Below are 71,422 nucleotides of genomic sequence, written 5' to 3'. Positions count from 1 at the left end.
CGGATGGTTGCTGTTCTTGGAGGTTTCTTGGACTGTGTTTGGTTGGATTGCTGTCTTTCATGATTACACACTTACATAGCTGATGATACACTGATTACCATTTATATTTACATTCTATGTTGTTCTGTCTTCCATGGACAAATAAATTCACTTAATAATTAGCTGCAGTGTGTGGTAACTACCTTATTTTGTTGCGATTCAAAAAGAGATCGTAACAGTGTGTTTTAAAGTGTACTACTTTTTTCACAAGGGTTTCCTATGATGCAATCACTTCTGCTTTGTCTTTTCTGAAGACATCAGTGTTACTGTTGTTGTTGTTGTAGATGATCTGGCAGTCTGAGGCATTACGTAGCACAGCTGCAAAGCTCCAGAGAGAGGCAGAATATTGCTTTCTGTTCACTAAGGAGGTACATTTTAAAGTGATAGATACAGTAAGAGAAACAGGTAGATGCAGTTGAAATAGCTTCTCACACTACATTTGCAATGTTGCATGAAGGGCTCTGAAGAGCATTTTTGAATGTCAAGTGTTTTAATATTTATACAAACTGAAACTGATCCTTTGGTCCACTGTAGCAAAGCCCTATAAGGCAAGTCAGCCAACTTGGGGGGCAAAAAATATTTTTTAAAGTTGTAAATAAAAGATTATCAAAGTGTGTTGTTCAAGAAAATATTATTTCAGTCTTCTTCCTTCAAAAACCAATGTTTAATTTAATTAATTCAATTCGTTACTTGGCGATTCCTTGTAATTATTTGTGAAATTTGCTAGCAATTTCTGAGTGAAAATTGTTTCTACACCATTTTTTATTAGTGTATTTGCTCCAACTGCATTGTTATTTTTCTCTATTGAAAATTCCATATGGGCATTGTATTCAAAACTAACAATATGTTCTTATATTTACTTTATAAAAATCGGTAAAGATTTCACATGAGCATATAGCATATTACATTTTTTTTGTCTCTTTTACTTGAAAGTCTTAACATCCATTCCTACAGCCGCTATAATGAGCGTTGGAATTTCTCCCAGTCATATTTCTACAAGTTGTCCATCTCCTCTTACAGGAAACTGTCTCTCAGCATTGGAATGGATGTTGTGGTATTGAATACCATTGCTAAGAAAATAACCGTGTTGTATTTTGCGATATTGTTCTGAATTTGGCAGTGCAGTGGATTATGTGCAGGAAACTTTACAGCGGAACCCAGGGAAAGATGGGAAGATTGTATTGTGCAATTAGAGGGTCGCCATGAAAATGAACAATTTGTTCTTGCATGTGACTTGGAGAACCATTCTCCTTGTGTTGGGAACGCAGAGGTGCGTGAGTGTATACTGGAAAATCTGTCCATAATCCTTGAGCAAACGATGTCATCCTCCTGGAATTTATGTGATGCGCTCTTTTATGAGAGGACGGCTTAGGGCAGCTTATGGTGTCATGACCATGTCCCAAGTTCTTCACTGAGCTAATGACTGTCTGCTCTGAAAAAATCTGCACTGCATGACCTCCAGTTAGGCATTTTTGGGGGTATGAAAAATAAAGAAAACAGCATGGTCCTTTAGAGAGTCTGAGCTATCTTGTGCCAAGGACACTTGGCAAGTTAAACGTTACACACGGCGAATCTGAGCCTTCTAAATACACTCACACTCCTTTCTGTCAGCTTGTACAGTCATGTTTAAGGAAAGACGTTATAGGCAGAACCACTGGTTTTTCATGCACTTAACAATTTTGAGATTTTGGACTGTTCTGCATCCATAACTTGCCTTCTTTCAGACAAATGGAAAGAAAACATCCAGAATTCACATTTAATTTTTTTATTTTATTACACTTTATCTATTTGTGTCTCTAGTTTTCAATTACAATACATATTTGTAGAGGCCGTTAAATTAAATAACTTAAACAAGTGATATAAATGAATGAATGAATGAACGAATGAATGAATAAATGAATAATTCAAGACAAAAAAAATCTGATTTGCTGACAACTGCTGCTGTGTCTGCTAGCGTTTGAGTCATGCGCAATTGCGCATAGACACCTCGCGTGCATTGACAAGTGCGCGTCACTGTAATAAATGATAATCCATGTCACAAAAAAGGATGTATCCCTCTGGTGCCGAAAAGAGAAACAAGAGCAAGATAAAGGTATATTTGCATGATTATTTACACTACAGTATGTTTTGTGCAGCAGCAGCACAAATTGTGCTCACGTCACGTCAAGCCAGCCGCGGTTTAAAAGAACACGGTCAAGCCAGGCGCATTTTTTTTTTTTTTTTTTTTTTTTTGGTTTGGTTTGTGCATCTAATCGTGCACTTTCGGTATGGGTGCTGGGAGCGGTCAAAATGGATGTAAAGAAGCTGTCATAACGGCGTTTCCTTTATACTTTTGTTTTGCTGATATTTTCAATAGTTCACGGGTGACCCAAAAAAAATCTGCATAAAACTTCATTTAACCCTAAAAAGAACTTAAAGGTACATCAGAATATTTATTTATTGCTATTTTATGTCATGATATAAATAATACAATTTCTTTTTTTTTCAAATGACTTGAACATTGAATTAATGTTTGTGAATACATTGTTTTTTGTACATTAACATTTGTATTGTACATTTATTAATATACATCATTTATCAATGTTTATAAATTATGTATTGCGTGTGTGTGTGTGTTTGTGTGTGTATACCTTTCAACTAATAGTGACCCTGACTATTGCTGTATTCATTTTCAAGTTAAATCTATTATACAATTTCTGTGCAATTTAAAGGCAAATCACTCCAAAACTCAATGTGCATTCTCACTCTTTTCTCATAAAAAGCACTTACTCGTAAAAAGATTTCCTTAAAAGGTTTGCTAATTTTTCCAATTGATTACTTTTAACAGTGACCCTGAATATTACTGAATTATCATTTAATGTATAGTTTTGAAAATTGATGGCAAAATCACTCCAAAAAAGTGCATTCTAGCAGTTGCACCATTACCCATTTTCAAACACTCATAAAAATCTTTGCTTTATAGGTTTGCTCATTCTTTCAGTTGATTCCTGTTCTCAGTGATCCTGATTATTACTGTATTAAGTTTCAAATATTTATACTGTATAGTTTTGGAGAAAATTAATGGCAAATTCACTCCAAAAAACAAAGTGCATTCTAGCAGTTGGACCATTTCCCATTTTCACATTTATTTATTTCATGTTTTGTGACAGTTTGTATTCAGAAGTTTAAGAATAAAGTATTTTAAGTATCTTTTTTTAATTATTTATTTTGTATTAATACATAACCTCACTGTATTTATTTATAATGTAACATTATAGCGTGACATTTGTGTCAATAATCTTCAAGCACAGTTGACTCCGCGTGGTGGGAGGGGGGCCCCCATATCAAATTCTGCTTAGGGCCCCCAAGAGGCTCGGGCCGGCACTGGCTGTTTCCACCAAAATCATATATATGATTTTGTATATTTGAATTACATATAAAATTCTTTTTTTTTTTTTTGATTACCCATTTTTTTTTTTACATAAACTAATAAACTTAATGTTACGTATATTTGTCAGTCATACATAAATGAAAGATAAAAACAAAAACAGGTAAGATTTCTGTAATATTACTAGTAAATTGAATGTGTTTTAAATACACAATATAACCGGGTTTATATATTTATCATATATCCATGCCATGTTCAAACTTTTTAACTCAATAAATTTAATTGCTTTTACAATGAACATTTATACTGATTATAAGTTATAAGTAGATTTATTGTGAAAATATGATTTTTTTTTTTAAATAAGATCAAATAGATGCAAATAGCTGCAAAATATATGCAATATACTGTACCATGAGTGCAGAAATCTTACCTTTTTCTTGTCCATTTCATCCATGTCTGACTAACAAAAATAAAATATATTAATTAGTTTGTTAAAACTGTAATCCAAATATATGCAATATGTTTGTGTGTGCGCACAATTTTATATGCAATTAAAGTACATAAAATACATACTTTAGGCCTAAATATGTTTTTTTGAGTGTTAATCATATCATGTATTCAATTAATATGAAAACTCTGCATAAAAACACACAATGAAATAATAAATAATAAAATAAATAATAATAATAAAAACTGCACACATTTTTGTGGGTCTAATAAAACATCCAGTGCTGATCTGTCTGTGGTCTAGTCTTGTTTCACTCTGAAGAGATGTGTTTATATGTTTGCTGTTCTATTTCACTGTTATTCTTGTGATATGCGCTGTTTAGGCTCTACTGTCACATGTTAAAACCAGAAAATAACGTAACCAAACTGCAGTAAAACAACATTGGAGATTAAAACGTGGTTCTGGTTTGCAAAATCTACTGTTATTATTCCACAGCAATAAAATACACAGGCAGTAAATGTGAACGACATTGTTGCTGAAAGCACCACAACCCTGCAATTTAAACCTCATTAGGGAAACAAGGATTTCCTCCCAAGTGCTTGTACAAAAACATTCTTATTGTACATTTGAAGATAATACAGGTTTTTTATAGCTCAATGTGAGTGAGCACAGTTTCCATTGTTTTTTCCTTACTGCTTTGTTTAACATCCATTGTTGGGGACATAGGCCTATTCACACCAAGACAATATGTTCATTGCATATGCTTTCTGTTTGTTTTTACGGAGAGCAGCATTTTTTCCCCTTCGGCTGATGATAAGTGACTGACTAATGAGCTTTCAGTCATGTTTTCTGAGCCACTGCTGCCACACAATCCAGCACACTAGTGGAAACAACCAGCAAAAAAGTGCTATTGGATGCGAAGCTGTTGTTATATTTGCACAGTCCTGAAAAATGACACCAGCTGCTTAAAATATAACCATTTATGAGCCCTTTGTGCTGCAAACATAACCTCAGTCTCATTTGAAAGTCCATTATACAGTGTCCTCCAAAAGTTTAGAAATACCATAAGCTTTTACATTGTTACTAAAGATTTCTATTTCAAATAAATGCTGTAAATAAAAAAAAACTGACCCAATAAACCTTAGAGAAACCTGAGCCTAGTTTAATCCAGTTATCAATCATGTGTATATGCATTCAAATATAAAATCATTATTGCTGCTGTTCAGTGATAACTGTGCATTACTTTATTGCATTCATATAAAAAAAAAAAAAAAAAAAATGAGAAGAATCTGTACTGATATGGTCCCAAACCTTTTAATTTCAAAAGCAACCTCAGTAAAAACTGTAATAATAGGATATTGCTGGAACAGATTTGGTAAAGGCTCCAGTGCGTATTTGTGTTTACGCTGTGCATTGCTATTCGTGTTGTGGTGAAAAGCTATTCGTTTTGCAGCACTGCAACAGTTGCATAATTTTATGATAAAAACAGTACCAGTCATCATGACATTAACTACTAGGCATGTCCAGATGTCAGACAAAACCGATAAGGCTTTTTTTATATATAACAAAACATGCTTATTAATAATAAGCTGTATGCCCCACTATGCTATGAACAGAGATGTGTATGAACAATCACTAATTAGAAATGTTTAGACACTTTTTGTATTTGTATTGTGTGCAGTTTAAGTACTTCAAAGTTGTACTAAAGTGCTGGGCAAGCAACAGAAACAAATTATTAGCTGGTTAACAAGATTTAAGATTCAAGATTCAAGATTTTATTTGTCATGTAAAAGTTATATGACATACAACAAGCAAAATGTAGGTCTGGCATACTATTTTTAGACTGTGCAAATAATGAAATATACACAATATATTAAACTACTACACAGATGATGCGTAGAGATATAAACAATGTGCAGTGAGGATGAGTTGCATAGCTAGCTTATCTCAAAAAAGTGCAGTGTGCAGAGAGTTATTGGGTAACCCTACACTAGCAGAGTCTCTAAAGTGCAGTGTGTTTAATGTCCATGTTTAGTAGTCTGATATCGTGAGAGAAGAAACTCCTTCTGAGCCTCTGCGTTTTTGCCATCAGACCGCGGAAGCATCTGCCTGACTGTAGCAGATTAAACAGTGGATTTCCAGGGTGGGTGGAGTCTTTGAGGATCTTAACAGCCCTAGATTTACATCTCCTGGTGTGGATGTCTTGCAGAGAGGGGAGATCAGTTCTGGAGATGCGCTCAGCTGAGCGCACTACTCTTTGCAGGGCTTTATGATCCTGGGATGAGCTGAGTCAATATACTTTCTATAGCCTGATATAGAAAGTTTCCAGGATTCCAGGGGAAACTGAATTTTCTCAGGAGTCTCAGATGGTACAGTCGTTGTCTGGCTTTTTTAACTTGAGATTGAATGTGATCAGTCCAGGTCAGGTCCTCGGAAATGTGTACACCAAGGTATTTGAACCTGCTCACTCTCTCCACTGGGGTCCCGTTAATGATGAGTGGGATGTTGATCCACCGCTGCCTCCTACTGAAGTCCACAATCAGCACCTTGGTTTTGCTGACATTCAGAAAGAGACAGTTTGTTTGGCACCATGATGTCAGACTTTCTACCTCATCAAGGTAGGCAGCCTCATTGTTGTTGGAGATGAGGCCCATCACCACTGTATCATCCACATCCTTGTGGGGCGATGTGGGACTCAGGGGGATGATGTTGGAGGTGGTCTGACCCACCCTCACTACCTGAGGTGTACAGGATAGAAAATCGAGAACCCAGTCACAGAGTGGGGCATTCAGTCCGAGGTTTCTGAGCTTGGTGACCAGATTGTGGGGGACTATAGTGTTGAAGGCTGCAAAAACAACAACAACAACAACAAGTGTGTCAGCTATGGAGAAAGCAACATACTATTCATATTTCTAATGTTAAAAATGTAATATTTAATATGTAATATTAAAAATAATCAGCTGTAAGTTGCCAATTAAATTAAAACAGGAAAATAAACCACCAATGCTGTTTGTACACTAAATGATTATCATATACAGTTGTATTTACAAGGTTGGCCTACTTCAAAAATACCACAGTGTTACACACACACACACACACAGAAACATCTTTCTACTTTAAGTGCTTGTACTGTTAATATTTCGGTACAATATGAGTGGTCAATATTAACTGTTAAAACATGTGTTACTTAAAGGCTGTATTATATAAAATTAGCAAAGCTATCTATCAGGGCTGCCAACTGTCACACATTCAGCGTGAGACATGCAATTGACTCTGTTCTCATGCTCTCACGCCACATGTCCATTTTCTCACACAGTCCAAAGCAACCTTGGTTAAAACTGTAATAATAGGATATTAATGCATACAGGATCCAGTGCATATTTGTGTATGTGCTCTGGAAAGCATCAAAAGTTTCTATTTACAATGTGGTTTTGTAGCATTGAGCTATGTAGCCAATCACAGACAAATCTGTTGATTTCTTGAACACCTGTGACTGGCCATTGCATTCAGGTTAGTCAACATTCATGCACCTCTAAACACTGGATTTTTTCCTGAATGCTCACGTATCCTCTCGTTGTTACAAAGTGTAGACATGATGTAAATAAGAGCTTCATTGATTATAACAGAACATTGTGAGATTGCGATAAGGTTAAGTGAGTGAAAGCTTTTTTCCACTTTTTTGGAGTGCACTGTGGTCACTTATTCAAATGAGTTACACTAACAGAGCAAGAGTTTGTTTTAATCAAACCAAACCTGCCACGTGTATGTGCATCTGTGAATAAAGAAAAACATATTTCCTTGCTACAAATCTGTTGATCGTCTGGCTGACTTGGAGATACATGAGCATGTGAAATGAATGAACTTTCCACAGAAGCTCGTCACAGACACATCCACAGCTCAGTCTCCAGCTCACGGTGACTTCAGCTGGTAATTCAGTTCTGGAGCTGTAATGGAACTCTGTGAAGTGTGTCAGAGCTGTGATTGCTCACGACACCCAATCTGCAGAAATAAGGGAAGGGCTTGCTTTGACTAGCACGACACTGAGCTGGGGAAAACACCTCAACCTCAACCTGCTCCAACATGGAGAACATCTCTGGCTGAGTTCTTCTGTTTGTGTTTGGTTGTTTCCTTCAAATGTCTCCCTTGATGCTCTTTAAGTCTTACTGGCACAGTGTTTGCTTTTTCATAACCCAAGAGATTTGTTGAACTCAGTTAAGTGTCCACTTCCTTAAATTTCTTAGTAGACATTAAAGCTAAACACAAATGAGACAATTGTTTGTCATACAGTGAGAGTACAAAGCTATAAAATGAATGTGAATAGCAGCTCAGGTAATTCAGTGAATTGAAATATCTGCAGATTTTGGTTACCTTGGCAATTCTTTTCAGAAAGATCTCTCCTAGTTTAGAGATATTTTCTAAAACTCAAGAGGAGACACATCAGAGGAATTTCGAGAGAAGCAGGATACAATATCTATATCTAGGAGACACAATACAGATATAAACAGAACAAGAAATTGTTTTTTTCCTGGAATGGGAGTCTCCCGGTTATAAAAATAATGACTAACAATCAAGAATGTGTATAAATGATAAGCTGATGTTTGTTTGGATGTATTAGGTTGATTTTAGGTGAACTGGCCTTATAGAAAGAGAACTGCTGTCACAGCTTGTCCTAACTCCCATGCAGCTCTCTTGATCGAAAACATTAATGTTCAGTGTTTCTTACCAGAGTGTTTATGGAAACCCTGCAGCTGGCACCACTTCACGCTGCACATATTCCTGTTAAATGAAGTCATCTCAGAGCATTTGTTGGACACGTCAATGTTTTCTAGTATGTTAAAATCATAAAACAGCAGGGTTCTCACTTACATTACAAGAAATGTGATTGTAGAGTATCCACCAAATGTATATTAAGCCAGGAGGAGGGATTGCAATGGAATGTCTTGAATGTGAAACCCTGTTGCTTATTTACATCAGTCAACATACAGTATAAACACAAAGTTTTTTATAACAGTGGTTCTCAAATAGTTTCAGTTGTATAGGCAAAGCCACTAACATAACAGGCTGATTAGGAAAACTGATCATTTTGTAAATGCATAAACAGCAGCCGAAGCATGATCTGCAGTACCAGCCTGACACATGGAACAAGGACTTGGCTAAATATTGTGCTAGTATTAGCCGTATTACCAAGTGGCGGATGAATTTGATCCAAAATTCCGTGATTTGGTTGGACTCCTTTGACGTCAACAGCATCTCTTCCCTTTTAAAGATGATATTTCCATGACCATCTCAGAACTGAGTGTGACAAATTTTTGGAGTGGTCTATAACTTCTAGATAGAGCTATCTGTTAGGATTCATCACAGTAGCAGTTGTTCAGTTGGCAGAGGACCACCTATAGCTGCGTTTACACCGCTGGAACTTTACCCAGAAACGAGGGACTTTGGGCTGGTACTTTCCACCGCAAGAACCAGGATCTAAATAAAGTGTCATGAAATGTAGTTTTAAAAGTATTTCAGGCGAGAATGTAGTTGTTTAAAACTCAAATCTGCAGTTTATTTATAAAGACAGCGCCTATTTAAAATTGTGTTTGCAGATTTCAGAGACGATCAGCTCCATGCAATCAGCAGGAGCTCAGTGCTCATGTATCCGCCGAGAGCAACTCGGCTAGTCCTTCTGACATTTGCCGCTGGCTCTGATGTCTCTTTAGTGGTTAAATATAAAATATAATTTGTTTTGGGTAAATCTAACAGGTAGTCTTTGGTCTTTATTCAATTTATTTATATGATAAAATGAAACTAAAAAGAGGCAATTGATATAATATTTCGTTTCAATGTAGGCTGTATATATACACATTTCCCTGAACGTGGCTATTATTATGTTTAAATAAAAACGAAAGGAGGCAGTGGTATTTGATATTCTATTTCATCTTATTGTAAATATTCAATGAGGAAAATTGCAATAGCCAAGGCGAGCTGACTGATGTTACAGAATTACTGGACTTGCATTGTCCCGTCCATAGGAGATCACACTCCCGAGTCGAACTCGCAAAGTCAGAACTACCGAGGGTGCAAGACGAAAATTTGCGTACTTTGTATTGAGAAACACGCGCAGGCTTACATCACCAGACTGTTCGCCTAATCTTCATGGTACTTTATACCGTGGCGGAAACACAGAAAGCAACAGGTCTGGGAGGGGGGAGATATTTAAATTAGTCCCCGCCCCCACTCAATCAGCACGAGCTCGGATCTGCTCCCCTTTCACTCAGTTAGCGGAAGTAAACGCTACACAGTGGTAGTGGTAATCTTGGGTAAATGGTTATCACTATGTCATTCATTGTAGTTTCCGGAAAGAATCCGTGAGTGAATATATTCAAATTCTGAACGGATTATAGCCTAGAAAGCGTACAAAGAGCGATCCCCTTGTAATCACTGAATAGCTGTCACTCGCCTTTGTCACGGTTCAGGGTGCTTCATCGGCTTCCCTGTTGTCTGTGTCCTGTCATTTGCTGCAGCTCGTGACCTGGGCATTCAGCGCTGATAATTCAGCGCTGGTGTGTGCAGATCACGAGCTGATTGTCCTCACCTGTTGCTAGTTCCCATTCTCCCTTTTATTCTCTGCTGTGTCTGTCCCTTGTTGTCAGTAGATTTCGCGTTGTCATTTTTATTGTGCTGTGTGTCTGTTTCCTCACCTTTTCCGCTGTTGTGCTCAGGACGTCTAGACGAGGAGTCTTTCGTTGGCCGTGTGCCCGAGATCCTCTGTCTCGCTTTCCACGTCCCATTGGGCATTGCACCAGAGGTGGTCTCCACAGCCTGTGTCCGCAGGTGTCTGTACGGACGGCTCTGGAGTTGTTACACCAGGCTTCAGTTTGTGTATGTGTGACATCACACGTTGGATTATTTTGGTATTTTTTTGTTGTACCCAATAAACTGTTGCACGAATCCTCTGCGTTTGAGTTCTCTCTCTTCGCGTTCCTGACAGAATCTACTGACCATTATGGACTCAGCAGAGGAGATCGATTTTCTCCGAATCCTCAGGCAGCAGGGCACACTGCTGGGTAGACAGCAGGAGGAAATCACCGCTTCTCGTCACGCTTTTTCGGAGCTGTCACTGCAACTGACCCAGCTCACAGAACGGCTTGATCGGCTTCAGATTATTCCTCCTGCGACTCATGTTGTACAACCTCTGTCCGAACCAGAGAGTGTTGCTTCCCGTCATGCGGAGCCTCGTCTTAATCCACCTGCTCCATACTCCGGTGAGCCCAACTCATGCCGTTCATTTCTGTCACAATGTTCGCTGACTTTTTTACTCCAGCCGCTGCCTGTCCCTTCGAGACCCTGGTCACACATAGCTATGGACTTCGTCACAGGCCTACCTCCGTCTAGCGGCAACACGGTAGTCCTTACTGTGGTGGACAGGTTCTCGAAGGCCGCACATTTTATTCCCCTCCCCAAATTGCCCTCAGCGAGGGAGACGGCGACTATCGTCCTGGATCACGTTTTCCGTATTCATGGCCTCCCGGAGAACGTGGTCTCTGATAGGGGTCCCCAATTTGTGTCAAAGTTTTGGGCAGAGTTCTGTCGACAGCTGGGGGCGACTGCGAGTCTTTCCTCCTCCGGGTATCACCCGCAGACAAATGGTCAGGCTGAGCGTGCTAACCAGGATCTGGAGAGAGTCTTGCGTTGTGTGGCGTCCGCAGAAAAACCGTCATCTTGGAGTTCCAGATTAACTATGGTTGAGTATGCACATAACTCCCTCCTGGTCTCGTCTACGGGTTTGTCTCCCTTCCAGTGCTGTTTAGGCTACCAGCCACCCTTATTCCCCTCCCAAGAATTCGACGCCGTTGTTCCATCCACTCACTCATTTATTCAGAGATGCCTCCGTATGTGGAGGATCGCCAGAGAAGCCCTCACTCGGACTGGTGACAGGAACAAGGCGTCGGCGGATCGTCACCGTGCTAAGCCCCCACTTTACGTGTGCGGTCAGAAGGTCTGGTTGTCTTCCAAAGACATTCCTCTCAAACTCCCCCTCACGTAAACTGGGACCCAAATTTATTGGACCGTTTTCCATCTCTAAGGTGCTCAGTCCGGTGTCGGTTCGACTCAATTTAACCCCCCAGTTTAAGAATATCCACCCGGTGTTTCATGTCTCTAAGATAAAGCCCGTCATTCGCTCCCCCCTTCAGCCCCAGACCTCTGTCCCTCCGCCTCCTAGACTCATTTAGGGGTCTCCGGCTTATACGGTACGGCGGCTCCTTGATGTGAGACGGAGGGGTAGAGGTTATCAATACCTGGTAGACTGGGAGGGCTATGGTCCGGAGGAGAGATGCTGGGTTCCGGCTCGTGACATTCTGGATCGCGCTCTCATTGACCAATTCCATCGGCGTCATGGTGAGTCCTCCGGGGACGCCAGGAGGCGTCCCTGAGGGTCTGCGTACACTGTCACGGTTCAGGGTGCTTCATCGGCTTCCCTGTTGTCTGTGTCCTGTCATTTGCTGCAGCTCGTGACCTGGGCATTCAGCGCTGATAATTCAGCGCTGGTGTGTGCAGATCACGAGCTGATTGTCCTCACCTGTTGCTAGTTCCCATTCTCCCTTTTATTCTCTGCTGTGTCTGTCCCTTGTTGTCAGTAGATTTCGCGTTGTCATTTTTATTGTGCTGTGTGTCTGTTTCCTCACCTTTTCCGCTGTTGTGCTCAGGACATCTAGACGAGGAGTCTTTCGTTGGCCGTGTGCCCGAGATCCTCTGTCTCGCTTTCCACGTCCCATTGGGCATTGCACCAGAGGTGGTCTCCACAGCCTGTGTCCGCAGGTGTCTGTATGGACGGCTCTGGAGTTGTTACACCAGGCTTCAGTTTGTGTGTGTGTGACATCACACGTTGGATTATTTTGGTATTTTTTTGTTGTACCCAATAAACTGTTGCACGAATCCTCTGCGTTTGAGTTCTCTCTCTTCGCGTTCCTGACAGCCTTAGTTTATCGCAATCTCTTTCGTTATAATTCATGAAACCCTACACAGTTATACTCTTATTTACACTGTGTCTACTTTGTTATAAAGTGAGGATTTGTGAGCGTGCAGAACTTTTGAGCAGTGAGAGGATTCCCACTTACTTAAACACCTGTGTGTTCAAGAAATCAGCAGATGTCTGTGATTGGCTATATTACTCAACGCTGCAAAAATACATTGTAAATAGAAACCTTTGACCAGATATGAAAAGCCCTGCCTCGCAAGTTGACGGGATTGCTTAAATGTTTGTGACATAGAAAACAGGGTTGTTGTTTTTTTGTTGTTGTTGTTGTTGTTTTGGTACACTGTAGTTTTAAGAAAAAAATACTTAGCATTGGTGTTGACTGATGAATTTGGACATGGTTTGTCTTTAAGCATATTAAAACACCAGATAGGCATGTAAACAACGCTGAAGACTTGATTTCCACCACAGGGGGTCTTTAAAAAATGATGTAATTTAATATGAAGATTTCCAACTTAATATTTCCAATTATATGTCGCTTGTAAAAAATGGCATCAAAATGCATTGTAATTTCTTTCAATGACCATCAGTGGAGAAAGATGGTTTTTAGAACTGAATTATTTGGTTTAGAACAGTGGTTCTTATATTTTTTGATTGGAAGGCCCCACCAACACTATATTCAGTGGCTAGTATATTTTCTCTGGTGTTTCCCCCATAATTCTAACAGAAAACAAAAATTGTTGATAAAAAAAAAAAAAAAAAAAAAAAAATTGGTATGATTTGGTATGTTCTTTAATATAAACAGTAGTTATTTGGGGGGGGGGTCCCCTTGAAATGTGGATTTAATAATAAGTTGAATATCCAATTTAGTATGGAGCTAAAAAATATTTTTATCATATTATGGTAAAAAAAATATATCATATTTTTCCCTCCTACACCCGAGAAATTGCTCTGACAACAACCCATGGGACAAATTCAAAGGTTTACATTTATGTTTCTGCAGCAGTTTTAAACTGCTATATTTTACTCGCAAATGTAATTACGCTTAAAGGTCAGACAGATCGTTTTGCAGCACTCTTGAGAGGCCTTTCCCAAACAAAGGCAATGTTGCTGCAGGATGGATTTTTTTCTTTCATTGAACTCTTCCAATAGCTCTACATGCGGCGCAGTCTTCCTGTGGAACAGATTTCCACTTCCCTGGATACAGCAGATAAAACAACACGCACTAATGATATTAGTCACAGAGATCTTTTTCTGTCGGCATGGGAGCAGTTAACAGCCTGTAATGTTTCAGCCTTAATGTTTTAGCATAATTGTAAATACATTTTTGTATTGCGAATATGCAGACGGGAGTCTGATATGCACTTTATACAGCATAAAAGATCTTTGCATGCATAATTATTGAAAATTACAGTATTTGCCTCCGTGGAACAAACGTGATACACGTAACTGTGATAAGTGATAATGATAACCAATTATAATTTTAACCCCAGCTGCACACAGACTTTGCTCATAAAGTATGAGTCATGGGGCAAAATGTGACCCTGGAGCACACAAGTCGTTGGGTATAATAATCTTAAAAGTATCTGGTTGACAGTTCTCTGTGTTGTATCACAGAAAAAAAGTATATTTACTGAGGAATTACCAGTTTTATGGTCATGAAACAGGTTACTGTCTAATAGCATGGTTAAATATTTAATATTTTGTTTCCTGGACAGACTTAGATGTTAGACTCACTAGAACACAATAAATTATAAGCTATTATCAGGTGCAAGTGTATTTTAATGCATTTGACAACCTGTGAAATAGTCAAAGTGACACTCGTGCTTTGCTAGCTGTATTCTGGCCTCTTGTGGCCAGACCATGACATTAATTATATTTCTTTTCTTTTTTTTCTCTCTCTCTCTCTCTCTCTCTTTTAAAGCAATAGGTCAAGGGATGTTTTTTTATATTTATTTTTTTATTTTTTATAAATTGTTAATTTTTTATAGTGCACAAATAAAAAATAAAAATAAACATATACATTCTTCCCTCATTTACTAAAGAATGTTGACATTGTTCTTTCCCATACAGCAAAAGCAAACAGTAACCAGGGGATGTCAAGCTCCAAAAAGAAAGTAGTGTAAAAGTTCCAAAACATTGCACATAATATTCATTTTAGAGAGAATTAATTCTTTAGATCCTAAGTCTTCAATCCTGCTCCTGGAGATCCACTTTCCAGCAGAGTTCAGCTCCAACCCTAACCAATAGATAGATAGGGGATGGATAGATGGCGAGATAGATAGAGAGATACAGACAAACAGATACTGTATAGACAGATAGATAGTCAGATTGATACATGACAGACAGATTCATTCATGAAGCTTGTGTTTACACTAAAGATTCCTGAGAAATACTTTACACAGACACCCACTCTACCAACATGTTTGTGCCTGTCATCTTCACTGCAGTCGCTCTGTAGTCCACCTTAGCTTAGTCTTACCAGAGTCAGTGCAGAGGATCCGTAACCAGCAGCTTATACTGCAGACCTGCACAATGAGAGACAACAACTGTAAAGAACGCATAGACAAAATCCTGCAAGAGGCTCCGGCTGCAAGAAAAGCTCTTCTAGACAACCACAGCAATCTGCAGAAGGTGGCTGATTACTGTCAGAACAAAAACCTCAATGTGAGACTGTTTTTTCCATATATATTGAATTTGCAGTAATACGGTTGGATTTTTTTTTTCACTCCAAATTCTAATAAATAGAGTATTTTAGCGATCTTATTGGAAATTATGTGGTCTTACTTTAAGTTTAGATTAGGCCTGATGTACTGATTAAAAAATTACAAAGTACAAAGTTTTAAGCAGTCTAGTAGTGTAGTGAAGACATGCTTATTTAATGATTTTAACCGGATTTAATAACTGGATTTTATCACATTTGCAAAACTCATACATGTATCCCATTAAAAAAGGGATTCATTTTACATCTCCATACACTGTACATAATTTATGAGTAATTCACATGGATTGCTGAAAACACCTTTCTTTAGACTGCACTCTTTTCCAGTATTTTCTGTCAGCTTTGTGCTGTCTGTACTGACATGCCTAAACAAGGCTGTGGTATGTATTCCAATGAAAAACTTTCTTAACCTTTCTTACCTTGAAATCCATCTCTGTATCCTGGAGGTCTGTTATACTAACTGAATGCGGCACATTTGCAGCATGTTAATTTCATATCCCTATAATATCATCTGTAGGTCTTTATTATTATTAATAATAATCAGTAGTATATTCAGCATTATATTTAAAAGTTAGGGGTTATTCTTTTTTTTTTAAGATATTAATACTTTTACTCAGCAGCTCACTTACTGTCATATGTGACAGTAAAGACATTTATGTTACAAAATATTTCTATGACACATAAATGCGACAAAATTTATCAAAGAATCCTAAAATGCATCACTGTATCCACAAAAATATTAATAGCAAAAGAAAAATGGTTCTTAAGCAACAAATCAGTATATGATTTCTGAAGGATATGACAACTAAAGACTGGAGTAATGGCTGCTTTGTCATCACAGGAATAAATTACAGTACATCTTAAAAATATTAAAATAGAAAATGGTTATAAAAATATTTCACAATGATACTGTTTATACTGTATTTAAAATAAATAAATGCAGCCTTGTTGAGCAGAAGATACTTTTATTTAAAAACATGAGAAAATCTTGCTGACCCCAAACCTTTAAACGGTATAATGTATATTTATTATATTTATTTAGACATGCATTGGTACTTTATATCTCCATATGCTGTCTGCAAAGATAGCATTTTTCACACACAACACATTTGTCTGTAATGTTCAAACTGCTGACTTGATTAAATGCTTCAGATGTGCTCAAATTACAAGTCCAGAGTTCTTTCAGTCTATTGTTATTTATAAAAAAAACTTTTATAGAAGAGTTTGAATATTGAAAATGATATTTTTTTTAACTTTAGGTGCAGGACTCCAGAAGTGTCATTGAAGAGTCCAAAGCTCTCACCACGCAGGCTCTGGCCAGTGTCACATACCAGATAAACACTCTGGCCACATCTGTGCTGAAGCTCTTAGATGCTCAAACCGTTCAGCTAAAGCAGATGGAGTTCTCCGTCAACTTGCTGACTCTGGTGAGCTCCACTTATCACTTAACGGAAAGCAGCAGAATCTCTTGAAACACAATGCTGGTCATTAATGATGGCAAGTCAGGAAAGTGCTGGAAATAGTAAACAATGGTTGGTGCTCTTGAATTAAGGAGTAGATCACTCAAAAATGAAAATGAACATTTACTAACCCTCGGGCCATCCAAGATGTAGATGAGTTTGTTTCTTCATCAGAAAATATTTGGAGAAATTTAGCATTACATCACTTGCTCACCAATGGATCCTCTGCAGTGAATGGGTGCCGTCAGAATGAGAGTCCAAACAGCTGATAAAAACATCAAAGTAATCCACACCACTTCAGTCCATCAAGTAATGTCTGCGTGTTTATAATAAACAAATCCATCACTAAGACATCTTTACCTTCAAACCATTGCTTTCGGCTAAAATACGAGTCCTCTATCCATATTATTATTTTCTCCTGTAAAAAAGTCTTGTCTGAATCAGGAGAGAAATATAAACATATCAAGCACTGTTTACAAGCAAAAACAGTCTAAAACAGTTTGATATGGGGGGGGGGGTGAATTTTTTCACTGAAGGAAGCGTTATTATGGATTATGGACTCATAGTTTAAAAGCAGCAGTGTAAAGTTAAAACATCTTATTGATGGATTTGTTTCTTACAAACACACAGCTTTTCCCTTCACAATATGTTAACTGATGGACTGGAGTGGTGTGGATTTCTTGTGGATCCATTGGTGGGTAACTGATGTAATGGTAAATTTTTAACATTTTCAGCACAGTTTAATTTTTTGTGATATTAGACATATAATAGACATATACTCTTGACAAAGTTGTAAATGGGCAAGATAACCTTCTAATTTCTGTATTCACATTCAGACAGTTGACATGTACAAGGAGAAAATATCCCGGGAAGAGATTGGAGTGCTGACCAAACAGTCAAAAGTTCCCTGGACTCAGAAGGTGGTTCCCCCAGCAAGTGGCCTGGAGCCGTTTCGTGCTTACAGACGGGTTCCCATATCCTACACCCGCTTAGACAAACTGGGCCACGGCCACTGGGAAGGCAGCAAAACTGTGAGCAAATATATTTCCAAATATATAATACATTTTACTTATACTGCTGGGTTTTTTTTTGTTTCACTTGTTGTGGTTAAATTAAAAGAAAATAATATTATGTTTTATAAATAATATTAAATAATATGTGATCTAATGTTTTCATTAGGCTTAAGATACATAGCATTCTGTATTTTATATAATATTTTATTGCATATTGTATATTGCATATTATATACAACCGTTCAAAAGTTTGGGATCAAATCAGCATATTAGAATGATTTCTGAAGATAGACATGTGACACTGAAGACTGGAGTAATGATGCTGAAAATTCAGCTGCGCATCACAGGAATAAATTACATTTTAAAAAAGATATTACATAGAAGACAGTTATTTTAAATTGTTATAATATTTCACAATATTGTTTTTACAATATATTTTGATCAAATAAATCCAGTCTTGCTGAGCATAAAAGACTTATTTGATAAATATTACAGATACTGATCCCAAATATTTAAAATGAAATAGTATTTACTGATATAAAAAATATTTTAAATAATACATGTAATTTGAAATTATACATATTACACTAATAAGTAGTGTATTTTTTATAATGCGATATACTTGCAGCTTTTAAAAAGGGCTTTAGCTGCATTTAGATTTATTCCATTTTAAAGAATCATGAACACAACAAAAAAAAAAAAATTAAAAAAAAAAAAATTACAAAATCCCACACATTTTCATCATCATCATCAACAATATTTAAAATAGATTACACAAAACAAAAAAATAAAAAATTATCACAACAATATTTTTGGCCAAAACCCCCTGCTGATTTTGTATATTTATTTCTATTTATTATGTTGTGACGCCGGGAAGAGCCAAAAACAGACAATGAGGAGTCTGTGTCTGTACAACTTGGCACACAGGGGCCCACCACCTTCAACTGGTTTGTAATAAAAAGGCTTTCGCTCCCTATATTCAGATAGCTTTAGGTAAAAAAATATATATATTTTTGATTTACTCAATTGTTGCTGTGGTTTCAGGTCTTTTTTGGGTATCGCAGTTCCTCCTCCATCAGTGCCTGGTTGTGTGGGTTCTAGCGTCTCAGCTCCTCCTGATCTCTCTTCATCTTCACCGCATCCTTCACTCATGTCTGACAGTTCCCCGTCTCTACCTGCCTATCCCCACCTGTCCATGCTGCCTCCTCCACCTCTCGCAGATGATGAGATGGGAGATGCTCCACCCCCACCTCCTCCTCCCTCTCCTCCTCCAGCGAGTTCTGTGTATGGAGGTACTTGGGTTCCCCCTCCACCACCTCCACCTGGCCAAAATACCTCATTAACTTCAGCAAACCCTCCTCCTCCTCCTCCTCCTCCTCCCCCTCTCCCAGGTAATATGGCTATTCCACCTCCTCCAGCACCTCCTCCAGACAATGTCCCTATCCCACCTCCTCCACCTCCCATTCAGGGCAAGACGGCTGTTCCTCCTCCGCCTAGCTCTGCCTACAGTGGGTCTTCACTACCTCCACCTCCACAAAATGCCTCCATAGTGCCACCGCCGCCTCCTCCTCCTCCTTGTACTGGAGGAAAATTTATTCCACCACCTCCTCCACCTCCCCCATTTTGAATGTTGATTTTCAGTGTTATTTTTATGTAAAAAACAATATAACACATTATAAGATAACACATTTTAATAATTCTTTTTCATTAAATAATATGAAAACATTTCTTATAAATGTTTATGGTATGAAACATTAAAGACAATAATGTTTTGTATAAAGCAAAATAAAGTATGTAATATCAGACATGTTTTATTATTTTTATGATGTACTCATAAATTGAAGGAAGACATTTAAATGCTTTATTGTGCGGTTAAAAATTCAAATAGTTATTCTTTAATGGATTGATACTTAATTTTCAAAGCTGTCATTGTCCATTTAACTTTTATGGAAGCAAAATAAAACGAAACAGGTACTGCACTGCAGATGGCAGCACCGAGTTCTTCCCTACTTGAGTGTACAGGTGCTGGTCATATAATTAGAATATCATCAAAAAGTTGATTTCACTAATTTCATTCAAAAAGTGAAACTTGTATATTATATTCATTCATTACACACAGACTGATATAGTTCAAATGTTTATTTCTTTTAATTTTGATGACTATAACTGACAACTAAGGAAAATCCCAAATTCAGTATCTCAGAAAATTTGAATATTGTGAAAAGGTTCAATATTGAAGACACCTGGTTCCACACTCTAATCAGCTAATTAACTCAAAACACCTGCAAAGGCCTTTAAATGGTCTCTCAGTCTAGTTCTGTAGGCTACACAATCATGGGGAAGACTGCTGACTTGACAGTTGTCCAAAAGACGACCATTGACACCTTGCACAAGGAGGGCAAGACACAAAAGGTCATTGCAAAAGAGGCTGGCTGTTCACAGAGCTCTGTGTCCAAGCACATTAATAGAGAAGCGAAGGGAATGAAAAGATGTGGTAGAAAAAAGTGTACAAGCAAAAGGGATAACCGCACCCTGGAGAGGATTGTGAAACAAACTCCATTCAAAAATGTGGGGGAGATTCACAAAGAGTGGACTGCAGCTGGAGTCAGTGCTTCAAGAACCACTACGCACAGACGTATGCAAGACATGGGTTTCAGCTGTCGTATTCTTTGTGTCAAGCCACTTTTGAACAACAGACAGCGTCAGAAGCGTCTCGCCTGGGCTAAAGACAAAAAGGACTGGACTGCTGCTGAGTGGTCCAAAGTTATGCTCTCTGATTAAAGTAAATTTTGCATTCCCTTTGGAAATCAGGGTCCCAGAGTCTGGAGGAAGGTTGTAAAGTTTCCACAGTCAGTGATGGTTTGGGGTGCCATGTCATCTAGTGTTGGTCCACTGTGTTTTCTGAGGTCCAAGGTCAACGCAGCCATATACCAGAAGGTTTTAGAGCACTTCATGCTTCCTGCTGCTGACCAACTTTATGCAGATGCAGATTTCATTTTCCAACAGGACTTGGCACCTGCACACAGTGCCAAAGCTACCAGCACCTGGTTTAAGGACCATGGTATCCCTGTTCTTAATTGGCCAGTAAACTCGCCTGACCTTAACCCCATAGAAAATCTATGGGGTATTGTGAAGAGGAAGATGCGTTATGCCAGACCCAAGAATACAGAAGAGCTGAAGGCCACTATCAGAGCAACCTGGGCTCTCATAACACCTGAGCAGTGCCACAGACTGATCAACTCCATGCAACGCTGCATTGCTGCAGTAATTCAGGCAAAAGGAGCCCCAACTAAGTATTGAGTGCTGTACATGCTCATACTTTCCATGTTCATACTTTTCAGTTGGCCAAGATTTCTAAAAATCCTTTCTTTGTATTGGTCTTAAGTAATATTCTAATTTTCTGAGATACTGAATTTGGGATTTTCCTTAGTTGTCAGTTATAATCATCAAAATTAAAAGAAATAAACATTTGAAATATATCAGTATGTGTGTAATGAATAAATATAATATACAAGTTTCACTTTTTGAATGGAATTAGTTAAATAAATCAACTTTTTGATTATATTCTAATTATATGACCAGCAACTGTATTCTTTGTTTACTGTTCAGTAACATTCGCATAGATCGCATTCATTATGATGGAAGTTATGACGTATATCATAGTTTTTCCGTGTTCTACATTTGACAGCGTACTAAATGCGAGGATTTTACTGATACATATAGTATTTGCCTGACATTGCGTAACGTGAGATCTATGCTGTATCTCAAACCAAGTGAGCTCCTAAACATTATTTTTGGGAATCATATTCTGTCTCCGAGTCAGCTGATATTCCTCCAGGGGGCGCATGGCGGATCAGACAAGCGAGTACACAACACTGTATAAAAATCTCTGTACGTAGTTTGTGTAACTACATATGTTTATGCACTTAAAAATACATAATTGTTTAAATGCATGAATGTTTTGATAGAAATGGACATCCGTGATCACAAACGACAGTGATTGATCAGTCTTGACCAACGCTGAGAAAAGTAACACTTATCATGTGACAACGTCGTCTCGTCTCTTTCAGCAACAGTATGGACAATCATTTTATATCTGAACAATAACGATGAGAAACTTTAAGCGGCATTGATTAAATACGCTGTCGAGAGTATATTGCAACAGTCAGGAAGTAAAAACACCATTATTTTTCTCCACAGGATAAATGATATATAAGTTATTCAATATATATATATATATATATATATATATATATATATATATATATATATATATATATATATATATATATATATATATATATATATATATATATTGAATAATCCTGTTTAACACTGTCATTTTATTCTGAATTAACTATGTTGCACTCGATTATTATGCAAACTCAGACAAGCTCCGGACCGTCAAAGCCCCGCCCATTCCAAGACCTCGCGCATTAGAATCGCATTCTATCCGTTTATTTGATTTCTGTGGTTTGAGACACAGCTGGACTGACAGCTCTGTACAGTAACAACCAAAGTCACGCGAGCTGAATCGTTTCTTCTCTTGGGTGGCTGTTATTGAAAGGCTTTAACTGTGGAGCTCTGCGCCTCTTTCCGGCCTTCATGTCAAGCCTTTGGGAGAGTGTGTATTCCGCAGTTCCCACTGTCCGCCCATAGCTTGTCCATGTCGCTCCGGCGCTTCTCGGGGGTCATGGAGAGCTCCGGGTCCGCCGAGCCCAGGGAGCTGTTCGAGGCCTGCAGGAGCGGAGACCTGGAGCGGGTGAAGAAGCTCGTGTGCCCGGAGAATGTAAACAGCAGGGACACAGCAGGGAGGAAATCCACCCCGCTGCACTTCGCTGCGGGTGAGCGCGACGCTCCTTCCTATTCCGTTCTAGTCGTTTTGTTTTCTAAACCAAGATTCTAATTAAACATGTACTTGCATTCTATTTTTCTATTATTTTTTGTTCTATCCTTTGATCTATATCATCATCAGAATCACTGGTATCTTATAATGTATCCCTAATACAACTGTATTTGCATATCATTAATAATTAATCAATTACAAAAGACAAAAGCTTAGCTTAATTCTGATCATTTATTGGGTCTTTGAGATGAATTAATTGCCGTTTTTGTTTGTTACTGTAAATATATAATTAAGTAAGCTACTGAGAACACCATGTGTTTTTATGTGTGTTAATATGTAATAGCTTTCTGATACACTTGAAATCCCATACTGACATTGTAATTAATATATTTACATGTGAAATGCAGAATAGACACGTTGTTGTTGTTGTTGTTTTATACTAAACTACAAATACTAATATTTTAAACTTTTAGTTTAGTCTAAGTATTGTGAAATCTTCCGAAGGCTTAAATTAATACACATATAAATTAATAATTTAGCAAATTAATAAAGTAAAAATACAAATATTAATTTAAAAGGAATTATTAAAAATACAATTTATAATATTTGTAAAAAAAAAAAAAAAAAAAAAAAAAAGTATATATATATATATATATATATATATATATATATATATATATAAATACAATTATTATTTAAAAAATAAAATAAACTGGACTGTGGTTCTCTATTATAAAAAAGGATGCACATGTTATGTTTCCAGTAACATTATAATATATACTTAATGTAAACTATTGTGAAAAATGGACTATTGATTATAAAGAAAAAATAAATGTCATGAAAATAAGTCCTACATCCCATAATGATTATAATTGTAATAGTAATTACTCCACTGGACATGTTATAAACACAACTATGTTGTTTTCATTATTTAAATTGGCAGTCAAAACTGTTTTTATTGATATTTTAGTGATTGATATTGAAGAAGTTCCCTGAAAATCCCAGTATTACAGCATAATGTTGAATCTGTTCCTGATGGAAGTGGTCCATCTATTAAGCCCACTCTTCTGTGGCAGGTTTTGGCCGTAGAGATGTGGTGGACTACCTCCTTCAGCACGGAGCAAACGTGCACGCCCGTGATGACGGTGGCCTCATCTCGCTCCACAACGCCTGCTCGTTTGGTCACGCTGAAGTCGTCAACCTGCTCCTGCAGCATGGGGCCGATGCCAACTCCAGAGACAACTGGAATTACACCCCGCTGCACGAGGCTGCCACCAAGGGCAAGATCGACGTCTGCATTGGTAAAGCCTCCGAGTAATAAAGTTTACGGAATATCTTCATAACAACTTGTTTTGATGAGAAAAGTACATTAAACTCGGATCTCAGTTGAATGTATAATGCAGCTGTATAAATCATGTTTGTCATTTGTAGTTTTGCTGCAACATGGTGCTGAGCCAACGATCCGAAACACTGATGGAAGGACAGCGCTTGACCTGGCTGAACCCTCCACCAAAGCTGTGCTGACCGGTGAGCTCTCGAACCTCACGCTTGCTTCTCTGGTAGTGTTTGGAATCAAGATCCAGTTCTAATCCAGAACTGGTCTGCAGTCTCAGGGCTCGCAACATTCAAGCGTTTTAAACCCTTCAAGCACATGAAGAGGCTAAAGAGAATTCAATTCAGTTATTGCGTGCTGTTTTCTGTGCGCACACACTCGGACAGCCACATTTCAGACATGCACGAACATGGAATTGAAATCGCATGTGCATCATTATATTGGATCCATGTATTTGGTCTTAAAGGGGCAGCGGCCTATTAACAGCTGCTGTTCCATAAGCGCCACCTGCTGTCAGAGAGTGACATTTACATCTCATCCAGCTCATCTGCTGTTTCTGTTTCTTTTAGATTTTTTATGTAGTATAGTTAAAGACAGACCATTCTGTTTTTGCTTCGGATTTCGAAAATATGCAATCTGAATAACACATAATTAACATCTTTGTTTGGATCGTGATTAAAATGCAGTGGTCGCCTTTGATTTAAAATGGAAAGAGAACAGGCAAAGCAGTTTGTTTAGCTACATGAAGAGATTTCTTTTATTTGTATTACTAATTTATTTGTTAGCCAATATAGTTGCCGCACATCCTTTTGAAACACTTGCTTCTGATTCCCATAATTCCCATTTCCCTTTTCTCTATTTGTTTATAAGGCTAGTAATTGCCCATTTACTCCAGGCTGACATGTTCTCCTGGTGAGGCTCAAATGAGATTTCCATTTATGTTAATATACTTCATTCTTTCTTAAATCTAGGTGACTATAGAAAGGATGAACTCCTCGAGAGCGCAAGGTAATAACAATTTAAGCTCAGTAATGTTCAGGAGACCTGAGGAGAGATGAAAATTGCTGAGCTGAATTGCTGTCGTGACTCGCATTGTTCCTTTAATTGACTTGCCGCTCAATGCTTTTATACAGAAGTGGAAATGAAGAAAAACTGATGAGCCTCCTCACACCATTAAATGTGAACTGTCACGCTAGTGATGGAAGGAAGGTGATTTATTGAATTAAATATGCTAATGTTATCTCCATACCTGCTTGACAGTGCAATTGTTAATGTATAACCATATTCAAATGTTTTCCCTTTTCACATAAAATACATAATGTAGCCCGGCATTTAATGTTTGAATAAATAGTTTGCATATGTGTTTCTGAATGGATTGTTTGTTGGTTTCAGTCCACGCCTCTGCATCTGGCCGCGGGTTATAATCGTGTGCACACAGTGCAGCTGTTGTTGCAGCATGGAGCAGACGTGCACGCTAAAGACAAAGGGTACGATGTTTGTCTCCAGTGTGACTTAAAGTGCAGATTCAGTTCAGCTCTATGCTGTCAGTTAGCACAGAAATAGTTACTCTTAATAAAAAATAAATAAATAAATAGATCCTCTTAATTTTGTAATAAATCATATAAAACTTGTGTTTACTGTAAAGCACTCCCAATGGAAGTCTACGGGTCAAGATGCACTGTAGGCATAACTCCAGTCTTTTTTTTTTTTTTTTTTGTATGCTTGTGCGTGTATCATGCAAATGTAGATGCTAGATGTAGATGAGTTTGTTTCTTCATCAGAACAGATTTGGAGAAATAGCATTACATCACTTACCCACCAATGGATCCTCTGCAGTGAATGGGTGCCGTCAGAATGAGAGTCCAAACATCTGATAAAAACATCTCAATAACCCACAAGTAATCCACACGACTCCAGTCCATCAGTTAATGTCTTGAGAAGTGAAAAGCTGCATGTTTGTAAGAAACAAATCCATCATTAAGGTGTTTTAATCACCTCTGAACAAAGTAGTCCGTCATCCTTAATAACGCTTCCTCCAGTGAAAAAGTCCTCTCACATCAAAATCCACCAATTTTTTTTATTGTTTTGGCTTGTAAACAGTGCTTGATCTGTGCATATTTCGCTCCTAATCTGGACAAGACAACTTTTTCATTAGAGAAAGCCTTATTATGGGATTAGAGGATTCATATTTTATCCAGAACCAAAGTTTTAATGATGCAAACACACAGCTTTTCACTTCTCGAGATGTTAATGGATGGACTAGAGTAGTGTGGATTATTGTGATGTTTTTATCAGCTGTTTTGACTCTCATTCGTTCTGACGGCACCCATTCACTGCAGAGGATCCACTGGTGAGCAAGTGATGCAATGCTAAATTTCTCCAAAAGTGTTCCCATGAAGAAACAACTCATCAACATCTTGAATGGCCTGAGGGTAAGTCAATTTTCAGCAAATGTTCACTTTTAGGTGAACTATTCCTTTAGTATCAGTGCATCCTTGGTTGAAAAATTGATGTAACTTGGTAAAGATGAGGTTAGTATTTAATTTGATTATACTAGTCTAATGTTAGCATGTATAATTATGGCTATGCTTTCAAAACCGAATGTGTCAGAAATACTTACTTAACTTTGAATCCAAGCATTCATTTAAAGGCCGTGTAGTCAAAAGTAAAAAATCTCAACAAAGTACTCACAAAACCTTGTTGGTCTTGTGTTAACAGTGATCTTGTGCCTCTTCATAACGCCTGTTCTTATGGTCACTATGAGGTAGCAGAGTTGCTTGTAAAGGTAGGTCTGTTTAATGTTATACACACTTTATTTGTCTGCTATCTTGTTCTGAATTTGTTGGTTTTAGCTGAAGTGGTAGACTCCATCTGTTCATTTTTACGCAGCATGGTGCCTGTGTCAACGCTATGGACCTGTGGCAGTTCACACCTTTACACGAGGCAGCCTCAAAAAACAGACTAGAGGTCTGTTCACTCCTGCTCAGCTACGGTGCCGACCCAAACTTCCTCAACTGCCACAACAAGAGCGCCATCGATCTGGCCCCGACCGCCCTGCTGAAAGAGCGCCTGGCATGTAAGCGCGTGACTGCTACAAAGACCAGCTCTCCTTTTGTTTGAGTCGTCATTGACTGACAGGGTGCCGCTCTCTGTTGCAGATGAGTTCAGAGGTCACGCTTTGCTGCAGGCAGCACGTGAGGCAGACATGGCCCGCTTTAAAAAACACCTCTCTCTTGAGACCATCAACTTCAAACACCCTCTAACCCAAGAAACAGCGCTAGTAAGGACCTCTTTCTCTTCATGTGTATGTATGTATATATATATATATATATATATATATATATATATATATATATATATATATATACACACACACACACACACACACACACACACACACGATAGGTTTGTTGAACATATATATATATATATATATATACACATTTCATTATAGTTTTTTTATAATTATAGGTATCAGCACATTTAATAAATACATTAAAATACTGTAAATAATTATTATTAGATAGTCTCTTATGTTCACTGAGTCTGCATTTATTTGATCAAAAATGTAATAGTATTATATTGTGAAATTTTATTACAATTTAAAATAACTGTTTTCTATATTAATATATTTTAAAATGTAATTTATTACTCCAGTCTTCAGTGTCACATGATCTGTCAGAAATCATTCTAATATGCTGATTTGCTGCTCAACAAACATTTCTTATCATTATTATTATTCTTAGTGTTGAAAACTGCTATATTGATATACTGCTGCTTCATAATTTTGTAGAAACCGTGATAACATTTTCAGGATTCAAAAAAACACCATTTAAGTATTTAACATGTCTTTACTCTCACTTTTGATCAGTTTAATGCATTTCTTCTGAATAAATGTATTAATTTCTCAATCAAAAAAAAAAGATAAATAAATCCTACGTACCATAAACGTATAACCATTTTTTTTTCTGGAACTTCATCCAAAAAATTATTTTGATCACAATTTATTTAAAATGCTTAAAACAGTATCCAATTATATCTAAATCCTGTTTGATAAACCACATTTGAAGACATTAAAAATACCTGCTATGCTATCTTCCCACCTGTTAACACCTGTGAGTGCTACAAATGAACACTGAGCGTCCAAAGAACATTTTTAATGAGGGGTTTATAGGACTTGAAGTGAATAAAAGAGATTTCTGTGACTGATCTTTGATAGCATTGTGTCTCCACGTCGGCGTATCCCAAGAGGAAACAGATCTGTGAACTGCTGCTCCGGAAAGGAGCCAACGTCAATGAAAAGAATAAAGAGTGAGTCAGTCAGTCAAGTTGTTCAAAGGATTTAGCACATGACTTTATATCATATCCAGTAATGACTTCGGGATCTTTCACACAGCTTCCTCACACCTCTGCATCTTGCCGCTGAGAAGTCCCACAATGACATCATCGAGGTGTTGGTGAAACACGAGGCGAAGGTAAGTGAGATTTTTCACAGCTGCAGTAAAATATACTCAATTATACACAGGAATCTAGGAATGAAAATACATAAATCTATGATTGGACATAAAATCATAATTGGACCATTTCATTTTTGTAATACTACATGATCCAGTGATTTCCCAAGAACATCCTGTGTCTCTTAAACTACCATATTTTTTTACTCTGAAGTTCTGGCGACCACTGCTGCTGTTTTGCACTGTAAATTTTTCCTGTCAGCATGTTGTAGTTGTTTTGTGCAGGTGAATGTGGTAGATAACTTGGGCCAGACAGCGCTGCACCGCGCGGCTCACTGCGGCCATCTGCAGACGTGTCGTGTGCTCCTGAGTGTTGGATGTGACCCACTCATCACCTCCCTACAGGGCTTCTCACCCTCCCAGCTCGCCAATGAAAGCATTCAGGAGATACTGCAAGGTGGCATTAAGATCAGATTCACCATTTACTCACCTACGTGTCCATCCAAACCTTTATGACACTCTTCTTTGAAATTTCAAAAAAAAGAAATTTAGCAGAATGTTCATGCTGATTCATTATACATTGAGTTGAAAAATTGAGTAGTGCTTTAAAAACTTCAGGGGTGCAATGAAAATGTATCTTATGTATTTATAAATAAGGTGTGTTTTCTTAATAAAGGGCACAAGGAGAAATTTACAAGCAGAATGATTGAATTTATTAGGAAACAATATGTCCACTATATTTAATAATGAATATATAAATAATAATTAAGACATTTGTTATACCATTAAAACATTTAAGGCTTTTTATGATCTTAAATGTCATGCAACTGCTTTTTTAAGATGGGGGCTTTAATTTCCACATGTTCCTAATTTTTTTTTTTTTTACAGTTAACACACATCTACTCTTAGTCTCATATGCGAGTGAAACGCTCACACTGTGAGCCCTGTAAGGTGCTAAAGTGCCATGCTTGCAGTTATGGAAAATGTTTTTTGATTTCTAGAAGGAGCATTTACAGGCAACTCAGATACAGACAGGCAGCTGTTAGAAGCCTCCAAATCGGGAGATCTGGAAGTCGTAAAGGTAAGGACACTTTTTCTCCCATGTAGTTGTAAATCATTATGAATTTGATTATACCAGATTTCAGCATTAGGTCTGATATATGGTATTTTTACCTTTCCATGTAGAAGCTCTGTACTCTTCAGAACGTGAACTGTAGAGACGTTGAGGGAAGGCAGTCCACACCTCTGCACTTTGCTGCGGGATACAACCGTGTGGCTGTGGTGGAGTATCTGCTGCAGCACGGAGCCGATGTACACGCTAAAGACAAGGGGTGAGATGTGCACCTCTACAAAACCACAGCAAAAAAAATGATGTTTCCACAATTGACTAGAGCTTGCAGTCTGAATCGAATTAAATGAGTCTGTTTACTATGAAATAATACAAAAACAATGAATAGACAACATCTTACTGTTTCACTTGGCTGCATTCTCATGAGCGAATGACTTGTATGGAGGACCAAACCTGCAGAAATTGAAAATAAATGAATGAAAGATTGTAGTAAAAGGAACAAGAATAATAGAATATATGACTTTATAAAAAAAATACAATTCATTTTTAATTACATTTAGCCCTGAGTATATATATAATCTTTTTTACTTTTTCTTTGTTTTATCAAGTCATTTAATCTTTTTTTTGTATTATTATTACATTTATTCACTGATTTTTCATTACTGCCGGTTTGGGCCTCCATACAGTGGTGTGGCATTAAAGTAATAATAAAGTACATCAAATATGATATGAAATTTATTGAAATTGACACAAACATATTCTCTCATGAAACAGACATGCACCTCATTCAATAAAATAGATTAAAAAAAATTGTAATTAAGATTACAGCCACAAATGTATTGTTAGATAAATAAAATACAATGAAATTAATTATTAAAGTGCCGCTATTATGGATTTTTGAAAATTACCTTTCATGCAGTGTGTAACACAGCTCTAAGTGAATGAAAACATCCTGCAAAGTTTTAAATCTGAAAGTGCATCACATATAAACAAAGTCCTTTTAAGACAAGTCATGTCACTCTGCGGCCATCTTTGAAACGCATGCAAGTGCAACTCCTATCTCTTTGAATGGGGAAACATCAAATTCTCCAAAACTGTTTACTAAGCTTGTGATTAAATTTCATATTTGAAATCACCAAAGAAATCTGACAACAACTGTCCCATAAATGTTACTACCTTTGCTCGAATAGCATTATAAAAAGCATATTTTTCAGGCTAGCTCAGCCAGTGCGCATGCGCAGTCCTGAAAGCATGTCTCAGCGCGCTGACTGTTTCAGACTGTTATAGCAACCGGGACGCTTCTAACGGCAGCTGCAGTGACGCGCTGACTTTACCAATTAGCGATTGGCAATTTCATTCAGAAGGTGGGGCTTCCTGCGGTTAAGCGGCCATATTGAACATTGCATTATTCCCCGTTCAAAACTATACGAGTGACACGTCTTGGGTATTCTATAGTCTTTGTCTTTGGTATTAAGTAATTGTCTCTCAAAAGAAAGAGTCGACTCTGAATCTTTGAAACGAGTCGTTTTTAAAACGAATCCCAAGCCGTTTCATTGTGACATCAACATCAACAAATTAGCATATTGCCAGCATACTTGTTGGTCTTTTGGTCTGAATGAAAATGCAAATTCATTTTTAGCCACTAGGTGCCCCTTTGGAGCATTAAAAATAGCAGTTTCCGAGCTAACGGTGTACACAAAGCAGCTTCACAAACGCTGTTTATCAGGCATTACAGGCAAAATGAAATGAAAATGAAATGAAAATGAGACCAATCAGACCAATCACCGCTGATTAGCGTCACGCAAAAAATAAAAAATTAATCGTTAAACGAAACGTTTTGGAGTCACTGACTAAATAAGGTAAAAATAAATGCATATTATAAGAAATGAAAGTGTTTTTTGACCTTGCATGCATGTCAGCCTGTTGTTGGCGACTCCCAAAACCAAAATATTAACCTCTCATTACCCATAATTGGGGCACTTTAAAATAAACTATAAAAATCTTAAATAAATAGTAAAACATTAAAATATTTTCCAGAAATAGTATTGGCTTATTTAGTTACTACTGTAATTAGTATAAGAATTTCTTGAATTCTATAAGAAACCTGAGTAAAACTCATGTCGTTTGCTACATAGTGGTCTGGTTCCCTTGCACAACGCCTGTTCCTATGGGCATTATGAGGTGGCTGAGCTCCTTGTCCTTCATGGTGCTGTGGTTAACGTGGGCGACCTGTGGAAGTTCACCCCACTGCATGAGGCAGCCATCAAGGGCAAATATGAGATCTGCAAACTGCTGCTTCGGGTATTGAAAAACTCTTGATTGAAATCCACTGTTCAGTCTTTGAATTGAATCATTTGAATCATTTCCACTATTACTTTGTTTAGCGCTATGTTCACTACAGTATAACGAAGTACTTCCTTGACACAGCATGGTGCCGACCCAACCAAGAAGAACCGTGATGGAAACACCCCTCTGGATTTGGTGAAGGACGGAGACACAGACATTCAGGATCTGCTCAGGGGTGACGCAGCACTGCTGGACGCCGCCAAGAAAGGCTGCTTAGCTCGGGTTAAAAAGCTCTGCACTCCAGATAACGTGAACTGTCGAGACACGCAGGGACGGCATTCCACCCCGCTGCACCTGGCAGGTAGGTGTAGATCAGAGTATGATGCTTTCACTTATATGATATGATACCGGACTAAAATATCTTGATACTACTACTGAACCGATACTACGATAAAAACCAACTGGAACAGAATGATTCACATGGAGCTTTTAGTTATTTTAGCTATTTAAAAAAAAAAAAATTTAAATGCTTTTTGAGCATTTCATCCCTCTTTAAAAAATAAAAATAAATAAAAAAATCACATGCCAGTGCCACTCCACAGGACTATGGTGAGCAACTACCAAGCCTATAGGTTGTATAGATGTTTGCAACATTGGTTAGTTAGCTAAAAGGATAAAGCCAAATTAAGCTGCAGTCACACTGCACTTTGAGCATGCGAAATTTGTTCGGACGTTGCAACGGTCGTGATATGACGTCATGCTCTGCAGCGTCTTTTTAAAATCTTAAATTCAACACATAAACAATAATAATACACCTAAGATGTAAAAACATACAATCTACTCCACTTTCCTGCAGCGCTGCAGTTTTACATTTAAATTTTTTTAATTCAGATAGGAGGTCATGCTGTGACGTATCGATCTGCCGTTGGTCACACGTTGTCACGTGCAAAATTCACAGTCCAGAGTTCACCAAGTTTAAACTTTGGAATGCAGTGAAATGCGAAAACTTTTCGCACAGGCTTGCATTTCCGGTCTGACGCATTCGCATGCATATGAATGCAAATCAATGGAATGAAAAGTGTAGTGTGACCGCAGCTTTAGACAGTTATTATTGACCTCAATTGCATATATCGTGCAACACTAATACACAGTGAATATGACATAGCAAGCCAATAAGAATCAGTGTACCGGGGTCAAAATCAAGGATTTATGACTGGTTTTTAATCGCAAAACCAGAATCTGTAGATCCATGCTTTGTAAGGCCTACTACATTTGCATTCTGGACTGGTCTTGCAGCTAAATGCAAATAGTCATGAAAAAATAGGTTGGTCTATGAAGATGGTCAACAAAATGTTGCTTCTTTATCTAGGCAGTATCTATCTAGTTATCTAGCATTTGGTTAGTTTCAATCTGCGCTTTTCATTAATTTTTTGTGGAACTGTAAAGGGAAGACAATCAGGAAGCAGGAAGTGCATTTGGAAATGTGTAATTTAGTAACTCTAGTAATTCTAGCATGTTTTTCAGTTTGTGAAAAATGTTTATAATAAATGTAATTGATACTTTAGATTTGACCCTGTTTTTAGCCTTTTCATGGACCCCTGGGATCCCAGACCCCATTTTGAAAACCTCTTATCTAATGGACATTAATGATAACGACAGCCTCTATTTTTATTATATGCATGCATATTTAACATTTCTGTGCAAAGCCCTAAAGGAAATCATATAGGTTTTTTTAACCAAGTTTAATATGAATAAATTGAATGAACTAAACTGTATGTGTCAGGCTGACACTGTACATAACATAAACACAATTTCAACATTTCGTGATCATGTCAGTCCTATTCTAAGGTCTCAAATTAAGAGTAATATACTTGAAATATGGAAGAAAAAAAATGAAAGTGGATATTTTCATGATGGTGGTGTTTGATTTATGTGTATGTTTAGCTGGCTATAATAATCTGGAGGTGGCTGAATATCTGCTGCAACACGGGGCAGAGGTGAACTCGCAGGATAAAGGTGGACTCATTCCTCTACACAACGCTGCGTCTTACGGGGTGAGTGCTGCTCAATTAAAGCTACATATATCTAACATGACAAAAAAAAATACTAGTTTTACTCAAAAAAGTTTGTGAGGGGGAAAAAATGTATTGTTTTCTAAAACAGAGGTGCTTGTTTTAAAGTAATCTTTATTTTTGGTTGCTTTTGAAAACTTCGGTTGGGTGTAAAATTTCATTGACTTTTCTCAAAATAAATAAAAAACATATATATATATATATATATATATATATATATATATATATATATATATATATATATATACACACACACACACATAAAGGATTATTAGAAACACCATACTAATACTGTGTTTGACCCCCTTTCGCCTTCAGAACTTCTTTAATTCTACGTGGCATTGATTCAACAAGGTGCTGAAAGCATTCTTTAGAAATGTTGGCCCATATTGATAGGATAGCATCTTGCAGTTGATGGAGATTTGTTGGATGCACATCCAGGGCACGAAGCTCCCGTTCCACCACATCCCAAAGATGCTCTATTGGGTTGAGATCTGGTGACTGTGGGGGCCATTTTAGTACAGTGAACTCATTGTCATGTTCAAGAAACCAGTTTGAAATGATTCAAGCTTTGTGACATGGTGCATTATCCTGCTGGAAGTAGCCATCAGAGGATGGGTACATGGTGGTCATAAAGGGATGGACATGGTCAGAAACAATGCTCAGGTAGGCCGTGGCATTTAAACGATGCCCAATTGGCACTAAGGGGCCTAAAGTGTGCCAAGAAAACATCCCACACCATTACACCACCACCACCACCAGCCTGCACAGTGGTAACAAGGCATGATGGATCCATGTTCTCATTCTGTTTACGCCAAATTCTGACTCTACCATCTGAATGTCTCAACAGAAATCGAGACTCATCAGACCAGGCAACATTTTTCCAGTCTTCAACTGTCCAATTTTGGTGAGCTCGTGCAAATTGTAGCCTCTTTTTCCTATTTGTAGTGGAGATGAGTGGTACCCCGTGGGGTCTTCTGCTGTTGTAGCCCATCCGCCTCAAGGTTGTGCATGTTGTGGCTTCACAAATGCTTTGCTGCATACCTCAGTTGTAACGAGAGGTTATTTCAGTCAAAGTTGCTCTTCTATCAGCTTGAATCAGTCGGCCCATTCTCCTCTGACCTCTAGCATCAACCAGGCATTTTCCCCGACAGGACTGCCGCATACTGGATGTTTTTCCCTTTTCACACCATTCTTTGTAAACCCTAGAAATGGTTGTGCGTGGAAATCCCAGTAACTGAGCAGATTGTGAAATACTCAGACCGGCCCGTCTGGCACCAACAATCATGCCATGCTCAAAATTGCTTAAATCACCTTTCTTTCCCATTCTGACTTTCAGTTTGGAGTTCAGGAGATTGTCTTGGCCAGGACCACACCCCTAAATGCATTGAAGCAACTGTCATGTGATTGGTTGATTAGATAATTGCATTAATGAGAAATTGAACAGGTGTTCCTAATAATCCTTTAGTTGAGTGTGTATATTATAATAATTCTTTTTTAAATAAATGATATATATATTGTTATATGAAATGAGCAAAATTGCCAATTATTCATTTATTTTTATTAAGGTTTCCGCGGGTCCTTAAAAAGTCTTTAAGGGTTAGTTCACCCAAAAATTTAAATTAGGCTGCGTTTTACTCACCCCCGAGGCATCCTAGGTGTATATGACTTTCTTCTTTCAGACGAATCCAGTTGGAGTTATATTAAAAATAGTCTTTGATCTTTCAAGCTCTATTGTTGCAGTCTGCGGGTGTTGCATTGCTTCAGTCCAAAAGACGTGAAATAAAAAGCACCCATTCATAAAAAAAGTGTCTTACACGGCTCCGGGGGGTGAACAAAGGCCTCCTGTAGCGAATCGATGCGTTTTGTAAGAAAAATATCCCAATGTTTTTCATATTTGTTTGCTTGGTCAATATCTTTGTGGGGTTTGGTCCTTTTGCAGTTGTAGGCTGTAAGGACTTTTGAAGTAATTGAAAGAATTGGGAGAGACTTCTAAAACTGTGGCCGACAGACCCAGAACAACTTCATAGCGTTGCTTTTACTAGAAAAAAAACTTTACATCCAACAATCCAAATCAAGCATTGAGCAGCCCTGTGGTATTAATGTTGTGTAATAAATTTATGGAATAATGTATTATTTCACATAATAACAGTAATATTAATAATAATATGTAATTTTATGTACAGTAGGCCAATTTTCATGTCTTATTTACTCATAAATGTAATCTTATTATTACAAGCTTTTGGTCTTTACTGAAATGAAGAAAAACATTCATCATGCTCTTTCTGGTTTATTAACCACAGTTGAACTACTTCTTGTTGTTTTGTTCAATTGGGAAAGCAGATTTGTATACATGTTATTCCTTGTTTCACTGAACCACAGAAGTCTGATGGTCTGTAGCGTAAAAGTCAACTAAATCAACATTTTGTTTCTGTAAAAGTCAGTTTTCCTTTCTCAACCTTTTCCCAGATATCTGAAATATTATAAAAAATATTAAATAGAACTATTATAAAAAGTGAAATGCATTACCTAAAATGAATGTTATGTTATTATTTTTTACCTTCATGTCTTTTCAAACCTGCATGACTTTCTTTCTGCCAACGAACACAGGAGGAGAATTTTTAAGTAATTATTCACAGTCTTGTTTGGAGTTTCTATCCATAAAATGAACAGGAATAAATTTGAGTAAAACACCAAACATGACAAAAAAAGCATCATAAATATACCTGTCATACTATAGTCATACAATAGCTATATATGAGAAACAGACCACTGTTTTCACAGCTGTCCAATTTAAATCTGGCACCACAAAACCTTTCTGCTGAAGAAAGAAATTCATACGGGTTTGGAATGACGTAAATTAAAAAAAGAAAAGAAAGATTTTATTTATAGTTGTGCAGGTGTTGTGTTCACCTCATCATATTTCATAATAACTTGTTGGGGAAGGGAAAAGGTGCAGTGCTGTGCATAGTCATATTCATGCAGCGACATTCAGCAGAAAGTGAAAGAGACAGCAACCCGAGAGCACGACCGTTCCCTGTGTTTCATTGCAGCATGTGGATGTGGCCGCTTTGCTCATCAAGTACAACGCATGCGTCAATGCCACAGATAAGTGGGCGTTCACTCCTTTGCACGAGGCGGCACAGAAAGGCAGGACCCAGTTGTGCGCGTTGCTTCTAGAGCACGGGGCCGACCCCACGCTCCGCAACCAGGAAGGCCAGTCGCCGCTGGACCTCGTGACGGTATTCTCTTTGTGTGTGCTTACTGGACAAGCCACATTGGGGAAGAAGATCTTTCTCCTTCTCGCCTTCCGCTTATTTATCCTTCTGTTTATTTTCTGCACCTATGCAGTTAGGCCTTCTCAACACCTTTTAATCATGCCAGGGAGAATTATCTCTAACTGTATGATGTCATAAACCTGTCTGTTTTATTTGGTTGGTGTTTTTTTTTTATTTTTCTTTTTTTTACTTTACTAATCATTCCATGCACAATTGCCTGAAAATACTGCACATTTGCACAAGCAGTGGATGTCTGGAGTGGAAAAAGATGCCCGTTTGATGCCTGGAGAAAGATGTGTAGAGGGATAGATCAACCAGAAATTAAAGTCATCATTTATGCACCTTATGGAAATCCACGGAGATGAGCAGCCTGAACATTCTTCAAACTAGGGCTTCAACTAGCAATTTTTTAAATGTATTTATTTATTTATTTATTTAATCAATTATTATAACTTTTTTTTTCCACTGATAAATCTATCAGTCATTGTCTGACCTTTTGGTTAACTTGTCAATAAATAACTATTTTATTAATTTCCACATTTAATTATTATTTTTTTAAATAGTGTCAAAAATTAAAAGCCAAGGCAAGGCAAGGCAAGTTTATTTATACAGCACATTTCGTACACAATGGTAATTCAAAGTGCTTTACATAAAAGAAGGTAAAATAATCATGAAGAAAAAGAATAACAAAAATAAAACAAGCAATTTTAAAAACATAAAACATGCAATTTTAAAACATTGGAAATGATTTAAAAATTGACTTATTTAAAATGAATTTAAAACAGTTAAAAATAGAAAATGATTTTACATAGAATACAGTGAATATGTAAAATACAGTGCAGAAATTCAGCCCAACAATGGCTAGTGCCAATTATAATTGGGCTACAGTTATTTATTAATTTATTGTTTGTTTCATGTACATTTCAAGGAAAGATATTTCGCAGGGAATCCTCTCATTTGGTACATTACTATCATATTAAAGGTTCAAATGTACCTTTAGAGCCCCAAACTGTTAAATTCAATTTCTATATCTTAGATATAATAAACACTCAAATAAAACTCAGTTGTATACAAACATTTACATTGCACATAACTTTGTTGTCATTAAAACTTGTGATATTTATTCAGACATACATAATTAAATGTGTAAATTAGCTGCTATCTAAAGCATCTTGGGAATCTTAAGATTTAAGAATCGATAACGTTATCGTTAAAATTAAGACTTTAACATTTTTGGGATATACAAAAGTCCATGTGTGACGTGGTAGAGAGTAGGGCTGCAAGATATATTGAAATATTATAAATATCTCAAATTTACATATCGCAAGGCCTTCAGAACTTCAGAAAGTCAAAGTTTTAGTTTGATGCAGATAGCTGTGATTTTTTTTTTTTTTATCATTTATATAAAATGTATCATTTTTATACATTTAAATAGAAATAAAAGTAAATAAATTTTACACACTTAAAGCACTATCATACTGCATTACTTCGCAAGTTATCACATTTCACTTTTTTTCTTCAATATAGTGCAGTGGAGAGAGTTTTTGTCCGTTTTGGAAGATGACAGACTCTTTATTTTTGGTGAACTATCTCTTTAATGTATGCATGCCAACAGCTTGCTTGTTTGAAATAAGCTGTTCTCATCTACGGATGTTTTCTTATTTGCATTTTTTTTCTCACACTCTACATGCTTGAGATGTGACAGACACTCACAGAAGTGTGTACTTAATGCAACAGTCAATTTGGGAGCCCTGCAAGTTGTTGTCACTTACATCAGGACTTTCTGACGTTGCACTGTCGGTCTCTCTAGGCGGACGATGTCCGAGCTCTCCTCACGGCAGCCATGCCCCCCTCAGCGCTGCCGGCGTGCTATAAACCCCAGGTTATCAGCGTCTCGGCCTCTGGGGCGGTGGTGCCATCAACTCTCAACTCGAGCCCCACACCGCTCTCTTCAGACTCCAGTATGGAGGGCCAGTCTGGGACCTTCCCTGAGCTGAGCACTCTTCTACCACCTTCTGGAGCTGAAGCGATCATAGACATAGAGAAGAAAGAGCAGGGTGGGTTTATGCAACATTAGTGTAGTCTTGCTTGTAGGAAACATTTTGTGACTGCTTAAAGTTTTCTTTAACCTGATGTTTTTTACAGGTCTAGCTATAGGGTTGAGTATCGGCCAGTTTCTTCACAACCTGGGATTGGAGCATTTGCTGGAGATCTTTGACAGAGAACAGGTATTTTCCTTTGTTTCAATCCTTATCGCACTTGAGTCTGAGTTGAGACAGTTGAATATAAGACCATGCCTATATGTTCTTAGACTTCGACTCAGACTACAGCACTTCTTTATTATCCTGCAGCCAGATTTGGGAAAGCTACTTTGAAACTTTTATCTCACAAAGCTAAAAGCTACTCATAATTTGAAGTAGTATAACTACATTAAATATACTGTTTTGAAAAAATACAGTACAAAAAGTAGCTAACTTAAGTGCAGTTAGTAATAATATTGCATGTTTATTTGTTGGAAATGGACATGTAGATGCAGATAAAATTAACGTTTAATAACAGTGTTGAGCAAAAATGTTTAAAATATTTAAAAATTTAAATATTGCACTCTATAGTATCATACTGAACTGACCAACAGCTTCAGTGCAGTTTGAAAAACAACAATATCTGAACAGCTGTGCATGTTCTAAGCAGGATCTTCTGTGAAGGTGTTAGTTATTTAGTTATACTTTATATACTTAAGACATCAAATAAATATTATAATATTATAATATTATAATAATACATTCTCCCCTCCTAAAACACTACAGTCCTACCCTTTATTCAAAAGACTTTTTGCATATGGCTCAGAGGTTTGTTTATACATTGCTTTATGCAAAATGTTGTTTATATAATGCTTTTTTTTTTTTGCCTTCAGCATCCAATAACGGCGTCCAGGTGGTAACAATTTGAATGCATAGTTCAGATGGTGCATTGTATCTCCACTTATAGCCAAACCTTTTCTCCTAACTGCTATTCCCAACATTTATCAGTAGAGAACTTGCTTTACTACAGTTTTTTCATTGAAAAACATGCTCTTCATACTTATAATTAACACAATCTTTCCATAAGAGTGCAACCAGCACCATATCGTCTGCATATTTATATAATTTATAATTTGTGCTTTGCATTTGCATCTCATTTGTACAGACAAACAAAACACATCCTTGAGGTGGCCCTGTGTTTAAAAACAGAATGTCTGATTTAACCCCCTGACACAGACTTGTTGTGGTCTATCTGTTAAAAAAAAAATTTAATCCAGTGAATTAGTACTCTGCTCACTACTAAAACTAAAATATGTTTTAACAGTAGATGTATAATCAATAAAAAAAAACACATGCATAGCCCTTTGCTTGTTGAAAATGTCTAGCAAATTTATTGACCATATCCTCTGTCCCACTTTGTGGCTTATAAGCAAATTACTTTGAGCAGTCCTGTGCTGGGCAGATGTACAGCAAACCATGACTGTCCTAAACACAACAGCCTTAACCCTTTAGCTTAAAAACATTTCACATAACAGGGCCATTTTTACAACAGGAATATGACAAGCATTGTAAAATATCTTAGCCCTTTTTAGGGTAAAATGATTCACAAGAATGAATCAGTGAACCATTTAAGATGTATCAGTTCACAAGAATGAATCAGATTTTCCAGTGCAACATATCTGAGAGAACCATTTAGGATGAACCAATTCACTAGAAAAAAATGTGACTTTCCAGTGCCGCATATGTGAGAGAACCATTTAGGATGAACCAATTCACTAGAATGAATCTGGCTTTCCAATAATACACTTGAGAACCATTTGTGATAAACCGATTCACTAGAAGGAAGCAGGCAATGCCACATATGTTAGAGAAAACCATTTAGCATGAACCGGTTCACTGGAATGAATCAAACTTTCCTGTACAACCTGTAGCAGCTTAGAAATAAATATGTGTAATCTGCTAATCTTTATTTAATTTCCCCCAAAGATGTTTAGCGGGCTGACTGAAATCTTGAGATGTACTAGAAGAACACGCTGTAAAGTAATCACTGATCAGTGCGAGCAATACATTAGTCATGAGCCTAGAGGTGTGAAATTAATACGAATCTGTGTCATTAGATAACTCTGGACGTCCTGGTGGAAATGGGCCATAAAGAGCTGAAGGAGATCGGCATCAACGCTTACGGTCACAGACACAAGATCATCAAAGGAGTGGAGAGACTTATTAGTGGACCTCAGAGTAAGAGCTGCTTCTCCTTTCATCCAGAAGAGTTCATTTGAGAGAATCCTTAATTAGAATCAGGGTTTAAGAATCACTTTGATCTTGTTTCCTCTAAGATCTCTGTTTAACATTGGATGTTTTTTCTCTGGACAAGGTCTAGTTATTATGGAAGCCTGTTTCTGCCACTGAATAAAACATTTGAAAAAGTTGATTGTGACTTTTTTTCTCGCAATTCTGACTCTTTTTTTTTTCTTCTCAGAACTGTGTGATATAAACTCACAGTTCTGTCTGCATCTACGAGAAAAAAGTCAGAATTGCGCAATTCTGTGAAAAAAGTAATGTGAGATGTAGATGTGAGACTCGCAGTTCTGACTTTTTTTTTTCTCGCAATTGCAAGTTTATATCTCACAATTCTGACTTTGCGTTTATATTTCACAATATTAATTTTTTTCTCAGAATTGCAAATTTAAATGTCAATTCTGATTTTTTTTTTTCACAATTGTGAGTTTATATTACGCAATTCTGAGAAAAAAAGTTAGAATTACGAAATGTAAACTTGCAAGAGAAGAGAAAAAGTCAGAACTGTGAGATAAAAAGTTGCAACTGCCTTTTCTTTTCAGTGGCAGAAACGGCTTTCATAACTTGGAATGTTAAACAATGTTAAGTTTTTTTAACACCAAAAGTCATTAACTTCAATCTTCCACCCTCTCTCTGAGAATTCATGTTAAATGTGATGGTTTTTTTTCTGTGCTGCACATTTAAAGCTTCTTACTCTACATTCCTTTTTTTAGCTACTTTTAATGTATGTCATTTAAAGGTTAATTCACCTAAAAATTTAAATTAGCTTGTGTTTTACTCACCCTCAAAGCATCCTAGCTGTATATGACTTTCTTCTTTCAAGTGTTGTATTAAGAGTTGTATTAAAAATTATTCCTGGCTGTATCGTTGTAGTCAGCGGGTGTTGCAGTTGAACAGTCCACATGTCGTCAAATAAAGCTCGCACATTCATAATAAAACGTGCCGCAGACGGCTCCGGGGAATGAATAAAGGCCCCCTGTAGCGAATCCATGTGTTTTTGTAAGAAAAATATCCATATTTCAAAAGTAATAAACACTTTTCTCTCAGTTCCGTTATCTGTCATACTCGGATCCGTTCCGGCGGATGACTTGGCACATATAATGCATAGTACGCACGCCTCTGAGATATGCTAGTCTCGCGAGTTTGTTTATAGGAGCAAAAGAAGCAAAGTTTCCTTACTTTAGCAAAGGAAAACCTGTCTCCTCTTGGTTTATATCAAAATTCTCCAACATTTTTCTTTACAAATCCTCGGTTTGTACTTCTAATTCGTGACTGCCGTTTGGTTTTGTTCTCTCTCCGCATTCGTCACTAATCACGCAGCGCTGTGTGTCTTACATCATCTGCCAAAACTGCTTCAGTGTATGAGAGTCAGCGGAAGTGAGAGAAAAGTGTTTATTAGATTTGAAATATGGATATTTTTCTTACAAAAACACATGGATTCGCTACAGGGGGCCTTTAAAAGTCAAATACACCTAGGATGCTTCGAGGGTGAGTAAAACACAAGCTAATTTTCATTTTTGGGTGAACTAACCCTTTAATTGCAGTTAGTTCACTTAATTAATTGGCATATCATGTTGATGAAAACTGATTTATTGCTCATATTACAAACTAACTGTATAATAGTTTTTTTTAAATTATTCTTGCTTTTGATTTCTCATAATATGACCTCTTTAAGGATCATGCTGAAGCTTTTGGTTTGCAGCTTAGTTATGTTTATATCCCATCACAGGTTTAAACCCTTACTTGACCCTGAACACGACCAACAGTGGAACAATACTGATAGACCTGTCTCCAGACGACAAGGAGTTTCAGTCGGTTGAGGAGGAGGTAGAGTTTCTCATTTCAATGATGTTGTGCTGATTTTTTTCATGTTTATCATTTTTCTCCTTGTGCGTCATCTGCCTGAGCCCCTAGAGATTTTGTTAAAAATAATCACAGTCTTCTTATCTATAAGTGTACCAGGAGAATCCAGTAATGGATGTACATGTTCAAGTGGCTTATGAAGCCATACAGACCAAGTAGCTAATTATTAAAACACCAAGGACGTGCTTTGTTTACTAGGGTTCTCTTGTGTCTTCTGTTTTGTTTCTTTGAACAGATGCAAAGTACGATAAGGGAACACAGGGATGGCGGTCATGCGGGTGGGGTTTTCAACAGATACAGCATTGTGAAGGTAAGAGATCTGAATGCCTTACTTCATCAATTAACATTAATCTACAGAACTAATGCTAAATTTTGGTAAAAAGTGGTCAAATAATTTCTTTCGGGTCAGATCCAGAAGGTGTGCAACAAGAAGCTGTGGGAGAGATACACCCATCGCAGAAAGGAGGTTTCTGAGGAGAACCACAACCATGCCAATGAACGCATGCTCTTCCACGGTGTGTCATATTATGCCATTCAAACAGAAGCCTTGCATTTTACGGTTGTATCCTTACATGCAAACATTTGAAAATCACACAGTTGTTTCCATTTTGCATAAAGTCTCATCCTGACAGCAAACGAGTATCTGATAGACTTCACTGCAATAGACAGCACACAACAGTATATACATTTTACATGTAAAAAGTAATCATTTTTCTTTATTTGATTGTTATCTAGTGTTTTGTTTTTTTACTTCTACTTTTAAATGGTTTGCATTCGTTTTAATTTGTACACCTGTTTTTTCATATTATGTTTAATTGCACATAGCCTACATAGATACACTTGCTATATTTGTTTTCATTGCTTTCAGATTGCACATGGTTTTGGGCTGGATGTGGAATAATTATTATTATTTTTTAATATTATTTACTTTTTTTTTTTTTTTATCATCTTTGGATTTTTCATCCAATAATTTGAAGTAATAATAGTTAGATTATTGAATTATGAAAATAATCATTAGTTGCAGCCTAATTCTGATCAACAGAACCTTGAGGAAATGCTTTATTTCTGCTTCCCCAGGGTCACCGTTCGTGAACGCCATCATTCACAAGGGCTTCGATGAAAGGCATGCGTACATAGGGGGAATGTTCGGGGCCGGGATCTACTTTGCGGAAAACTCTTCTAAAAGCAACCAGTACGTTTATGGAATAGGCGGAGGAACCGGGTGCCCTCTCCACAAGGACAGGTCGTGCTACATGTGTCAGAGGTGAGATCAGATCCCGTTACAGCGCATTAAAGCGGCTTCATGTTTCCCAGCACAATGTGTTTTGTCAGCAAAGTTTTGCCTTGTGGTGTAATTTTCCAAAACCTTGAAGAGAAATTGATTTCCTATTTCCTTTCTAAAGTGCTCATGCTCTTGATTCTTCCCTCTGTCTGCTCCTCCCAGACATCTTCTGTTCTGCCGTGTGACTTTGGGGAAGTCTTTCCTGCAGTTCAGCGCGATGAAGATGGCCCACTCGCCTCCAGGACACCACTCGGTCACTGGCCGGCCCAGTGTCAACGGTCTCGCTCTGGCTGAGTACGTCATCTACAGAGGAGAGCAGGTACTACAGCCACAGGGCCCAGGTTTTTCCATTTACACTCAGTATGATATAGCATTCACAACCCATTTTAATTCTAAGAGAAAAAGTGTAGGCCCGATTATTTTGAGGTTTACTGGAATGTGAAAGTGAGTGTTTTTATACCTGGGTTTGTAAAAGTTAAAACTAAAACCATAAAACCAACTTCACCTGAAATAAAATATTTGCCAAGGCAACATTTCTAATTTTTCATTTAGTTTAAATTAATGTGTTAATGTAACTAAATCAAAAACTGAAATAAAAATAAATTTAAACTATATAGACTTATTAAAAAAGCTAATAAAAAATGTCAAAAACATACATCATAATTACTAAAGCTTTAACTAAAATTTAAATGAAAACTATAATAATATCTCAATGATACTAAGTAACACTGTTTCATACCAGAATGAACCATTCACAATTTCTTTGTGCAAGTATTATAAAAAAGATTGCAAATATTGTTTTTTGTTTTGTTTTTACAATACTAGAGTTTACATTTTACATATGCATACAGTATATACTGTGTGTGTGTGTGTGTATATATATATATATATATATATATATATATATATATATATATATATATATATATATATATATATATATATATATATATATATATATATATATATATATATATTTATATATATATATATATATATATATATATATATATATATATATATATATATATATATATATATATATATTCAAAGGTTTGGAGTCTGTAAGATATTATTTTATCCTTTTGAAAGAATATGCTGACCAATGCTGTATTTATTTATTTATTTCATTAAAAAAATAATATTGTAAAATATTATTAAAGAGTTGTTTTCTATTTTAATATATTTAATATATATACTTATGGCAGAATATTCCATATATATATTCCGGTCATGCGAATCTGAATCTTCAGCATCATTTCTCCAGTCTTCAGTGTCACATGATCCTTCAAGAATCATTCTAATATACTGATTTACTGTTCAAAATTTCTTTTTTCTTATTATTAAAATTAATGTTTTGAGGAACATGTGATTTTTTTTTTTCAGGTTTCATTGATGAGTAAAAAGTTAAAAAGCAGAGTGTTTATTTAAACATACATGCTTTGTACAAAGAATGAAATAAATGTTGAGTAAACAAAAAAAAAGCTTAATAGGCTAGTTAAAAGTGTTCATTTCTTTCAAAAAAAAAACAAAACAAAAAAAAAACACCTACAATGATATATATTCTCTCAAGTGACACTAATGTTTTTTTTGTTTGTTTGTTTGTTTTTTCATTTTTCATCCCAAGGCTTATCCTGAATATCTGATCACATACCAGATCATCAAACCGGACAGTTCTACAGACTAACACCCAGGAGCAGAAACACATCTTTCCATCTCAAAGGAGAGAAACTGCTTGATATTGCATGCATTTATTTATACAATGTATAATTCTTTTCTCTTCCTACAGCTGTCTGCTTTTATATCATCTACAGCAGCTTATTAATCAAATTTTAGACACAAGCCTCACCGGTTCAGTCACTTACACTGGTTACAAAACTTCCATTTCCTTTCCTTTTCTGTCACAAAGTTTAACTTATTTATTTTACAAAGACAATTGTATATATTTTGTACTAATTTATTGATTGATGTTTGTATCATAAGAGTTTTATGCCTGAGTTGTAAATGTTGGCCAGTTTTCAGTGGGAATACAGGGTCTTTTGAAGTTTTTTTTTCAGCTGAAAAGCATCCAGTATTCAGGATAAAGATTATTTGGCAGAACAGCACGAGACTTAATCCAAGTATCAAATTATCTTACAGTGTCCTCTTGTCTGTGTTGTTGCGCTCTCAAAAAGTATGAATTGAACTCTGCTGTGACGATGTAAAACTGGTGTGTGTTACACAGCTGAACGAGAAGACAAACTTAATATTCCTTTCGTTCTCACTCTGCAGTATATTGGGTGCTGAAGTAGTTTCTGGGTTTTGATAAGAAAATGCTGGGGTGTTTTTTTGTTTGTTTTTGTCCGTCAGAATAGCCCAGGAGTACTTGTACCCTGTTGTGCATGTCATGTCAAGTTTTCCTCTTGCAGTGTCATGTTTAAGATGTTTACTTTGTCCTACAACAACAGCGTCGCTAACATAATGAACAATTAAAGAGAAACTTTTTTATAAATCTTTGGTATTGTTTCTGTCATTATCACACAAAGTTACAGTTACAGCATCTCAATGTGCGCATTTGTGAAACTAACAAATGTCCAACAGGGGCCACTATTGTGCTTCAGCTGAAACTGAAAAGCCAAAACTTTAAACCTTAGCAACAGTGCTGTGATGGTAATATTAACAAAGGCATCAAGGTGTTTTAACTTTAAACAGTCCATAATCCATAGTAACGCTTCCTCCATTGAAAAGATTTATCCTCTGTTTTCCTCTCACATCAAAATGCAAAGACATTTGTTTAGAACCGGTTTTGCTTATAAACGGTGCTTGATCGGTCCATATTTCTCTTCTTATTCAGACGAGACGACAACTGGAGAAAGAAATAGTATTTTAGCCGGAAGCAACAGTTTGAATATGAGGCTTTGCAAAGATCCACCCCATAAGCCACGTAGAGACCCAAACCGTTATTTTTTTAAAGAAATTCAAATAACATTTTGTGGCTCTTTTAATGTGTCGTGACCATAGACTGTATAAAAACATGGACGTAGTGTCCGTGACGTCACCCGTAGATTCTTGAAGAGCATATTTGTAGCTCAAAGTGGGCGGAGCGGGCTGTCACCATTTTGGCAGCGCGTCACCGTGCATCTTTCCCGGATAATCGAAAATGGGCAAAAACGCGGGAGCTGGTTGCTGAAGCCACGCCCACCTAGCTCGACTGCAGTGTCAGCAGCGGCAATCCATCTGTCAATCTGCTTTTGTCATCAAAACAGCCTATAAAATGCTTGCATTGGATGATTAAATTAGGCTAATTGTTAATTAAATCCTGTACACCTTATCTTATTCATTTATGTAATGAGATAAATTCACATTTATTACGATCGATTTTGACCTACCTAAATGTATCAAATTTAAAGGGGTCATGAATTGAGAAATCAACTTTTACTTGAGCTTTTGATACAGTATATAAGAGGTCATCATACTAAAAGAACATCATGAAAGTTTCAGAACTGAAAACGTCTTTGTTACTGTAATAAAAGCTTTTATTGACACCAGGCCCTGCCAACGCCAGATCCTGGAATTTGCCCAATTTATCTGGTTAAAGACCGCCTCCACAGAAGAAAATCAATGCCTAATTCTGTAGCCCCGCCCACTGATACATGAGTGGCGCTAAACCGAGGGACTGTTTCATAAAAGACGCTAAGAAAAGCTGGGATTAAAATCAAAACCTGACTTGAAATAACCTAACAAATCAATCAAGACTAAAGCGGTTTCATAAACGACAATTTAAATTCACGCAGTCTCACTAATTCGATCCAGGTTCAATGAGTCCAGATGATTTGATGTGCAGTCTTATTCTTAAGCAGTCCTTAATGTGACGTGACATTCGTGCTCTGCATTTAACCCATCCAAAGTGGGGAGCAGTTGGGGGTTCAGTGCCTTGCTGAAGGGCACCTCAGTTGTGGTATTGCAGGCCCGAGACTCGAACCAACAACCTTAGGGTTAGGAATCAAACTCTCTAACCATTAGGCCATGACTTGCCCACTTTGATGACAATGTCGATCATGGATCAAATCGATCCACCATCACAAACAGTGAATATCTGTGCCGTTTAATACATTTGAGACATTAAGTTTTCCTCAGTGCATAACTGACACATCACAGGTATATTTTAAATTTGTAAATGTTAGAAAGTCATGCAAATATATCCATTTTGCAGTCAGGAGTGGGCGAGGCTTATGTGAGTGAACGAGCGCTGCTGCGTGCATGCGCACTAAACAGATTGGACTTCCAAGTCTTCAATGCAGCACGAAAATAAAAAGTCCAACCCATACAAAAACCACCTCACAACCCCTTTCAGGAAAATATTAATACCAACTGATTTTGATGTTTTTGAATATAAAAACCATGCAAACGTCATAAGTGGACCTCAGAAAACAGTATAAAATAATTTTTAAAAAGCCAGTTCATGACCCCTTTAAGGGGGTCAGTTAGATTTTGGTATGACAAAAGTCACGCTTAACATATATTCATTCATTTGTAATTGTCATTTAATTTTCTAAAGATGTGTTACACTTATCATAAAGGGTTAACATTTGAATGATAGGATTGACAGTACTCTATAAGCAGTAGGCTATACATAGGCTAAAAAGAGAGATTGCTTGCTTTGATAGATTATACAAGTAACATTGCATTGACCTTCAGGCCTTGTTCATTAACACAACTTCATCTGCAACATTTCTGATAAAAACACAACAGCTGAAACACAAATCGAGAACTTTATCTAATAGATCTCACTTAAAGGGGAAAAAAAATACAACACAATTTCTGTACTGTATAGAATGTGCCATTTATTGCATTGTCTTTTTTACAAAGCTGTCTGTCACATAATATCATGAACTGTAATAACTGGATGTGTGTGCATTGTCAGGCTGTTTTATATATTCTGTCCAAAAGCTTTGATCACAGGAATAAATTACATTTTAAAATATATTACAATAAAAAACAGTTCATTTAAACTGTAATAATATTTCACAATATTGCTGTTTTTACTGTATTTTTATCAAACAAATGCAGCCTTATTAATCATAAAAAAATAAAAACCTTATATTCAGCTTATGGAATGACAATTTTCTTTTTCACAATGTCAGATAAAACCTTTGTTTACAGGTCTCTGTTTTCCAAAGCGGTTAACTTGGATCAAACACTGTCCTGCTTTTACTGAATGTCTTTTCATGCAACCAAAATGCACTTTTCTTTTATAAGCAGTGCAAGAGTCTATTGATTTGCTCCGAAGAAAAAGATGAACACTGAGGATCCAGCGAAACTATTCTTTTGCTGTCCTTTCCCATCATGCACGATTGAGAGTGATTCCACTGAAAGGTGAACTGTGAAGCAGAACGCTGACATTTCATACGTGACCTCCAGGTGTGTGTTTCTCTCTCCCTCTCTCTGTCTTTGTCATTCCAGTCGAATGCTTCTGACAACACACCAGATTCATACTGTTGATGGATATGTCCCTAATGCTAATGGAAACTTTTATTCGGTTCACTGAAATAAATATGCAATACTGCAAGCTAGATTTATTTCTTTATAGGCGTAATCAATGTATAACTGCACATGCATATGCTAGTCAGACAGACAGCCCGTGCTTTTGATGTATAGCTATTAGACTGGAAGTTACACAGACAAATGACATCCTCTAGTGTCCTCACCTCTCAGATAGCAATATGAATACAAAGAAGGCTATTGAAGCCGCGTCTCTCTTTGTCTCTGTATTTATCTTCTTCTCTCAGTCCAGCTTTCTCTTTTGTTTGGTGATCAAAAGACTGTAAGCTTCAATCTCAAGTTAATTGTTCCTTGCAACTGACATTTTGTTTTCTTTATCATAGTATTTACTGCCATCTGGGAGTCTGTGTGTTCTTTGGATTGGAAACACTTGGTAAAACAAATGAAACAGCTCTGTTTAGTTATCTGAGCACATTGATGTTCTTAAGAAATATTAGGGCTGAAACATACAGCAGGTAAAATATACTCAAGGTACAGTATGCAAACAGTTCAGATCAATGAGTTTTTACACTGAAATGAAAGAAGGCAAGGTTTGGCTTATTGCCATTACTGAGATGCCATCCCAGGCTGGGGCATTCAGTTATGTAAGTAGACAATATGTCAATATGAGATGAACGCTGCCAAAAAAAAAAAAAAATCTTATTCTTCCTTTCTTTTGTATTTTTGTCTTTTCCAGTACAAATATCTAAACATTATTAAATCAAGAAGGGAAATTAAAAAACAAACAAAAATGTATCATATTTAATTGTTTCTACTTAAAACAGGGAAAAAGTTGCCAATAAACTAAGAAAAAGTTGCAATTAAAAACTTAATTCAAAAGAAAGCAAGATTATTTTACTTAGCCCATTAAGAGATGTTTCTTGTTAAAAGCATAAACTTGCTTAATTTTGATAATTTTAATACTTATAAAAAAATTTAAAAAAAGGAATAGGTCACCAAAAAATTATTTCTCACCCTCAGACCATCCAAGATATAGATGAGTTTTGTTCTTCATTGGAACAGATTTGGTGGTGGTGGGGGGGGGGGGATTAGCATTGCATCACTTACTCACCAATGGATCCTCTGCAGTGAATGGGTGCCGTCAGAATGAGAGTCCAAACAGTTGATAACAACATCACAATAATCCACAAGTAATCCACACGACTCCAGTCCATCAGTTAATGCCTCGTGAAGTGAAAAGCTGCATGTTTGTAAGAAACAAATCCATCATCCATCAAGACATTTTAACTTAAAACCATTGTTTCCAGCTAAAATACTAGTCCTCTCCCCATAATAATGCTTCCTCCAGTGTAAAAGTCATCTCGTCTGAATCAGGAGAGAAATATGCACAGATCAAGCACCAATTACAAATACAAACAGTCCAAAACACTTCTAAACTGGAAGCGTTATAATGGATTATAGGATGGATTATTTTGGACAGTTTTTTGGAATCTCATTCTGACAGCACCCATTCACTGCAGAAGATTAATTAGAGAGCAAGTGATGTAAAGCTAAATTTATCCTAATCTGTTCCAATGAAGAAACAAACTCATCTACATTTTGGATGACCTGAGGGTGAGTAAACTTTAAGCAAATTTTCATTTCGGGGAGAGCTATTTCTTTAAACACAGAGTGAGAAAATAATTTTTATAGTGAAATAATTTTTTTAAAAAAGAAATCATTTTTGACCATCTTTATCTTGCTCAGCTCAGCTAATGCTTCTCAGCAGATCCATGTTTGTTATGTACTTCATCAGTGCATCCTTAGGGATAGAGAGACAGGCAGAACTGCATTGTTCAAAGACTAGACAACCTTCACTAAATTATATGATAAAAGATCTCTTCAGTAAGAATTCTGGGTAACTGGGTTAGAGGGTAGGTCTGTTTTTAAAAACTCTCAGAGTAAGCAACTGAACAATGAAACAACAAAGAAATTGTAAACATAATGTACAGGTCCTTCTCAAAAAATTTGCATATTGTGATAAAAGTTCATTATTTTCCATAATGTAATGATAAAAATTAAACTTTCATATACTTTAGATTCATTGCACACCAACTGAAATATTTCAGGTCTTTTATTGTTTTAATACTGATGATTTTGGCATACAGCTCATGAAAACCCAAAATTCCTATCTCAAAAAATTAGCATATTTCATCCGACCAATAAAAGAAAAGTGTTTTTAATACAAAAAAAGTCAACCTTCAAATAATTATGTTCAGTTATGCACTCAATATTTGGTCGGGAATCCTTTTGCAGAAATGACTGCTTCAATGCGGCGTGGCATGGAGGCAATCAGCCTGTGGCACTGCTGAGGTGTTATGGAGGCCCAGGATGCTTCGATAGCGGCCTTAAGCTCATCCAGAGTGTTGGGTCTTGCGTCTCTCAACTTTCTCTTCACAATATCCCACAGATTCTCTATGGGGTTCAGGTCAGGAGAGTTGGCAGGCCAATTGAGCACAGTAATACCATGGTCAGTAAACCATTTACCAGTGGTTTTGGCACTGTGAGCAGGTGCCAGGTCGTGCTGAAAAACGAAATCTTCATCTCCATAAAGCTTTTCAGCAGATGGAAGCATGAAGTGCTCCAAAATCTCCTGATAGCTAGCTGCATCGACCCTGCCCTTGATAAAACACAGTGGACCAACACCAGCAGCTGACATGGCACCCCAGACCATCACTGACTGTGGGTACTTGACACTGGACTTCAGGCATTTTGCCATTTCCTCTGGCACCTTGATTTCCGAATGACATGCAAAATTTGCTTTCATCCGAAAAAAGTACTTTGGACCACTGAGCAACAGTCCAGTGCTGCTTCTCTGTAGCCCAGGTCAGGCGCTTCTGCCGCTGTTTCTGGTTCAAAAGCACACGCCTGTGCACGGTGGCTCTGGATGTTTCTACTCCAGACTCAGTCCACTGCTTCCGCAGGTCCCCCAAGGTCTGGAATCGGTCCTTCTCCACAATCTTCCTCAGGGTCCGGTCACCTCTTCCCGTTGTGCAGCGTTTTTTGCCACACTTTTTCCTTCCCACAGACTTCCCACTGAGGTGCCTTGATACAGCACTCTGGGAACAGCCTATTAATTCAGAAATTTCTTTCTGTGTCTGACCCTTTCGCTTGAGGGTGTCAATGATGGCCTTCTGGACAGCAGTCAGGTCGGCAGTCTTACCCATGATTGCGGTTTTGAGTAATGAACCAGGCTGGGAGTTTTTAAAAGCCTCAGGAATCTTTTGCAGGTGTTTAGAGTTAATTAGTTGATTCAGATGATTAGGTTAATAGCTCGTTTAGAGAACCTTTTCATGATATGCTAATTTTTTGAGTTTTTGAGTTTTTTTGGGTTTTCATGAGCTGTATGCCAAAATCATCAGTATTAAAACAATTAAAGACCTGAAATATTTCAGTTGGTGTGCAATGAATCTAAAATATATGAAAGTTTAATTTTATCATTACATTAAGGAAAATAATGAACTTTTATCACAATATGCTAATTTTTTGAGAAGGACCTGTATATCAGTCAAGTGATTACGTTGAACAGATTACGTTTAGGCTTTTATTCATTCATAGCCTAAACATTGATCAGCACATATACACAGGTTAGCCAAAACATTATGGTTTCAGAGATACTCTGACCCAGATGCCTTGCCAAAATAATTTGGCCCTTGTCAAAGTCGCTCAGATCTTTATTCCTGCCCATTCCCACACAGAAAAAAAAAATTTAAATAATAATAATACAAACCCGATTCCAAAAAAGTTGGGACACTGTACAAATTGTGAGTAAAAAGGGAATGGAATAATTTACAAATCTCATAAACTTATATTTTATTTACAATAGAATATAGATAACATATCAAATGTTTAAAGTGAGACATTTTGAAATGTCATGCCAAATATTGGCTCATTTTGTATTTCATGAGATCTACACATTCCAAAAAAGTTGGGACAGGTAGCAATAAGAGGCTGGAAAAGTTAAATGTACAAGGAACAGCTGGAGGACCAATTTGCAACTTATTAGGTCACTTGGCAACATGATTAGGTATAAAAAGAGCCTCTCAGAGTGGCAGTGTCTCTCAGAAGTCAAGATGGGCAGAGGATCACCAATTCCCCCAATGCTGCGGCCAAAAATAGTGGAGCAATATCAGAAAGGAGTTTCTCAGAGAAAAATTGCAAGAGTTTGAAGTTATCATCATCCAAAGATTCAGAGAATCTGGAACAATCTCTGTGCGTAAGGGTCAAGGCCGGAAAACCATACTGGATGCCCATGATCTTCGGGCCCTTAGACGGCACTGCATCACATACAGGAAAGCTACTGTAATGGAAATCACAACATGGGCTCAGGAGTACTTCCAGAAAACATTGTCGGTGAACACAATCCTCACCGTGCCATTCGCCGTTGCCGGCTAAAACTCTATAGGTCAAAAAAGAAGCCATATCTAAACATGATCCAGAAGCGCAGGCATTTTCTCTGGGCCGAGGCTCATTTAAAATGGACTGTGGCAAAGTGGAAAACTGTTCTGTGGTCAGATGAATCAAAACTTGAAGTTCTTTTTGGAAAACTGAGACGGCATGTCATCCGGACTAAAGAGGACAAGGACAACCCAAGTTGTTATCACTGCTCAGTTCAGAAGCCTGCATCTCTGATGGTATGGGGTTGCATGAGTGCGTGTGGCATGGGCAGCTTACACATCTGGAAATGCACCATCAATGCTGAAAGGTATATCTAAGTTCTAGAACAACATATGCTCCCATCCAGACGTCGTCTCTTTCAGGGAAGACTTTACATTTTCCAGCATGACAATGCCAGACCACATACTGCATCAATTACAACATCATGGCTGCGTAGAAGAAGGATCCGGGTACTGAAATGGCCAGCCTGCAGTCCAGATCTTTCACCCATAGAAAACATTTGGCGCATCATAAAGAGGAATATGCGACAAAGAAGACCTAAGACAGTTGAGCAACTAGAAGCCTGTATTAGACAAGAATGGGACAACATTCCTGTTCCTAAACTTGAGCAACTTGTCTCCTCAGTCCCCAGACGTTTGCAGACTGTTATAAAAAGAAGAGTGGATGCCACACGGTGGTAAACATGGCCTTGTCCCAACTTTTTTGAGATGTGTTGATGCAATAGAATTTAAAATCTACTTATTTTTCCCTTAAAATGATACATTTTCTCAGTTTAAACATTTGATATATCATCTATGTTGTATTCTGTATAAAATATTGAAATTTGAAACCTCCACATCATTGCATTCTGTTTTTATTCACAATTTGTACAGTTTCCCAACTTTTTTGGAATCGGGTTTGTATATATATATATATATATATATATATATATATATATATATATATATATATACTGTATATATATATGTCCAATCATTTACTGTATTATACCATGAATAAAACAGCCTACATGCTACCTCAGAAAAGAAAACAATATAACTTATGTTAACTTATGTTAATGAGTTGGAGCCCATGTCAACTTTCAGAACATTTTATTAATTAAATAGGCTACATGTGAGGAATAAAAGTTTGGATGCCACAGACATTTTTGCGGAGTAGGTGGTGGAATTTTCACAAATTTTCACAAAGAAAACAGTATAATTGAATGAATTGGTTCACATAAATACAGCAATCTGAACATTACAGAACTTGAAAAACACATTATTGTAAGACACATAATTTGTGTTTCGCTATAAAACTGATTTTGAAAGAATCAAAAAAAGAAACAGAAAGAGCTTTATTGCCAGGTATGCTTGCGCATACAAGGAATTTGTTTTAGTGACATAAGCTTCCAGTACACAGAGACAACAACAACACACAGACAAAAAAAAAACACACATATGTAAATATAAATAGACAAATGTTAAAAAATAAATTGAAAAATAAATAAACTGTATGAACAGTTGTGCTATAGATGATAATGGAATAGAATAGAGTGAGATGCAGGGATGTACTAGGATGGAGGTGGTAACAAATAAATATAAGGTTATTGCTCATTTTTATTGCATAAGTGGGGAACATTTAACTGTTCATGAGGTAGATTGCCTGGGGAAGAAACAGTTCTTGTGCCGGCTGTCCTGGTATTTGCGGCTCTGAAGCACCGGCCAGATGGCAAAAGTTCAAAAAGGGGATAACTTGTATGTGAGGGATCTAAAGTGATTTTCTGAGCCCTTTTTCTCACTCTGGATGTATGCAGTTCTTGAAGGGTGGGCAGGGGAGCACCAATAATCCTTTCAGCAGTCCAAACCGTTCTCTGTAGTCTTCTGATGTCTGATTTTGTAGCTGAACCAAACCAGACAGTTATTGAAGTACACAGGACAGACTCAATGACAGCTGAGTAGAACTGCTTCAACAGCTCCTGTGGCAGGTTAAACTTCCTCAGCTGGCGAAGAATGTACAACCTTTGTTGGACCTTTTTAACAATGGAGTCAATGTGATTGTACCACTTCAGGTCCTGAGAGATGGTGGTTCCCAGGAATCTGAATGACTCCACTGCAGCCACAGTGCTGTCTATGATGGTGAGTGGGGGGTGTGCAGGGGGGTTTCTAGTCCACTATCATCTCCACTGTTTTGAGCATGTTCAGCTCCAGGTTGTTAAGACTGCACCAGACAGCCAGCTGTTCAACCTCTTGTCTGTAAGCAGACTCGTCACCATCCTGGATGATACGGATGACTGTAGTGTCGTCTGCAAACTTCAGGAGCTTGACAGAGGGGTCTTTAGAGGTGCAGTCACTGGTGTACAGGGAGAAGAGCAGTGGGGAGAGAACACATCCCTGAGGGACACCAGTGTTGGTGGAGTGGCAGTTTGACATGAATTTCCCCAGTCTCACTAGCTTTTGCCTATCTGTAAGAAAGCTGGTGATCCACTGACAGATAGAGCTAGCAACAGAGAGCTGGGTCAGTTTGGTCTGGAGGGCTGTTGGGATGATGGTGTTGAAAGCCGAACTAAAGTCCACAAACAGGATCCTTGCATAAGTCCCTGTTTTGACCAGATGTTGCAGGATGAAGCTCAGTCCCATGTTGACTGCATCATCCATGGACCTGTTTGCTCGGTAAGCAAACTGCAGGGGGTCCAGTAGGGGTCCAGTGATGTCCTTCAGATGAGCCAGAACCAGTTTTTCAAACAACTTCATGACGACAGACGTTAGAGACACAGGTCTGTAGTCTATAAGTCCTGTTATCTTGGGTCTCTTTGGAACAGGGATGATGGTGGAGCATTTCAAGCAGGAAGGGACTTCACACAACTCCGGAGATCTGTTGAAGATCTGTGAAAAGATGGGGGCTAGCTGGTCAGCACAGGTTTTCAGACAGGCTAGAGTAACACCATCTGGGCCTGGTGCCTTTCTTCTTTTGTTCTTCCTGAAGACCTGGCGCACATCATCCTCACTGATTTGAAGTACAGGAGGGGGTGAGAGGGGGGGTTGCAGAAGGTGTTAACGGTTGTGTAGAGAGATGGTCAGAACGGGTGTGGGGGGTTTCAAATCTACAATAAAACTCATTCAGGTTGTCAGCATGTTGTTGATCCACCTCAGTGCAGGGGGATGGTGTATTGTAGTTTGTGATGGCTCTCAGACCTTTCCACACTGAAGTTGAGTCATTGGAAGTGAACTGCTTTTTAGCGTAGGTCCTTTTAGCCACTCTAATCTCTTTATTCAGTGTGTTCCTGGCCTGATTGTAAAAGACTCTGTCCCCATTTCTGTAGGCATCCTCTTTGGCCTGACAAAGATGTCTGAGTTTTGATGTAAACCATGGCTTATCATTGTTGAATGTTAAATAAGTCCTAGTAGGAATGCATATATCCTCACAGAAACTAATATAGGATGTTACAGTCTCTGTGAGTTCGTCCAGATTGGTGGTAGCAGCTTCAAAAACACTCCAATCAGTGAGGTCGAAACAGGCTTTTAAAGCCCACTCTGTTTCGTTGGTCCATCTCTTTACAGTCTTTACTACAGGTTTAGCAGATTTAAGTTTTTGCCTGTAGGTTGGTATAAGATAAACCAGACAGTGATCAGAGAGCCCCAAAGCTGCCCGGTACGGCTCGGTATGGTTCACTTTTGGGGGATTTTCCACTAGGTACAGTACCTGGTACTTTTCTTAGTACCACCTCGGTTGAAGTTCCAAGTGAACCTTACCGTTACCAAAACGTGATGTGTAAACTCTGTTGATCACGGATTGACCGGAGAGAATCGTCGCTACCTGCATCACTGAACTTTCGACACAAACACAAAAGACTTGCTGAGTTAGATTTAAATCAGCACAACCAGTGAAGCATCGAACGCAACTGTTTTGAATGAGAGCACCTTTTTTTTAAGAATCAAAAAGTTACATTGTCTGTTGCGGAATTACAGACGTTCCTCTTTTTGATAGCAGAGGAGAGGATCCAGCGAGAGCTTGATGGGGCGACGCGGAATGAATTTTTTTTTTAGGTGTCGTGGCAGTAGAGGCGGCGCAACTATAACGACATGTGAATAATCCCGCCGACTCTAAAGCGATACTAAACTGCAGTGGAAACGCAAACCGCGGTGAGCCGAGCCGTGCCATGCTGAGCTGAGTCATAAGAGAATAGGGACAACCGGTTTAGACCATGCGCCCGGGTGTGCTGACCATTTTCCCGTCGTTAAACTAACAAAAGTGATTCAAAAACTCATTCAAAATCTGGCATCACTAGTTCTGATTCTAAACAGCAGATAAAAAAAAGCAAATTAAGATATTGGCAAAGTTCTGCATACAGTATGTAACCGGAGAGAAGTCTGTCATTTTTACCACACTGTCCAGTTGTGACATTTTTCATTGGCATTTTCAGCTGTAAAATTCCTCCCTTCCACCTCTTGTTTGATTTTGTTGTTCAATGCTCTTATATAATCAGAATTATTTCAGGGAATGTTAGGTAGGAGGATGTATCTAATTGGGATGTGGGTTGACGTGTGGCCCACAAGGGATCGGTAAGCGTCTGTGAGTGTCGTTTCATCACCGTTATCAGTCCTTCCCAACGGATCCCGAGTCCCCTTCCTATGAACTGCTTCTGGGTGAGTCCCGTTGACATGCAAATTTAAGAGTGGAATAGAGGTATGAAATTCTGACTTACTGATGAGACAAGGGAATGCTGCGGCTGCCTTGTCACTGTCCCTTTTGTTATTTGGATTAATGTGCAAGTTTCTGCCAGGCTAGAGGTTACAAAACACATCTCAACAGTATAAGAATAGAAGATGTTATAATATTATAGACTTTTATTCACTCACTGTCATGTGTTCTCACACTCATCTTTTTTTTCTCCTGTGGAACACAAAAGGGAAGTTTCATTGTGGCTGTCAAGATCCAAAAAACACAATAAAAGTATTTAATAGGACTATGTTCTTTATCTTCTGAGGCCTTATGTTACTCAATGAAAATCTTCTGTAAGATTATAAGGAACACTTAAAGAAATAGTTCAACCAGAAAGGAAAAAAATACTGAAAATGTACTCACCCTCAGACCACACAAGATGTAGATGAGTTTGTTTCTTCATCAGAACAGATTTGGAGAAATTTAGCATTACATCACTTGCTCACCAATGGATCCTCTGCAGTGAATGGGTGCCGTCAAAATGAGAGTCCAAACAGCTGATAAGAACATCATAATAATCCACAAGTAATCTACATTTCTCCAAATCTGTTCTGAACTAACTCATCAATATTTTGGATGGCCTGAGGGTGAGTAAAGTTTTATACATTTTCATTTGAGTGTAATCTATTCCTGTAAGATTCTATGCCATGCACAATTCAAATTTATAAACTGGTATTAACTTCAGTAACAAAAACTTGCTCAAATGCACAAAAGCTAATATATTTCAGAAAAAAACAATACAACGCAGGTGTAAGATTAATGTCTTTTAGAAAGCAATAGATATGCTACACAGGGATTCATCACAAAATGATGTGATGAAGTCATGCTGTGACATTCCCAGCTGCTCCAAGTCTGAAAGAAACTTTTGATATAAACTCCAATAATAGACTAGAATCAAACAAAGATTAGAATTCAGGTAGCAACACCTGAGGTTTATTTGCATGAGAATAAATGCAGTGTGTTTGGGGAAAAGAAAGACAGACAGGGTAGAAGATAATCCTGACCAGAACAAAATAAAAATGCATCCCAGTGTGCACCAGATGTGCTCTAGTGTCCAGAAAGGAAGTGCTCAGCATCAGATTTGAGTGGGTGGGTGAATAACAATAATACATGTCCAGGTCACATTTCACCTTACATAAAAAAAACAAAAACAAAAACAAAATATAAAATAAATTAATAATTGTTAAATAAAAGGCAATGAAACAAATACTACCATTATGTACAAATGCTTAGATTTAAAAAAAAAATAAATAAAATTCTTCTTCTTTTCTATTTTACAGTAATGAAAACACATTTTTGCATTGTGGTAATGGTGCATATATACATACATACATACATATGTGTGTATGTATAGATATATATATATCTTATATATCTTTGGCTTTATTTATTTATTTGTCTTTTTTTATATGACTTTGGACATGTTCTTGAGATTCACCCTGGTTTTCATTGGGACAGTTGTGTGTTTTGCACTGTGCATACAGCTCCAGGTCTTCTTGACCTTTGCGAGGAAGAAGTGACATGTTTTCTTTAACAAGAAGCCTTCTGTACAGTGTGGGAATGAATTTTAAGCATATTCTCGCTGCTCAGTTTGCTGCATTCATTTCCACTGACTGCTGTAAACATTTGTTCCTTTCTGCAGTGTTAAAATCTCCCATATGCAACACACATCACCCATTGACCTGACCTTTGATTTACACTTTCATTTGCATATCTTCTGACATTTATTCCAGGACATGTCATGTTTTGGGTAAATAAGTCACAAGGCTCAGAAAAAAAAGTGCAAAGGTTTTTAAAGGTTTAAAATTACAGCTTGCTCTCACATTTCACTTCATACAGAGGAAAAGATATACTAAAAAAAGCTTTTTTTTTCCATTATATGTTAGTTTAATTATATGTCAAGACTGTTCATATTTTATGAAAGGACATATGGAATAAGAGATCAAGTCTGCTCTTATTAGGCCTCAAGCACAGAAGATTTGCATTTCTTATTTTGCATTTCTGCTTTGGAATCTACAGTATATAGTGAATATGGTGAATATGGTGAAGTTCACTTGTTGGGTTAGCTGCTAGCTCACAGTTTTAATTTGCACATATTTAGGGCCCAAGCCCCTAGGAGCCTATTGTTTTCCTTAGGATTATTTTTTTTTTCCATCAAGGTCTTTGGGGCTTTTGGGGCACTCAGCCGTGGAGAAACTGGTACACAGGATGGCAAAGGGACTCTACAGAGGTCCCTGGAATGCAGAGGGCTATATATCATGAATACTTGCACATATACATATGAAACTTGTTACACATAAAGACCCTTTTCAACGGCAACAACATAAACAATTGTTTCTGTGCATGTGCGTTTTTGTGGCCTAAACTTAACTTCCAGTAGACTTCTGCAAAAAATCAATAACAGAGTCCCTCTAGAGTAGATTATTTCTCATAACAGGCAAAATAAATAACAAGTAAATTACATTAGCTAGCAAGATAAAACTATAGGTGTGTTCGACTTAAAGCAGCACTGGGCAAGAATGGATACTGTTTAGGTTTTAGGACAACTTTGATGAAAGTTTTTGATCCACTTCAAATGTTGACTACTGTATAGAGAGCAAATGGCTACATATTATTTTGAATTACTTTCGCTGTATTTTGATGTCACACACGATTGGTCTGCACAGGATTATTTCAAGTCAAACACACCTTATGTCTTGCCTGGCTGCCAAGCTCGCCATCTCCCTCGTCTTTAGGAAACCGAAACATTTTTACTTTTGACAAGGTATTTGTTCCAAAGGCCAGGATGGATCCCACAGCACAACAACCTGAGCCCAAGTTCAGTCTACTTATTACCACCTTAACTGAGTTTGTATTCGGCGTCATATTACTAGCCATTAGCCAGACAATATACAAACACAGACCTGAACTTAACTTTAAGCCAGGCGTGTGCGTCCGATGAAACTCTGTCTATAGATTTCATCAAACCAACCAACTTTCGCACTGCATGTCATTAGCTCCACCCAACAGGAAGTCAACTATTCTGGGTTTTGTGAAAAATGCATGTTTTGGACTTTGATATACTCCTTCTAGGGTTTTCATCCAATCACCACCAAATTTGGGCAACATTATCTCAAGACATTGGGGATGCAAAATTGTTAAGGGATTTTTGATATCTTGAATGGTTTGGCCGTGGCAAGGCAACTAATTATGGCGAGAAATGAGAAACAGGTCATTCTGAGGAAACATGCTTAGTTTTATAAATTTATAAAGCTGAGGGGCCAACAGAAAATGTAAAAAAATCTGACATTTCAGCTGAGAGATGCAGGCTGTAATACTAAGGTTGAATAAGAAATAGGATAAGAAATCTTTTAAGTCTTATCCTCTTTTTGCTTAGTTTCCTTAGGTTAGAATGACAAACAAATGTATACAATAAATTAATATGTACTGTACTGGTAACATCGTTTTATATAATTTTCACAAATGCATATATAGATAATCAAAATCATTTTTAAAAATGTTTATAGATCATTAAAAGTTTTGGTAACACTTTACAATAAGGTCTCTTTTGTTGACATCAGTTAACTAACATAAACTAACAGAACAATACATTTTTACAGCATTTATTAATTTATGTTAATGTTAATAAAAATATTCATGTTCAAATTAGTTTACAGTACATTAACTAATGTTAACAGATACAACTTTAAATTTTCATAGGATAATAAATCTTTTAAGCCTGATCATATACTAGCTTCCATTAATTAGAATGGCAAATCAATACATAGAATAAGTTAATATGTAATGTACTGGTAATATATTTTTATATAATTATTTCACAAATGCTTAAAGATCATTAAAATAATTTTTAAAAAATTATAGATTATTAAAAGTTTTCATAACACTTTGCAATGTGGAATTAATTAACATTAGGCCCAGTTCGACGCTGGATTTGCACATCGTTTGATATTAAAAGACTGAGGGGTCCCAGCTATAAAAGATCCTGGTCATGATTCAGAACTGCAGACGGTAAGTGAAGTGCCATCAAATGTCTGTTTTGTTGGTATTCGGTGCTCAGGTGCTCGTCACTCTTTAGCTCCACCCACTGCACGCCTCCAGGAGCTCGGCTTTTCCCGGAGAGAATCATAAAGCTGTATCTTTCTTTTATAAATATGATAAAACTAAAGACTTTTTGGAGATATGAAGGATGCAGTACTACTCTATATGTACTCAAGATTAACATGAGATTGGGTTAAACTGTTTATGTTATGCCCCCTTTAACTAACATGAACTAACAATGAACAATATATTTCTACAGTATTTTTAATCTTTGTTAATGTTAGTTAATAAATTGTTCATGTTAGTTCACAGTACCGCTTCCACTCCTTCTGGTCATGCATATGTGGGGGTAAAAGCAGCGCTGTTTTATTATACTAGATACGTTTGAAAGTTCTGTTATAATGCTACTCTGTGTGGTCATCACCGGTCTACACTCACCTAAAGGATTATTAGAAACACCATACTAATACTGTGTTTGACCCCCTTTTGCCTTCAGAACTGCCTTAATTCTACGTGGCATTGATTCAACAAGGTGCTGAAAGCATTCTTTAGAAATGTTGATATTGATAGGATAGCATCTTGCAGTTGATGGAGATTTGTGGGATGCACATCCAGGGCGCGAAGCTCCCGTTCCACCACATCCCAAAGATGCTCTATTGGGTTGATATCTGGTGACTGTGGGGGCCATTTTAGTACAGTGAACTCATTGTCATGTTCAAGAAACCAATTTGAAATGATTCGAGCTTTGTGACATGGTGCATTATCCTACTGGAAGTAGCCATAAGAGGATGGGTACATGGTGGTCGTAAAGGGATGGACATGGTCAGAAACAATGCTCAGGTAGGCCGTGGCATTTAAACGATGCCCAATTGGCACTAAGGGGCCTAAAGTGTGCCAAGAAAACATCCCCACACCATTACACCACCACCAGCAGTCTGCAGAGTGGTTACAAGGCATGATGGATCCATGTTCTCATTCTGTTTACGCCTTATTCTGAATCTACCATCTGAATGTCTTAACAGAAATCGAGACTCATCAGACCAGGCAACATTTTTCCAGTCTTCAACTGTCCAATTTTGGAGAGCTTGTGCAAATTGTGGAGATGAGTGGTACTCGGTGAGGTCTTCTGCTGTTGTAGCCCATCCGCCTCAAGGTTGTGCATGTTGTGGCTTCACAAATGCTTTGCAGCATACCTCGGTTGTAACGAGTGGTTATTTCAGTCAAAGTTGCTCTTCTATCAGCTTGAATCAGTCGGCCCATTCTCCTCTGACCTCTAGCATCAACAATGCATTTTCGCCCACAGGACTGCCGCAAACTGTATGTTTTTCCCTTTTCACACCATTCTTTGTAAACCCTAGAAATGGTTGTGCGTGAAAATCCCAGTAACTGAGCAGATTGTGAAATACTCAGACCGGCCCGTCTGGCACCAACAACCATGCCACGCTCAAAATTGATTAAATCACCTTTCTTTCCCATTCTGACATTCAGTTTGGAGTTCAGGAGATTGTCTTGACCAGGACCACACCCCTAAATGCATTGAAGCAACTGCCATATGATTGGTTGATTAGATAATTGCATTAATGAGAAATTGAACAGGTGTTCCTAATAATCCTTTAGGTGAGTGTATTAAAACGCACAACATATTAAAGTGTCTTTGATGTTTCCATGTTTCCTAAAAAACAAAACCGGAAATCAAGGGGTTATGACATCATTGGCAGGAAACACAATGACACTATGGACACGGTCCGAGTCACTAGTTAAAATTGCTTATTTCTCTGGATTTAAACATTCTTTGAAACATTTGGGACAATGTAAGTACACAAGTCAGCAAAATATATAACACTGTTCTAGTGGTTTTTGGATATTTTAATTAAAAAATCTTACATATTGTGCATTTAAAACCAGACTGCCAGAGGGTTACAGTAAATGCATGTGCCCGCTTTGCACCGTTTTCCTGATGCCACCAGGGTGGCAGTGCTGCCAGTGGCTTGGGCCCGTCATCGCTGCTTGCAGTTATATTTTTAGCATATAACTTGAACAAATTGACCCAGAAAGAAAACTGTTTTAATGTTAATGTATTGTATAATGCTACCTGTTGTTAGTTTTTAGGTCATTGTTTTATGAGTGACAAAGTGTGTCTGTTGGTTGACAAGCTTTGCTAGTGTTGACTTGATTTGAGACACTTGTGAAGTGTTTTGGTAGTTTTAGTGCATTTTAGATGATACATTTATTGCTGCCAAGCTGAGAGTTGGTAAGGACAGTTATGTAAGGAGTTTTGAGAAATGGGTCCTAGCAATTTTTGAGTTATGTTTATTACAATGACATGGTGGTTTAAATTTCCACCCAACTTCCTACTTTGAAAACTATTGAAAACATACTTTTTTTTTTAATCTTCCTCCAATTTTTGACCAAATTTATTAAAAAAAAAAAAAGGTTATTAAAAACCTTTTGAATGCCAAATTGTTCTTATGTCATACATAAAAAATAGATTACATAATTTGTCAACTCTTAGAATATTTGCACAATATAATTGGCTTAGATCACTTACAGATCAAGCCACATAAAAGTTGCACAATGGATTGTTAATGTGTGACATCTTGACAAATTCTCATTACTGAAGTAAAATGCTGTATGAATCTTTGCCACATTGTCATGAGAATCTCACATAAATACTGGTAAAAATACCTCAGATACCTAAATAATTGTCTGAACTGACATTCCCTTTCCTGTGATTCGTGTCATGTGGTGTTTGTGTCAGGATAGAATAATATGAATGCCTCTGCTGCTGCTGAGATTCCCTGAGCACTTCTTCATTTGGCAAAGAGCTTCAGTGTTATGAGAGTTTAATAACCTTTTATATTCTGATATATTGTGTTTACACCATTCATAAGAATAATAACTTTGAGGGTAAATATTAAGTGCCTGTTGACTGCAGATGCATCAGTTCTCACAAAGGCTTTCTCATCCAATTTTACCCCTATATTGGGGCTCATGATGCACTTCCGAATCCATTACAGTGTAGTGCTGTCTGAAAGAGGCTTTCTCCACATTTAACTGCCTAAAATTCTGACACAAACAGTGCACTACATTTAAATCTGGTTTATTGGAACCTGTTTATGCATTTTTCAGTCATTCTTTACAAACATGAATGATATTGTTTTTTATAATATGAATACAGTAGTCATTGTACAACAGGTCTAATGCATAAACATTGAGGTACAGTAGTTGATCTAACAAAATTGTAAGAGTAGATTAGAATCTAAGATATTATAATATTAATGGTAACAATTTACAATAAATTTTTTTGTGTGTGAGGTAAAAAATAATAATAATAATAAAAAGAAAAGTCCATCATTGCTTTAATGTTTATCAGATTTATAATTCAAAACAGGCATGTTTTGAACATCACTCAAGATTGCTTGATGTGGTGATGGTATGTTGTGTGTGCATGGTGTAATTTTGACTCATGCCTTAAATATAGCATCAAACCGCATGCATGTTTTGGAAATCAACAACAGCATACTTTCTGGATGTGACATAAATAATGTGGCTTAAAAGAATTCTTCACCCAAAGATAAAATTTTGCTGAAAATGTACTCACCCTCAGACCGTCCAAGATGGGGATGAGTTTGTTTGTTTGTTTGTTCTTTTGAACAGATTAGGATAGATGTAGCATTGCATCACTTGCTCACCATTTGATCCTCTGCAGAGCATGGGTGCCGTCAGAATGAAAGTTCAAACAGCTGATAAAAACATCACAATAATCCACAAGTAATCCACACAACTCCAGTCCATCATTTAATGTATTCTGAAGTGACAAGCTGCATGTTTGTAAGAAACAAATCCATCAATACGTTTTAACTGGAGTGGTGTGGATTATTGTGATGCTTTTATCAGCTGTTTGGACTTATTCTGATGGCACCCATTCACTGCAGAGGATCCATTGGTGAGTAGGTGAGTAAGTGATGTAATGCTACATTTATCCTAATGAAGTAACAAACTCATCTACTGCTTTGGAGAGTAAATTTTCAGCAAATTTAAATTTTTGGAAGAAATACTCCTTTCATTTGGAGTGATCAGTGTATTTACTTGTATTTTCAGGGATTACTGTAATCTGAAACACACTCTCAGCAAATAGTCATTTCACTTATACTGTGTGAAGGTAAATTTAGCATCCAATTACTTTTGTTCCAGCTTTTTTTTTTCTCCTTGTGCTTGTTCCTAAACCCTTCCTCGTCACAAGCAGCCATTACCTTGAACAAAAAAATGGAACTGCAACATGAATAATTTGTCGAACTAATAGCTTTTCGTCTAAGTTCAAGGGTCTACACAGGGCACTGTGCCCTCAAAGTTTCCATGAAAATTACTTGGCGTGTGTGTGCGCATGTGTGTGTGTGTGTGTGTGTGTGTGTGTGTGTATGCAGGTTTCATTGATTAGAAGCTTGAAATTTCCTTTATCTTTTTTTTTGCTCCCAAGTGGCACCTATTACAGCATACTTCATCTCTTAATAACTGTGGTAATTAAGTGAGCAATTATCTCTAACAAGCCTCTTCAGATTTGCATCTAAACACAACAAAGACCCACTCAAAGCTTTTTTCCCCTGTTTTGTTTGATCAAACTTTTAATATGGCAGAAATGTATTTTCTGACAAGTGTTTTATAATAGTATTTATAGCAGTACACAGCATTATGATGATACAGTATTGGATGTGATCTGTTTCAAAAACATGAATAACAGGATAATGTGGTCAGTTAATTTCAGACAATGTTGCGAAATGACTTCATCATGTGTTGCTTTGTCTCAAAGAGGCATAGATTGACATTTTTATTAACTGTTGTTTTTCAGATAAATATGTAATGATATGGCTCTTGTGTGTATTTGGGGAACAGCATTTCTTATTATACTTCTAAAACATATTCATAATACATTGTGACACCAGCTGTACACCGAAAGTAGGATAACCTCACATTATAACTAGCAGTGTCTGGAAATATAAAGAAACATGTTTATGTTATCTTCAGTTGGGCTCCAAAATTCAGAGACCATGCACATTCAAAATCTTGCATTCAAAATCTAATAAAAAAACTTGCTTTTTTTTTTTTCTTTTTGGAAAATGGATAAGAAATACAGAAACATTGGTTCTGCTCTATTTCTAGGTCACATGAGGTCAAATAATAAAATCAAATCTGATCATGTGACTTTTTACAGACGGTGAGATCTTGCTTTCGATGAAGCATAAGATGTTTTGGATCTTTCTCAAACCATGAACCTGTTGAACATGATCATCAGCTGTCACCTTTTATTTAAATTGTAACGAGGGTAAATATTATTTCTTATAAAAATCTAATTTTGCATCTCACTATGGTTTCACACTTTTGGACCCCAGCTTTCAATTTCTTTGAAAATGAACATTACTTCTATAAAATAAAATGTATGTTTTGTTATAAATTAAATTTCACTTTTTTGTGATTACTGAGATTGACGAGGACTCAAAAAATATGAAGGCCTAAATTTAAGACAACTGTATGAGAGTTTTTTACCCTAAAATATCAGTTCCAAATTATTCTGATGGTAAGAAGGTGAGAAACAGGTACAATTTCAATAATTAACTGAATGTGTTTTAGATACACAACCAGGTTTATGCATAATCAATAATTTCTTGCAATCTCAGTGATTTTGACTAACTAAATAATTTCCACATTTTAAACATGCTCATATATTTTAAATGTTTAAATTAAACTGATTAATTAAACTGGTGCTATGATGCTGAAGCGATTTCAACACATATAGTAAAATATGAATATTTTAATAAAATCAAATGGAAGCAAATAGTTAATAAAAAGCTTTGGACTGAAATAAGACTTAGACCACCTGTTTTCCTGTTTTATTAAATACATTAGTTACATTTATTAGTTAATGTTTATGTTCAAATTGTGTAATCCAAATTGATAGGGATTTTATAAGCAATTCAAATGCTTATTTCTTAAATTAAGGCTTAAATATTATTGAGTGGTATACGAAAATAAAATAAGGTCATGTCCTGTGCATTTTAATTCTGATGCTATAAAAAAGTTAGTATGAAATTAAATGAGGTCAACACTCCTCAATTTGACCTGGAATCCCACAGCAGTCGCTCAGTGTTGTGGAGGTGAAGGGCATCATGTCCAGGGATATCTCCATCTCTCCCTCATGCTGCTCTAGGGCGGGCAGCAGCGCGTTCCGCTGGATACGAGACGAATCAGACACGACCGAGACCTTGTCAAAAGGTATGTCCACGTGCTCCCCACGACCGGGGACCAGAACTAGGCACTGGATGTTGGAAGCGACCTGCGTGTCCTTGTGGAGCAGAGTGGTGTCGTGATGGTAGGACACCAGCTCGTTGCTGAAGTTCACTGTCTCCACCGCGGAAGATGCGCAGAGTCGGTTGCAACACAGAATAGTGGTGAAGGCTTTGCGGAAATCCGCGTTGAACGCGTAGATAACCGGGTTGAGCGATGAATTTGCCCATCCGAACCACACGAAGATGTTAAAAGTAGTGCTGCTCACGCACAAAGAGTCTCCAAGAGTATCCAAGTCACAGAACGGCACGATGCAGTTGAGGACGAAAAAGGGCAGCCAGCAGAACACAAACACCCCCATGATAATGGAAAGCGTTTTTAACACCTTGGTTTCTTTCTTAAACGTGGTTTTCAGCGACTGCTCGCTCGCGCAGTCGTGTATGTGCCCGGCCGCCCTCTCCAAAGTGGAGATCCTCCGGATCTGCGTTTGCGCGATCCGGTAGATCCGCGTATATGTTCCTATCATGATTATAACAGGGATGTAAAAGCTTATAAGTGAAGATGCAATAGCATAAGTCCTGTTTAAAGTCGCAGTGCAGTCCTCCGAACTGAAAGTGAGGTTAAAGGGCGCGTTATGATCCTCAGCCCTGTGCCAGTTCAGTCTGACCGGAATGAAAGAGATCAGGACGGAAAGTGTCCACGCCATCCCGATCATTATAAACGCCATCCTCTGGGTCATTTTACGCTCGTAACGGAACGGGCTTGAGATGGCCCAGTATCTGTCCAAACTGATGATGCACAGGTTGAGGATAGACGCCGTTGAGCACATGATATCAAAAGCAATCCAAGTGTCACAAAAGCTCCCGAAGAGCCAGCAGCCGGCCACCTCAGAGACAGCCTTCCACGGCATGACCAGAACAGCCACGAAGAGATCCGACACTGCTAGGGATATGACGAAGAAATTAGTGACTTTGGATCGGAGGTGTCTGAATTTGATGACGGCGGCGCACACCAGCGTGTTCCCCAGCAGAGTGGAGAGGATGAGCGCGCAGAGAGCGCAGCCCGTCAGCGCGCGGACACTCACACCGGAGCTGTCCCTTTCAGCACCATTCCTCTCCATGGGGCTTCCTCTGGACCCAGATCTGAAAGATCATATTCAAATGGCTCCTCACGTCACAGTTTCTCCGATTTCCAGTGAAGCTCTTTTCCGAAAGGTCTCGATGTCTTCTTTCTGCAAAGTGCCACCGTGCTCCTGCTGAATAGCAGCGCGTAAGAGGGAATAAAAGGGCAGCGCTCTCTCTGCTGAAAATGTTGAGTCTGCCACAGAGAGAGAGAGAGGAGTACGACATAACTGAGAGTGAGTGCGCTCACTGAGTTAAAGAAAATTATAAAACAAATAGAAAGCATCTCTACCTCAATTACAACATGGTTCTATCTATCTATCTATCTATCTATCTATCTATCTATCTATCTATCTATCTATCTATCTATCTATCTATCTATCTATCTATCTATCTATCTATCTATCTATCTATCTATCTATCGCTATCCCTCAACTATAATTCACTTTGGATAAAAGCGTCTGCCAAGTGAACAAAACTATCTATCTAGATCAATCTAAAATTCTGTGCTCCAAACTAAAATGGATCAATGTATTTTTGTAGTTGTAGTGT

At 37.4% G+C, this 71,422-nt stretch overlaps 3 protein-coding genes across 7 annotated transcripts; 2 read left to right on the top strand and 1 right to left on the bottom strand.

Annotated features, from left to right (window-relative positions):
* Positions 1–12,236: 12,236 nt before the first annotated feature.
* Positions 12,237–19,676, top strand: LOC109099170 (ABI gene family member 3-like). The gene is made up of 7 exons (XM_042768268.1): positions 12,237–12,276; positions 12,548–12,659; positions 15,222–15,483; positions 16,798–16,965; positions 17,835–18,033; positions 18,889–18,958; positions 19,056–19,676. The coding sequence occupies exons 1-7, from the start codon at positions 12,237–12,239 to the stop codon at positions 19,636–19,638; spliced, it is 1,434 nt and encodes a 477-aa protein (XP_042624202.1). The 3' UTR covers positions 19,639–19,676.
* Positions 19,677–22,401: 2,725 nt separating this feature from the next.
* On the top strand, positions 22,402–47,304 carry LOC109083997 (poly [ADP-ribose] polymerase tankyrase-2). 5 transcript variants are annotated; one of them, XM_042767195.1, is made up of 28 exons: positions 22,404–22,855; positions 23,934–24,158; positions 24,289–24,384; positions 25,162–25,198; positions 25,324–25,399; positions 25,583–25,677; positions 26,909–26,975; positions 27,080–27,266; positions 27,349–27,470; positions 28,410–28,501; positions 28,587–28,665; positions 28,930–29,101; positions 29,646–29,725; positions 29,830–29,975; positions 31,849–32,014; positions 32,141–32,360; positions 33,944–34,053; positions 37,125–37,313; positions 39,160–39,406; positions 39,495–39,577; positions 41,357–41,410; positions 41,488–41,608; positions 43,398–43,495; positions 43,767–43,841; positions 43,941–44,046; positions 44,609–44,795; positions 44,976–45,132; positions 46,441–47,304. In XM_042767195.1, exons 1-28 carry the CDS (start codon positions 22,678–22,680, stop codon positions 46,498–46,500), a joined length of 3,525 nt encoding a protein of 1,174 aa, XP_042623129.1. In that variant the 5' UTR covers positions 22,404–22,677; the 3' UTR covers positions 46,501–47,304. The 5 variants fall into 5 exon arrangements, 4 of the variants coding, with proteins under 4 accessions (XP_042623129.1, XP_042623131.1, XP_042623130.1 ...); XR_006161295.1 differs by lacking the exon at positions 46,441–47,304 and having other exon boundaries at positions 22,402–22,855; positions 43,915–44,046; XM_042767197.1 differs by lacking the exon at positions 37,125–37,313 and having other exon boundaries at positions 22,405–22,855.
* A 22,167-nt stretch (positions 47,305–69,471) lies between these two features.
* Positions 69,472–71,048, bottom strand: LOC109084004 (D(5)-like dopamine receptor). The gene has a single exon (XM_019098731.2). The coding sequence runs from the start codon at positions 70,867–70,869 to the stop codon at positions 69,565–69,567; it is 1,305 nt and encodes a 434-aa protein (XP_018954276.2). The 5' UTR covers positions 70,870–71,048; the 3' UTR covers positions 69,472–69,564.
* Positions 71,049–71,422: the final 374 nt, after the last annotated feature.

The sequence above is a fragment of the Cyprinus carpio genome, chromosome A12 (assembly GCF_018340385.1).
Source record: "Cyprinus carpio isolate SPL01 chromosome A12, ASM1834038v1, whole genome shotgun sequence".
Lineage (NCBI taxonomy): Eukaryota > Metazoa > Chordata > Actinopteri > Cypriniformes > Cyprinidae > Cyprinus > Cyprinus carpio.
Note: the sequence above shows the minus strand (reverse complement) of the source record. Positions and strands in the feature narration are given on the sequence as shown.

Coding starts and splice junctions, on each gene's coding strand:
- LOC109099170 (XM_042768268.1), top strand. CDS start 12,237: ATGGTGAGTCCTCCGGGGACGCCAGGAGGCGTCCCTGAGG. Junction 12,660..15,221: donor TCCACAGCCTGTGTCCGCAG/GTGTCTGTATGG, acceptor TACTTTACACAG/ACACCCACTCTACCAACATG. Junction 18,034..18,888: donor GGAAGGCAGCAAAACTGTGA/GCAAATATATTT, acceptor GACGCCGGGAAG/AGCCAAAAACAGACAATGAG.
- LOC109084004 (XM_019098731.2), bottom strand. CDS start 70,869: ATGGAGAGGAATGGTGCTGAAAGGGACAGCTCCGGTGTGAGTGTCCGC.
- LOC109083997 (XM_042767195.1), top strand. CDS start 22,678: ATGTCGCTCCGGCGCTTCTCGGGGGTCATGGAGAGCTCCGGGTCCGCC. Junction 24,159..24,288: donor CAAGATCGACGTCTGCATTG/GTAAAGCCTCCG, acceptor TGTCATTTGTAG/TTTTGCTGCAACATGGTGCT. Junction 44,796..44,975: donor TCGTGCTACATGTGTCAGAG/GTGAGATCAGAT, acceptor TGCTCCTCCCAG/ACATCTTCTGTTCTGCCGTG.